Source organism: Lissotriton helveticus, chromosome 1_2, assembly GCF_964261635.1.
Source record: "Lissotriton helveticus chromosome 1_2, aLisHel1.1, whole genome shotgun sequence".
NCBI classification, from domain to species: Eukaryota; Metazoa; Chordata; class Amphibia; order Caudata; family Salamandridae; genus Lissotriton; species Lissotriton helveticus.
In genome coordinates, this window is record NC_136058.1 from 323,123,700 (window position 1) to 323,195,788 (window position 72,089).

The following is a 72,089-nucleotide window of genomic DNA, read 5'->3' on the forward strand; positions in this document are numbered from 1 at the left end:
TATTCAGTGTTTTTTATTGTGACGAAAATCCAAGAACAGAAGTGAAATATTAACATCTTTTTTGTGATTTGTAATAAAGCTTGAAAGCTTGAAAACAGCTTGAAACATTGAAAGAACATATTTGAACCAGTGATGCTGTAGTGGTGCTGAGTGATGCTGTCGTTGCGCTGAGTGATGCTGTGGTTGCGATGAGTGATGCTGTGGTTGCGCTGAGTGATGCTGTGGTGGTGCTGAGTGATGCTGGGGTGGCACTGAGTGATGCTGGGGTGGCGCTGAGTGATAATGTGGTGGTGCTGAGTGATAATGTGGTGGTGCTGAGTGATGCTGGGGTAGCGCTGAGTGATGATGTGGTGATGCTGAGTGGTGCTGTGGTGGTGCTGAGTGATGCAGAGTGATGATGTGGTGATGGTGAGTGGTGCTGAGTGATGCTGGGGTGTTGCTGAGTGATGCGGTGGTGGTGCTGAGTGGTGCTCTGGTGGTGCTGTGGTGGTTCTGTGGTGGCGCTGAGTGGTGCTGTTGTGGTGCTGTGGTGGTGCTGAGTGGTGCTGTGGTGGTGCTGAGTGATGCTGTGGTGGTGCTGAGTGATGCTGTGGTGGTGCTGAGTGGTGCTGTGGTGGTGCTGAGTGATGCTGTGGTGGTGCTGAGTGATGCTGTGGTGGTGCTGAGTGGTGATGTGGTGGTGATGTGGTGGTGCTGAGTGATGCTGGGGTAGCGCTGAGTGATGCTGGGGTAGCGCTGAGTGATGATGTGGTGGTGCTGAGTGATGCTGGAGTGGAAAATACATGCCAAGTTCTCAAACAGGTGGCGCAAAGGGAATGCTAGAGGGCTGATTCCACTGCTTGTGTAACTGTTATGGGTTTTCTAAATCTTGGCTACCCAGATGCCTGCAAGCTTTATTGTTGTGTATAAAATAATTTGGATTGATTATTCGCCTTACGAGACATTAGTAGTCAAATAGCATTACAGTGTTTGCACGGAATCCGCATCGGTTATGCAATTTGAATATGCTTAGCTCACAATAGGTCGTGCAATACAGATAATATTTAAAACTCAATTCCAGCACAGTTATCTATCCCAATTCCTTCATCCCTTTGGCTACCCAGATGCCTGCAAGCTTTATTGTTGTGTATAAAATAATTTGGATCGATTATTCGCCTTACGAGACATTAGTAGTCAAATAGCATTACAGTGTTTGCACGGAATCCGCATCGGTTATGCAATTTGAATATGCTTAGCTCACAATAGGTCGTGCAATACAGATAATATTTAAAACTCAATTCCAGCACAGTTATCTATCCCAATTCCTTCATCCTTCCCTGCCTCTTGAATTTCCCCACATAATATGGTAACAAGTATATTTTCCTACAGCGCGGGTGGCTCTAAGGTTATGCACTTTGAATATGCATAGTCTACAATAGGTCGCCGTCGTGCTCGTGCAATACAGATAATATGTTTAACTCAATCGCGGTTGTGAAGGAAGTCCGGCCTCACTTGTGTTGTCTTCCCCAGAATCCTGCTCAATGTGTATGCAACTGTCGGGGGGGTCAGAAGACGGTATCTCACACTTGTTCTCGTTCCACAGGCGACTGTTGTGTATCACGGCAGAATGCTATGGATGACACTGTCTAAGGCGACAGGGGAGGCGACGAGCACTGGGGGACAACGGTCTCCCCTGGCTGCGACTGCACAACACTCTGAATAACACTCCATCCCAAACACAAACTGTTTGGGAGTCACCACAGTAACACTTGGCTAACAAACAGAAGGACTGATAGACGGATCTCCGGCTCCGAGTGAATACATTTCTTTCAGTGTCTGTGTGCTTCTGTCGATAAAAAGCAACGCTGTACAGTAGTGCTTAGAACTAAGCCTCTGCCTCGAGGCAGTGTCGAGCCATGCCAGCGGCGCCAGAGGCCAAAGCTAAATTGGTCTTTAAGGCGCAGTCGCCCACAAATATGACAAACATCTGTCGAAATAATCCAGCCCTCCGCAGAAAGTGTGAGAGCTGAGCTGCATTCCAGCTGCTTGGCAGTCGGTGAGACTTCGTTGAAATGGTGCACTCCTGAGAGTTTGTTAGAAAACCACACATTGCAAACCAACATGGCACATTTAACGGAAACGGGGGTGTTTTCACAAATTCACACTTTGTTAGGGCTTCAGTATAACACGGGTGTTCTTAAACCACTATTATTTCATGCATGCGCCTTCTTCTAAATAACAGGCTGGTAACGAGCTGATGCAGACGGAGGGCATTGCTGTGGGGAGGGAGGAGGATAAATGCGACACGGCCGCAGCAGGGGGCAGAGCGGGGAGAGTGGCGATGAGGGTGAAGCAGCTGGGGCCTTTGAAGTGAAGCTAAGCTTCACTTCAAAGGTGTGGGAGGAGTGCGGCTGAGGCAGAGCGCACGCTGGGGGAAGCTTGTGGGGCGGAGCGGGAAGAGCTGCTGGGGAACAGATGGCTGGCGATTTGATGCTGTGCATGCACATTTTAGGTCAATGCGCTTGCGCATTGACCTAAAAGCGCACGGGCACAGCATCAAATCGCCAGTCTAGGTAAAGTCTGTTTAAGCCCCTCTAGTCTCGCTCCGCTCAATGCGCATGCGCATTGAGAGGCGAGACCTAAAAATGACTGAGCCCGCGAGTAGCTCGGGGGAAGATGAATTTGTAAATGCTCTTACCATCACAGAGAATTGCAGACATGCAGTACCTATATAGCTGTTGGAACACGGCGTACCCGCAAGAGGTGGCTGTATTACCTTCGTAATTGAGGCACACGAGGTGTTCGGATCAGAGGTATTCTATTCTTGGGTTCAGGCCCCACTTGCAGATACGGTAACTAAATTGTTCCACATACACACTGTAGTTGAACCACCAGATGAATACATTCCATAAGAAGACATTGAAGTCCAGTTAACTTACCAGCAGCATAAAAACTGGTTTCAAGGAGCCCTCTCATACACAACATCTGTTGGGAGACAGGGTCCGCTCAGCATAGAAGGAGCGGCCTGGCTGGTCTTAGCGACATATACTCCACATCCATCCCGAGATAGATAGACTAGCAGTGGATAAAGTCCGTACACTATATAAAGATATAGTCAGGCTATACAGACATATTGTCCAGTTTGTCTTGCAAACATTGACAGTCCAACCTGCGAGAAATGCTCCAGCTGGTCCACATCAGACCACACCTATAATTAACCCACACACATTGAAATCAGTAATAGGGACAATTCCTTCCAAATGGGAGCTCATTCCGTTCTGGATAGCACAAAAAAATTGAACAGCTGAAAGCAGTATTTACCCATACAGGTCAGCAGGAAAAACATGGAATGCTAACCATTTGCTTGGCAATGGGGATGGTTCCCTCGATTGAGGATTGTACCACTTTGGGAACAACCTTTGCTGCTGTTCACATCAGAATACACGGTACTCCTTCCTTAGCAGTCATTCCAGAAGTATTAAAATAAAAACAGAATGAGTATGGGGCAGGACCACATCTCTGCAATTATGCTGAGCAATATAAAGGGGGAGGGAGCAGAAGTGGCCATACACAGCCGTCTAAGCGAAATAACACCTAGAAATAGGGAGCGAGAATTACCAAAAATTATTGAAGAAACCTATGCTGCATTAAGTAGAGATAATTTTGGAACTAAAGCCGGGAAGCCAAAAATGGTGGGTAGTCCCAACAAGGACAACTTGAAGCAAGCACCCGTTTCTTCTAAAAAGAAATGGGAAAACAAAAATTCTAAAAATAACAATTCAGAAAAGAATTCATGACCAAGGTGTGGGTCTCCCCAATGGGAGTCCTCTGAAAAGAGGTAGAACCTTAGGAATCGTGATAACATTAGGAAACCTGACAGGTATTAGGATACTGATACACATTCCTTTTATTCCTTTCAGGGTTCATCAAAACACTCGGAGAGGGATGGGCGATCAGAACAAATGACTGAAGATCGACCAAAGACAAAAAGGGAAAACATTCGCACTTCATATTACATTATCAAACAGGAAGAGCAACCTAAAGAAAAACCTCAATTCAAAAAGAAAAAAGTGGCTGGCTTAAAAACTAGGGATACCCAGTTTACTTAGGTCTCAGCTTCTGAACGGGGAAGGGTTTCTGACAATGCTAAACAGCGCAGCAGAAGTGACAATAGCTCGCTGGAACCTAAAGGATCTTCTGGTGACAGCAGTATTGAATGAACACATCACAGTGGAAACACCTGATACTGGAGTTAGTGTTCCACATAGACTGTATGAAATCACGTTCCAATAGATGGGGACATCTCAAGAACGGTTAAAGGACTCTTTTGGGAGAACTTAACATATGGATATGACATACTGCTAGCATAAAAAGATTGGTCGTCTGAGATTGTGATGGATTGCCCAAAGAGGGACCTCGTTCACAAATCATTAAAACTTTCATACACGCCGGAGTGGGCAATGGTATTAGCTCTAGCATTATACCGCAACCATATATGGTGGTATGAGGAGTCTACCCACCACGAAATCCCATTAAAATCTACTCCAAATCCACAGAGACAGTTCCTCAGAAAAAATGATGCAAAAAGACAGGTCAAAGAAATCTTAGACCAACTTGAATATCAAGGTGTAATTGAGACTTGCACCTCCCCAAGGAATAATTCTTTGTTTCCAGTAATGAAACCTGACTATACATATCGTCTAGTTTTAGATTACAGCCACTTAAACACATGCACGCAAACATTGGCAGTTCAAAATGCACACAGTGCCGCATCAATGAATAACATTGTGCGGAAAAAATACAAAACCACATTAGATATCTCGAATAGAATCTTCTGCAAATATATAGCTTGAGAAAGCAGATATTTGACCGCATTTTCTGCGTTCGGTACTCCGGGAAATGTTTGTCATTTGCCTCAAAGGTATGAGAACAGCCCGGGGCTCTTCTCGGCAAGAGTGGCAGAAATATTAGCCCCCTGATCCTCGCGCAGCCGACTAGGTGCTGTCGCCGGATTGGACAGGGGTAAGCCGCCATCTTGGGAAGGTCCCTGAGAGTTGCAGACTAGTTGCTTTGCAGGCTCCCGCCCTCCTCACGCCCTATAAATGTGTATTGCACATCGGACGCGCAGCGGGCACGACGATGGCGCGCCGAAGGCACGCCTAAGGCAAGCCCGTCTGCGCCCATCAGCGCCAGTCCAGCGCCTCTCGCCAGAGACGCTGGCCTAAACCTGCTAGGGAACATTGTTTATTCTAGAGAGGAGTTGTTTAGTCTGCGCCCACCTAACTCACAGAGATGTCTGGTGCTGCTTGAATTTAAGTGGCCCAGTAACCTGCCCTTGTGCCCAACTCACTCTCCCAGCCCCCGTAATGTCAGAAGCTCTTCTGAACTCTCCTCCGCAACAATGGTTAAAAGTGCTTCAGTTGAATGTTAGGTCATTACCGAAGCATCATGCGGAGGTGTTCGACCTTTTAGCTAATGAAACCCAGGATATCCTTTTTATGACAGAAACATGGATGAGAGATGATCTCATAACTGTTGCCAATCTTGCGCTACCCCGGGCTACTCTATTAAGTTGGTAAACAGAGCCACTAGAGGCGAAGGCATTGCCATGGTGGTAAGATCAAGTTTTACCTGTCTATTTGATGAAAGGGAGATGAAAGGGGGAATGTGCTTATTTTAGTATCACCATCAACACCCACTTCACCTTTGCAGGGCTATTATTATACAGGCCCCCTGGACCCATGCATGGCTTCAACATCTGCCTTTTGGAGCTGGTGGAGGCATACACTGTAGGGTCAGCAAATTTTAGTATCTTAGGGGATCTTAACCTCCATTTTGACTTAGAGCAGGATCTGAATGTCCGCACCCTGACCTCTGACCTAGCCGCCTTCCAGCTTCTTCAATTAGTTAAAAGCCCCACACATACAGGAGGCCATGTCCTGGACCCCATTTTTACTAATATAGAAGACTTCAGAACCACCACCCCTTCGCCAATTGCTTGGTCAGATCATTTTCTAGTGGAGTTATGTGTTTGTATCCCTACCTCTACAGCTTGTAAAACCCAAAGAGCCATGCGTAAAAGACCTTGGCGCAAACTCCGGTTAGAGGAGTTTCATGCATTGCTGGACACTGATCCACTGGGCACTTTTTCGGATGAGGAGACAGGATATGAAGCATTTTGTACCTGGCTCCCAGGGCACTTGACACCCGTATACCTGCTAGGTGGGTCAAAGGACGCATGCGAGATGCTAATCCCTGGTATAACGAAACCCTGGCTAGTCTGAAGAAAAAGTGTAAAAAACACGAGCGTGTATGCAGGAAGGACTACTCCCCAGAGAGTAAGATCAGATATGTAAAGGAGCTTAAGACTTACCATAAAGCCATCTGTAGGGTGCGAGCGGAATTTTATGCCTCCGAAATAGAGGCTAGTGCTAACCAGACTAAAGTTATCTTTAAGATCCTTAAGGAACTTAGCTAAAAAAAAACTGACAGCATTGTCCCCACTTCAGCTGTCCAATGTGAAGAGCTGGCTTCCTTTTTCGTTGATAAAATCTGGGGTATCTACCAAGCCTTTAACCCAGGACCACAACCTAGCGATTCTCCGGTCTCTCTGCCTATCTCTATGGCCAAGATATCGGTCATCCCTGAAATTTCTAGGGAAGAGTTTGACAAGCTTACAAGGCAGATTAAATCTGGTTCGCTGGCAGACCTTCTGAGGCTGGCCCAATTTAGAGAGTCTTCTCTACTCTGCCTGACCCAGCTATATAGTCTTGCCAAGGCCTCATTCTCTACTGCTACTGTCCCAGCCAGTTGGAAGCAGGCATGGGTGTCACCCATACTTAAAAAACCCACTCTAGACCCGTCAAAGCCAGAACATTTTAGGCCTATATCCCTGCTGCCCTGGGCGGCTAAAATCGCAGAGCCCCATGTGAATCTAGTTCTTACCAGCGTTCTCGAAACCAACGACACTCTGGACGAAACCCAGCATGGGTTCCGTGCCGGCCACAGCACGGAGACGGTGCTTCTGGCTATGACGGAGCATCTCCGCTCCACATTGGACCATGGTCAAACGGCGGCGCTGATCCTCTTGGATCTCAGTGCCGCTTTTGACACTGTCTCCCACCAGATCTTTCTACATCGACTTGAGGAGGCAGGGATCACTTATATGGCTCTCGCTTGGTTTCGATCCTTCCTGACCGATAGAACGTTTCGTGTCTCCACTCCTGCTTTCCTCTCTGGGGCGCGTTCCATTGAGCAGGGTGTTCTGCAGGGATCGGCTTTGAGCCCCACCTTGTTCAATCTCTACGTCCAACCACTGGCTGTGGTCGCTAAAGCATGGTATCTTAACATCGTCTCTTATGCTGACGATACGCAGCTAGTGGTTGCCCTTACGGGAGGCTCTACCATCGACCATATTAGATTCAAAGCGGGTCTGACCGCCGTAGCAGCCTGGATGACAGATAACTGTCTCCAATTGAATGCTGCCAAGACGGAGGTACTACTGGTGGGAAGAAACGCAGATCTATGGGTGACCATTGGTGGCCACCTACTTTGGGGGCAGCCCCTACACCTAAGACAGAAGTGAAGAATCTGGGAGTCTGGTTGGACTCAGAGCTTAAGTTTGATGTCCATACAAAAAAGGTCGCCGCTACTTGCTTTGGAATCTTACGCAGCCTTAAACCAGTCTTGAAATGTTTTCGATCCAGTTACCAGGCAGTTAATTGTTCAGGCTACAGTACTGTCCAGACTGGATTATGCCAGCTCCTTACTTCTAGGCGCTAACAAGGTGGAAATTGCCCGCCTTCAAAGTATTCAAAATGCGGCCGCGAGGGCCTTAATAGGCCTAACACGCTTTAGTCCCACTTCTGCCTCCATCCGGAAACTTCACTGGCTTCCTGTAGCTCAAAGGATACAGTTCAAGACTCTGTGTATCTCTTACAAACTTGCAATGAGGAGGGTGTGCCCTATGTAAATGATATATACCTAATGAACGATGATTTACTTGAATACTTGATAAGGGTGAATAACATAATTGTGGGTTTCGCCGACTTGGGCTACAAATTGAATTTCAAGAAATCTAAAATTGCCTATCTCAATGTCCTGTTTTTGGGATATGAGCTATCAAGTGAAGGCAAGAGCCTGGCAGCCAACTTTTTAGAAAAGTGTGCGCTGCTCCAACCTCCAAAGAATCGAAAGGGTTTGCAATCCATTTTAGGATTTCTAAATTTCGATAGAACATAAATTCTAGATTATGAAGAAAAAGTAAATCTTTTCTGCGACTTAATCAGATCTGATTTCACACCACATAAGTGGACACAGCAACACACACATACTCCCTGTTCAGTTCAGCTGACATGATAGCATCTAAACACTTGCACACACATGTAAATTCTACAAACTTGGTGATAGAGGTCGTCTCCGATTTATCAGGATATACTTATCTCACTTTCAATGAAGGTGAGACAGTCCCAATTGCATACAGATCACATTTATACACAAATGCTGAAATGCGATTTGCGGCAACTAAAAAAAATATTAACCGCAGTACAGACTGCTGTAGTGAGAGAAAGAGCACTAGCACAGGGGGAATGCATTGTAGTTGTAACCCCGGTGCAACTTTAGAAGCTGTTACCAAAGCAAGCATTCCAAATGCGAAAGCACTACATCCACGATGGCTACAATGGGCTAATTCTCTCACTGCAACAGATGTAGAGTACAGATACGATTCTACATTGAAAATGCAAGCGTTCTTGCAGTACGAACAAGTATGCCCTCTCCCGAATGAAATCTTGCCTCTAGAGAAATATGAATACATAATTTACACTGATGGATCTGCTCAGCCTTTCATAGGAAGTAAACAACAGTATAGCGCTGCATGTGCTATAGTAAAAGGACGTATGCGGGATGGTAAGTTCCATCTCAGCAAGACGCACAATCTCTAGGAGATTGTACAGCACAGTTGGCAGAGCTGAATGTCCTGAAATTGGCACTACAGTATATGGATCAGGAAATCCCCACACTGATAGTGTGTGATTCATTTTACTGTGTGCAGTCTTACAATGAATATATTCATTACTAGGGCCAGAATGGGTTTAGAGACTCCAATTAAACATAAATTGTTATGGGGACAAGTGACAAAGGCGTGGCTAAGCACGCAATGGCGGAGGACGTGCTCGGGTAGAGCTCCGTGAAAAGCTCCCCTTTCCCCGAGCCTATTATCCGCCACAATACACCGAGGCCGCCGGAAACTGCAGGCGGACGTTCGTGGAGGTCGTCTCGGCGAACTGGCCGATTTTTGCTCCGAGGCTCCGTCGGGCCGGACCCCGGCCCGTCTTACGACTCCCCTGCGGACCCAGAGACCTCCCGGCCGGCAGAGCAACCACGAGAGACCGGGGCTTGGGCCTAGCACACAGGCCCCGGCCCACACATCCAGGAGGCCGTCATGGCACTGCCGCTGCACGGAGGGACGACGCAGAGGGTCCAGCGATGAACCGGCCCTGCTGCTGCTGACCTGCCCGGTGGACGGCGGACTGCGGAGGCACACCACCCGCGTCGTAGCCCCAGCGGGACCGCTGCCGGTGCGCCTGAGGCGGTCCGGAGGCGCGACCAGACCCGGTGAGGAGGGGGCGAGACGGGGGGCCCCTGGGACATCGCAGGCCACCGGGCGATACCTGGAGAGTCAAGGGCACGGGGGCCGGCACGAGGGGACCGGGATGGAGAGGCCGCCCACGACTCGTCGCAGCGCTTAATTCGCGCTCCCCGGAGGCTGCCACCGGATCACTGCCGCACTGGGGGCGAGCCCTAGGGGTCCAGTGGAGGCCCGGCCCTACCGCCCCTGTCCCACCCGATGACTAACTGAGATCCAGCACCTGCAACACAGCTCGGAGGTGGCGCCTGGGGTGCGCGAACTGACCAGACGAAAGGGGGGAGACTCGGGCGGCCCCTGGGGCGCAGCACGGCATCAGGAACTACCCGGAGAGTCACAGACCCGAGGCCGGGCACGGTGAGACCGGGGAGGCGGAACCGCCCACACCTTGCCGGTACCCCCGGTCGGGCACACACTTCGCAACTGCCGGCGGGGAGAGCGCCTGGAGGGACGCCTGCGGACCCCCCCTCCCCCCCACACGCAAAGGCACAAGTGAGAGGGGAACAGGACGCGTGGAAACAGCCGACCACGCACGAGGCACCCGACTGCATGGGACGCTCGCTACACTACGGGCTGAGTGGCGCACCTGGACTGCGGTGAGGAGGTGACGCACTGGGCCCCCACAACCCTCCCTACGAAGACGCCGACTACGGTTGGGGGGGGAACCCCGGACCAACGGACCCTTGGCACTGACAGGGGGTGCTCTCGGAGGTGCCACCTGGGTGGCGGAGAAAACGACTCTGCTGGACGCACACCCCCGCACATGTCAGGAGGGGTGCGGTCCCGCTCCGGGACTGGTGGGGCACTGCCGAAAGGGAAAACAAGCAAGCAGCTCGACAAAATGGCAGCCGAACAATTGGCCACGAGACTTGACAGCGTGCTGGCGGCCGTAGAACGAATGGAGCAATCGCTCCAGCAAACCAGAACTTCCCTGGAGTCCAAGATAGATGGCGTGGCTGTGGACCTGACCCTCCTGCGGGACGACCACAGGAAGTTGTCCGACCGAACCAAGGTCCTGGAGGGCGCGGTGAAAGAGGTCGAACCCAAAGTCACCCAAACAGATAAGCAGGTACAGGACCTCCTGAGTAGAGTGGAGTTCCTGGAAGACAGGGCCGAGGATGCGGAAGGGAGGGCGAGACGCAATAACATTAGACTAGTAGGCGTCCCGGAAAAATGGGAGGGGAACCACCCCGCGCAACATGTGGAGGACTGGCTACGGACCCTGTTGCCGGAGGGCACGCTATCGCCTCACTTTGTCGTGGAACGAGCGCACCGAGTGCCGACAAGGCCCTATGCGACTGGCACCAACCCGCGACCACTGCTCTTCAGGATACTGAACTACAGGGACCGGGATGCAGTCCTGCGGGAAACGAGGCGCATAGGTGAAATACGCATAGACAATGCGTCGATCATGTTTTTCCCCGACTACACCATCCAGGTGCAACGCCAGAGACATGATTTCCTGGAAGTCAAAAAGAGACTGCGCACCGCAGGCCTCAAATACTCCCTACTCTTCCCTGCGAAGCTGAGAGTGGTGACGGGAGACAGCACCTACTTCTTCGGGACACCCGGGGAGGTCAGCGAGTGGCTGGACGGGGGCACGGACACAGCGCCCAAGCACACTCGTGGGGGCGAGGCGAGGCCCAGGCGGCGAGGCCCACGAACCCGCCGGAGACGTGGAACCCATCAGTCCCAGCGGGCAGACGAAGGATCACGGCACTCTCCCCCGCTGGATCAGATACTCCAGGAACAGCGTGACGCACTACGGAAAGTTTCCCAGCTCAGCAACCCACCCTCCCAGGACACAAACCCCGAGGACGGACAACAGACGGCGCCCAGCGATGATGATGAGGCCATCTACGGGATCCCGAACTCGCAGATCTCTGTAGACTTACCGGTGGTCACGCCACAAACCTCTGATCTGGTCCACTGACCCCACCGGAGAGGTGTGCTCCATGGCCGCACAGGCGAGGGGGAAGCAGCAAAGGCCATTGAGACGCCGGGTGCACCCAGGGGCACGCCCCTCTCCCTCATGCCTAACGAATGAACAACGGACCACGGGCACAGTGAGTACTGCATTGGTGGCGCTGGCGATCGACGGGGTTGGGGTTGGCGAGGTTGCCCCCTGACCCGTACCAGTCCTGGGCCGTCTGCGGATACGGCTGGAGGCCGGTGAAAGACTTGCAACTTGAGGCTTGGGGATGGAACTAGAATCCCTTTAACAAACTTAACTTCCTATTGGCCTCAACCGTGCTTATGCGCACTGCCCCTTAGACTGGAACTGTTGTCCCTCTCACTTGAGATTATGGACGGTGGCCCGTTTCGCCACTGCCCCTTTGGTATTTTGGTGGGTCTCACCCACAGTTGGTTGTTGTTATCTAATGTTTTTCCCCTACCCAATGACTACCAGGACAATGCGAAGTGTACTTCGGGGGGCGGAGATGGGCGTGTTGAGATTGATGATGGGAGAGCCCCTAGGGGAGCTGCTGTCAGTGCGGAAAATGGGGAGGGGTACGCACCACCACTATGACTACGATTAAAATATGCACTTGGAATATCAGGGGCATGCACACACCTGCGCGCAGATACCAAATATATTCATACTTGAAACGGCAGCAGGTACAGATCGCACTCTTGCAAGAGACACACCTAAGTGGGGCGGAGGTGGTTACACTACGGCGCAGATGGAGGGGTCAATTATACGCCACAGAATACTCCTCGTTTGCCCGTGGGACACTACTATGGGTTAGGCCAGGCACCCCTTTCACAATGGCTGAAGTGATAACAGACCTGGGGGGGAGGTATGTGCTGGTGAGGGGTCAGTTAGACGGGCAGCCGGTGGTCCTGGCGTCCGTGTACTCTCCAAACACAGACCAGGGAAGTTTCCTAACACACCTCTCGGAGAAATTAGCGCCTTGGCATGGAGTCCCCTGGATACTGGGAGGTGACTACAACACAGTGCTAGACCCTATACTGGACCGCTCGACCCCACCCAGGCCAGATGCCACATCACTGGGGGTCGCGAGGGCATTCGCTGGGTGGGCAATGCAATGGGACCTCAAAGATGCGTGGCGCACGCGCCACCCAGGCACCAGGGTATATTCATATTTCTCGGGGGCGCATGCGCTACACGTCCGCCTGGACAGATTCATGGTGACAACGGAAACGCTCCCACACATCACTGAGACGCAATATCTCGGCCGGACACACTCAGACCATAACCCACACACGTTGGCGATAGCTTGGGAACGCCCACACCCGCCCATACCCACGTGGCGATTACAGCCCGCTCTGCTACTGGACGCCCCCTTCAGGGACGCCCTGCAGGCCCGAGTGGCACAGTACTTCACCGACAACTCAGGCACGGCGTCCTCTCCAAGTGTGGAATGGGACGCCTTCAAAGTGGTGATGCGAGGTCACTGCCTGGGCACACAGGGGGGCATACAGAAGGCACTAGAGGCGGATCTGAGCAGGGTGGAGGCGGACTTGCTCCGCTGGGAGCAAGAAGCAGTGGCTGGCGCGGACGACAGGCTACGGGAGGCTCGCGAGGAACATACGACGCTACTAGAAAGGCTGAGGCACATTAATTTTGCGGCCCACTCCGCGCGAGTGCACCAACACGGCGACAAGCCAGGGAGACTGCTGGCGTGGCTGGTCAAACAGGACTCCCGCACGGAGCCGGTGTCCGCCATTAGGACAACTGGAGGGGAGATAGTGTACACACAGAGCAAGATACACCAGGCGTTTGTGGGGCACTATCAGGCCCTATACAGGTCACAGATGAGGGTTTCCGCAGACACCGTCGCGGATTTCCTTGCAGATGTCCAACTGCCCTCCCTGACGAACACGCAACAGGAGGACCTTGGGGGACCATTCACCCAAGAGGAAATGCGAGAGGCCATCTTCGCATTGTCCAACGGCAAGTCCCCTGGCCCAGATGGCCTGCCTGCTGAGTTCTTCAAGGCTTGCTCGGACGTATTGATCCCGGAGATGCTCAAGCTATACACACATGCGATTGAGGACTCGGCACTCCCAAATTCATTAAACGAGGCGAACCTGGTTTCGCTGCTGAAGCCAGGCAGGGATGGCACGTGTATGGGATCATACAGGCCTTTAGCCATGTTAAACACGGATTACAAAATATTCACCTCCCTACTGGCCCGCCGCTTGACCCTGGAGGTCCCGACCCTGGTACATGCGGACCACAACGGGTTCATGCCGGCTAGGAGCACTTCCCGTAACCTGCGTCGCTTATTCAGAGTCCAGGAGGCGGCCACAACACACTGGCCGAGGTCGGGATGCCTCGTCTTGGACCTGGAGAAGGCCTTCGACCCAGTGGAATGGCCGTACCTGGGAGCGGTGTTGGAAAAACTCGACGTGGGAGATGCCTTCATGGACATGGTCAGGCTGCTTTACCAGAGACTTAGCGTCCGCGTGCGGACGGGCAGGTTGCTGTCAGAGGCGGTGCGGGTACGCAGGGGCACCAGACAAGGCTGCCCCCTGTCGCCCCTTCTCTTCTCCCTAGCCATCGAACCCCTGGCAGCCCTGTTACGGGACAAAGGAGGGGACTGGGGGATCCCGCTAGCAGACGGGGTGCACACGGTCTCGCTCTATGCAGACGACCTGTTACTCTATGTGAGGGACCTCACCGCGGTGTCTGCGATTCTATCGGACATATTCCAGACCTTCGCAGAGGTATCGAGCCTCAGGGTCAACTGGGCCAAATCCGGTGTATACGCCTTCAGCCCAGACCTGGAGGAATGCGAGGTGCATCTCGGTGGCGCCCGACTTACCTGGTACCCAACCACGTTTAAGTACCTCGGGCTGCACATTTACAGAGACCCGCAGGATATACTAGAGGGCAACCTGGGGCGCGCCGTGTCCTCACTGAGGGCCCAGATGAACTTCTGGAAGACGCTACCCTTGAATGTGCCCAGCCGGATCGCTCTGACTAAAATGATAGCGCTACCGAGGCTACTCTACCACTTTGCAAACATTCCGATGTACGTCCCCACGAGGATCTTTCGTGACCTAGAGTCGATGCTCCGCGGCTTAATCTGGAACGAGGGGCGCCCACGAGTGGCCCTGGCGAAATTGTATTCCCCGACGGCGGAGGGAGGGATGGCGGTCCCAAATATGGAGCTGTACTACCTGGCAGCACAGCTGCAATGGGTTACGTACTGGCTCAGCGACTCACACCTAGATGACACTGCCAACGCGGACTACCAATGGACGTACCCACAGGTGTGCGCGCTGTTTCATCCACTGACCAAGGGACCTCGCCCTCTGCCCTTCCATATGGCCGTAGCCCGCAAATGTTTCCTCCGCTGCTTGAAGCTGACAAAGAATGTCAGACCGTACGCTCCCGCCCTTCCCCTGCTGGGCACCCCCCGGAGGAATGGGATGGTATCGTCCCGCAGCATGGAACCCTGGATTGCTGCCGGGGTGGAGACGATGGGCGACTTATACGCGGACGGGACCTTGCTCCCATTTGCGGAACTATCGGAGGGCACAGGCCTGCCGGCAGGACAATTCCTCCTACACGCGTCAGTGGTGAGGACGTATACGGTATCCTGGGGAGATATCCAGGAGGAGCCACCGCTCCACCACTTGATCCAATACCTATACGTCATGGGCAGAGGCTCACATATCACGCACTGGTTGGCACAGGCGCTCCTCATACACACCCAGAAGCCCACACAGCCGATCAGGGACAAGTGGGCAATCCTCCGAGGGAGGGACTGGACGGATAAAGAATGGAAACTGATCTTGGCCAGCCCTGTGAACGTCCCGCGTAACTCCCGCTTCCGCACCATTCAGCTGTACATACTACACCAGGCATATCTATCGCCAGACAGAATCAATAAATATTTCGCAATAGCCACTGCAGCCTGTCCCAGATGCGATCTGCTGGATGCTGACATCCTGCATATGCTTTGGGGCTGCCCGACTCTGTCCACTTACTGGGGGGAGGTGACATCACTCCTGGTACACAGCACGGGCCCGGGACTACCCACCACATGGGAGGCATGCGTTCTTGGGCTGTACAAGAGGACCAAACAAAATAAACCACAAACCCGGTTCTGGGACCTGGGCCTTATCACGGCCAAACGCCTCCTCACCAGGCATTGGAAAAGTAGGGAACCGCCAGCTCCCGCGCACTGGTACACATCCTTCGTTAACTGGGCCAAAGCAGAGGGCACGGCACTGCGCGGGGAGGAGATAGCGGGTCTGAGACAGTTCCCGATTGCACACATCTGGGATGAAATCCTGGGGTCCCTGCAGGCAGAGGGCATGGCCAGGGGAATCGCGCAGCGACAGCCGAGACGGGCAGGCCCCCCACGAGCGACGACATCATAGACAGGGCTGCACACCGCGCTCACCCCCCACCTCCCCGAGGGTGCCACAGACCCCCCGGCATGTAGGCCGCAAACACAGTCGGCCACGCTACTGAGGGCTCTCCACCACGTAATGACCCGAACGCAATTCTCAACACCACAGCCTTGACACAACCCGCACGAGTACACTCCCCCCCCCCCCACTTCTGTCTCCCTCTGCACATTCCCATATTGATGGTCACGCATTCCTGTTTTTCCCAGCTGCGGGTATACCCACTATCAAACTGCGACAGACGGGCACCCCTGGCTGAACCCTAGGCAGAGAACACGGGAGCGGGTGGCACCCACCGAAAGTGTCATAGGGGCGACACATATGTTTGCCACACATGTCGCGCGACGAGCGGACAATTGGTGGAACGCCACCGCTTATCGACCCTGTTCACCACCCGCTATACCACCGACCACCTAGGGCGGCCATGGCTCTCTCACTTCACCGGTGCGCTCCTAGCACATGCGTAAACACGCTGGAGAGACATTCACACCACACGCTCCACAGGTGCATGGAGTTACACGGACACCGTAGGCACACTGGGACGTGCAGTTGTGAACGGTCCTGTTTCTTGTTGAAAAGTTACTGGTTGAATTATGATTAAAATGTAAAATGAGACGTCGTTTACAGTGATGGCCGAGTGCTACGAGCACATGTTATGTATAATCTTCGCGTGACACGTTACGCCTGATAATGACCTGAAGTATGCATAATACCTTCCCCTGCAACCATCTGCCTCAACACTGCACAGATTTTTCTTCTTGCAGCCGGCCCGCAGGGTTGTAGGCTCTGCTATATGTACTGCACTTTTTGAACAATAATAAACGTCTTCAAAAAAAAAAAAAAAAAATGGGGACAAGTGACAAACCTGAAGGCATGCCTGCCACGGAATAGGACATGTTACAAAGAAAACATTTACAACGCATGCTTTTACAACACGTTTTTTATATCACCACATCCATTGCAACGCATGATTTAAAAAAAGCATGCCATCACAACGCATTTTTAAAAACTACATTTACAATGCATTGCATTATAACACATAATATTACAACGCATACCGTTCCAATGCATAATACTTTTAGGGCAACAGTAGGGTAAGTGTTGGATAATATAGGGGTAAAAATTCCAATTCCTACTCCAGTGAGTTCAACAGTAGGGTAAGTGTTGGATAGTGTAGAGGTAGAAAATACTATTCCCACTCCAGTGAATGCAACAGTCGGTGTAGGGGTAAAAATGACTATTCCCATGTACCCCAAAACCCATACCCACCAATAAACTTGAAAAAATCCCCATTATTTACCTTATAATGCGTTGTATTGGCATGCGTTGTAGTGACATGCATTGTAATGACATGCATTGTAATGACATGCATTGTAATGACATGCATTGTAGTGAGATGCATTGTAATGGCTGTGTTGTTATGGCATGCAATGTAATGGATGTTTCCCCTGTCACAGGCTCAAGTTATTCACACATTGAGTCACCAGTGTGTTAGCGTACACGTTGAAGGGAATTCACTGGCTGATGAGGCCACCAAGGCGACAGTGTGAACTACTGCTGTTGCTGCAATCACTCATTCTAGCACGAGGATAGACAGAGACATACTGATAGCTGTGAATGCCTCAAAGAACAGCTCTGCCGTTCCAAAGGGATTTCCACTCAAATATTCCTATAAATTAGATGAGCAAAACAAACTATATGCTCAAATTCCAAAAGTGGGGGATAGAGTTATACCAATCACAGATCGCAGATTAGGTTTAATACTAGCTGCACATGAGGGTCTGGGCTCTGCACATGCAGGAGTCACACTACAGTTTCATTACTAAAGTGACGATTCTGGTGGTCAAGTTTTTATAAGCAAACAAAGGCTTATGTCTTAAAGTGCGACATCTGTCAGCAGATGAAAGGTTCCACCGTAGCACTGCCACAACATCACCATTACTCATTTCAGACAGACCTCTCGCATGTGTCACTTCGGATCACTGCGGCCATTAAATTCAGACAGGACTCACAAGCACATCTTGGTGGCAGTAGATTCATGCTCTAGATCCCTGTGGGTTTGGCCTTAGAGCTCAGCTGACGCTTGAACTGCTATAAAGGATTGACAAGTCTTTATCAGGACATACGCAATTAGCCTGTTACATTCGGACCGTGGTCCTGCGTTTAGCTCTTGGGCTTACAAGGAAGCCATGGAAAGTATGGGCGTGCCTTGCGTTACTCCTCCCCCTATCATCCAGAGGAAAATTTGGTGGTGGAGAGGAAAAAACGAGACCTAAAGCAATCCTTAACAGCAAGAGTATGAGGTGTGGGGGTAGCTGGCTTAATCACCTATATGGGGTCCAGAGTGCAGTGAATAATTTGCCAAGTAAAATCCTTGGGAGGACATACCCCCATCCTGTTTGGGACAAGAATGTGGGTACCTGACCTCGATTGTGTCAGCACAGTGGAAGATGTAAAAACATTTAAATTGAGTGATCATTTGGCTGTTTTACAGGAATTCAATTAATTCCATGGATTCCAAAGCAACGTCCAAGTAAAATGCACCACCACAGGGGAAGTGAAACTGGTTCTGACGAGACCAATTTGGGTTCAAAAGGTTGTGGACCTGGTCAGAGAAAAGATCGTGGAGAAGAAGGAGTTTGGGCTATCCTACAGAACACCTGTACCTGTCCTGGTGATTCAAGGAACAAGCACAGTTCTTCTCCCACCTCTTTCCGGCAAAAAAGAAAAACGATTTGACTCCATTGATATGATCAAACCACACTATGTGACGGATGTTCAGCAGCTGTCCAGATCTCCTCTCGCTCTTATACAGGAAGTTTAGATGGAAAGACTAATAATGTTTCAAAACTCCTTTGTGCAGGATATCGGAGTAAGAAATAACGGAGTACGAATCACACCAGTTGAAACTGAACTACATCCAAATGAAACCAACAAGCAAGTTGCAATTCGGTCCAATAATTAACTTTACATCAACATGCTTTCACATAAAGCAACTACCAGTTCTACAAACACTGTTGAGCTCCAAAAGATAGATTGAACTGTGCCTGGCTTCTTCATCAACTTCGATGATTTTTCTTCAGATCCAAGTGAACCTGAGCAATCGCCGCCCATTTGCTGGCGTTGGTGGTGCAGGTCTGGCGGCAGTGGAGGCAGGAGAACTGGCCATTGGTCGTGTTTGCCGTGGCCTATTGGCAGTCTCTGAGTCTTCTGGGGTTGAGTGCGTGGAAGGTGGTTGTGCTGTAGCGGTGGATGGGTCGAGAGGCAGGGCCCCTGTCCCTGGGTGCGCAGCGGGCACAACGCTGGCGGGCCAAAGGCACACCTAAGGCAAGCCTGACTGCACCTGTCCGCGTCCACAAACAATTTGTCACCACCCCCACCCACAGGACAGGACACACCCTCGACCCCATTTTTGCTGCAGGAAACAGCATTCACTTCAGCCACACAACGCAATGCCCATGGACTGACCAACACTGCGTACACTTCACTGTCGACAAACCCAAGCCTCCCAAACCAGCCCCACGCCCATCACGAAGGAACTGGAGCAAGGTCACCGAAAATCAACTCAACTCCACCCTCACCCAAGACAACCGCACATCGACACCTGATGCCAGCGCCGCAGCCAGAGAACTACACACTTGGATCTCCAACTACGCAGACAAGCTCGCAAACCAGCCCCACGCCCATCATGAAGGAACTGGAGCAAGGTCACCGAAAATCAACTCAACTCCACCCTCACCCAAGACAACCGCACATCGACACCTGATGCCAGCGCCGCAGCCAGAGAACTACACACTTGGATCTCCAACTACGCAGACAAGCTCGCACCGCTACATAAACCTGACAAACAGCACCCCAGGAAAGCCGCCTGGTCCACCACTGATCTCCAAGAATCAAGACGCACCTGCAGATGCCTGGAGAATAACTGGAGAAACACCAAGACACCCAACAACTACACCACTTACAAGAACACCATGACGGACTACCACAACTACATTAGAACCACCAAGAGAACTTTCATCCACAACAAAATCCTCGCCAACTCCACCAACTCCAAAGAACTCTTCAGTGTTATCCAGGAATTCACTAACCCCCGCAGCGAAGCCACAGACATCACCCCATCCCAAGACCTCTGTGATAAGCTTGGAGCCTACTTCCACCTCAATATCAAAAGCCTCTACGACAACCTCATCGACCATCCACCAGACACCACAGCCGACCTGTCCCCCAGACACACCAGCCAGCCCACCCTCACCACCTGGACATAAATCACGACCAAAGATACCGCCATAACCATGAAAGGCATTCACTCAGGGGCCCCCAAGGACCCCTGCCCCCACACATCTACCACAGAGCCAGCACCGCCATCGCACCCGAACTACAACGCAACATCAACACCACCTTCAAAACAGGCACCTTCCGAGAGGACTGGAAACGTGCAAAAGTCAGGCCCCTGCTCAAGAAGCCCGCAGCTGACCACATGACCTCATTAACTACCAGCCCATCTCGCACCTCCCCTTCACGGCCAAAGTCACAGAAAAGACAGTCAGCAGGGAACGGACACGATTCATTGAAGACAACACCACCCTCTACCCATCCAAATCTGATTCCAAAGCATCCACAACATCGAGACTGCCCTAATCGCCACCACAGATGACATCCACACCCTCCTGGACCGAGGCCACTCCGCAGCCCTTATCCTACTGGATCTATCAGCAGCCTTTGATGCCATCTCCCAGCGCACACTCATCACCAGACAACACAACACCGGCATACAAGGAGCAGCCCTAGACTGGATCCAATCATTCCTCATGGAAGAAGCCAAAGAATCAAACTGCCAGCCTTTTTTTCTGATCCCACGAGAATCCTCTGCGGAGTCCCACAAGAGTCATCGCTGAGCCCGACCATCTTCAACATCTATATGGCCCCCCTTGCCGCCATCATATGACAACATGGCCTCAGCATTGTATCCTATGCTGACGACACCCAGCTCATCCTCTCCCTCACCAAGGACCCCACCACCACCAGACTCAACTTCCAGAAAGGAATACAGTATGTCTCAGTCTGGATGACCAACAGCTGCCGCATACTCAACCTAGAGAAGACAGAAGTCCTCGTCCTTGGAGCCACCCCTTCAGCATGGGTCAACACCTGGTGGCCGACCGCCCTCCGAAGCCCACCGACCCCATAAGACTATGCCAAAAACCTCAGCATCATACTCGACTCATCCCTCACCATGAACCGACAGGTCAACTCTGTCACCTTCAGCTGCTTCAACACCCTCCACATGACCTTCAAATGGGTCCCCCCTGAGTCAAGGAAGACAGTCACCCACGCACTCATCACCAGCAGACTGGACTATGGAAACGCACTCTACGCCAGCATAAACAAGTCCCTACTCCACAAACTGCACAGGATACAGAACACCGCAGCCAGACTCATCCTCAGCATCCCCTGACATGAACACATCAGCCAACATCTACAAAAGCACCGCTGGCTCCCCGTGGAGAAAAGAGACACATTCAAAGTCCTCACCCATGCCTACAAATGCCTACACAACACCGGACCCAAATACCTCAACGACAGAGTCAACTTCCACGCACCAAAAAGAAACCTCCTGTCTACCAACATCGCACTGGCCGAAACCTGCGCATCCAAAGAGCCTGAGCAGGTGGAAGACCCTTCTCTCACATTGTAACAAAAACCTGGAATGAACTCCCGACAGACATCAGAACTGCCCCGTCCCTGAACACCTTCAGGAAGACTCTCAAGACCTGGCTCTTCAGCTAACAGACCCGTGGAACCCCCCTCCCACATTGGCGCCTTGAGACCCTCACGGGTGAGTAGCGTGCGTACAATCCCTTGATTTGAGGAAAATTGAATTTTGCCTTGTCATGTGTGCCTACGTGTTCCCCATCCTATGTTATATGTGCATGATCGATATGCATATATGTCCCCCCATGATCGATTAAAGACGCAATTATAGTTGTGTCCAACTTTAGTATGCTAGCATCCAGTTCTCGTGAAAGCAACGAGTATTAGGCCTATGTTGCCCACGTTTTACATTATGCACGTTAGACTTATCGAATTGTCCCCGTTTCTAGGCCTCAAAGGGCCTGAACACCAGATTCAAGCTCCAGTCTCCTAAACCCACTCCGAGGAGCGATGCAGCCCCCACCTGCATCCCTGACCCTTCGCTTACTTCCTGCCAAGCAGCGCGGTGCCCGGCCTGGCTCTGCCTGCCTGTCCGCCAAGAAATATGTTATGCCTCTAGTTATCAGTTCAGCCCTCCGTCTTCACATTCCTAAGCTAACAAACCGCATAAACATCTTTAGCTATAGTCTAGTCTTTCTGTCTCCATGCAAGAGAATTACTGTATTAATATTCATAGAAGATTCATAGCACACGCAATACATGAAGAATATATGCATGCACCAGTCTTAGTGTCAAGTAGCCTTTGCCCTGATAACTTTTAGATTCTATCAACATGTACTCCAAACACCAGATACCAGATATGCTATAGGTACATGTCGTCCTGACATCGCAGACTTTAGTCTCCTCTTCTAGTGCAGAAGTCATAGCCCCCAGTTCTCCTAGTTACACGTCATGGCCCGTTTGCGCGCACCACTAGGTTAAAGGTTCCAGCTGCCCAGGTAGCCCCCTCCATGTATCCACCCATTTATGACACTTCTGTGACGTTCTCATCAAATGTCTACGTGCACGCCCTGTGCACGCCTTCTTTTTACGCCCATGAGTTCTTATCTTACGTTTGTCACTTGTTACGCCTACTGTATTCAATGCAATTGTAATGTTTTACTATATATACCATGTACTGTTAATGAGACGTTGCAGCTGTCTTCTATGCCATTCTATTTCAGGCTGTTCCGTTCCTGTCCCTTCCCTTGTGCCTGATTAAAGCCTGTTAGACTCAGATACCTCGGATCCTGCCTCTTATTTATTGAGCTATCTGTTTTATTAATGTATTCAAAAATAGTACCGGTAATTAATTATTTATTTACCACATAATGGCGCCCGAACAGGAACGAGCCCCTTCCCCACGCGCCGGCGATGTAACGCAGGCCCCCTGACCCTTCTACAGCCGTGACGGAATTCTACCGTGCACGTGCAGATATTTCTGCTTCATCAAGTCTCCCTCAGGCCCACGGAGGAGACGGAGACTGCGGTCCGGCATCCAGACGAGGCGGTGAGGAATGCGGTTCGTCCCGACCAGAGCCCAAGCCGAGAGAGCAAGGTCCGAGGTATCCGGAGGCCCACCTGTTTCTGAAGTCCGAAGTTCGTAGTCCGACGTCGTAGCAGTCCAGTCCAGTCCGAGGCCTTCAAGTTTTGCTTCCCGGTGAGTACCGTTGCTGGGGGAGTATCTAGACAGGTTCATTAGTTTGTCCCTGGTCCGATGGGTTTGGGTACACAGATCCAGTCCGACGTGTCCATCCAGGTGGATACGGTATGACGTGTCTCTTTACGAGACCGGTATGTTCTGTACTGTTTTAGCAGTGCATCCAGTAATTCTAGTAAGTCCGTTCTCGAGAAATTCAAGTGTTATGTTTTCAGTGTATCAGGTAGTATTCTGTTCGAACTGTTATTAATGTATTTCTATGTTGTGGTATGAGTGATTTGTTTGCCATTTCATTACTGTGATTATTGTGTATTGTGTTTAGTTCAAGTAAGATCCGACTATGCCTCTGTTTTCGAAATTACGTCAGATCAAAACCAGAAAAGGGTTACTCGAAGAATCAGTTCCTGTCCCTCCTAGGGACAGTCCTGGACATTTTATGTATCACAAGCATGGCTTAGATGCCATATTATATCTAGACTTATGGGTGGATTACACAAAGGATCTTGAAGAGAAATATAGATGGCCTGTAACAGGTACATGGGATGCCGAGTGCATCATGCGAGTAGAAGAAGCATTATGGAAAAAGAAAGCTAGACAGTCTCAGAAAGATGCCATCGAGTTATGGCGCAAAGAATCTCATAAAAGAACCAAAAAAGAATTCAGAAAAGCAGAGTTAAGTAGGGAATACTCAGAAAAAGCCCAAGAAAGGGAATTAATCGAAGAAGGTGAACGAGTTAGAGCAGAACAGTCAGACAGACAGAGAAATGCCCTTATTAAAGGTATGTATCCTCTTCTTGCCGAGGGCTTGCCGAAGGCAACCCCGGAAGCACCCTGTAATTTACCGCCACCATTGGTCTCGATTAAGCTACGTCATAAACCGACTGCAGCTGAAATTTTTCTTTCGTCCTACTTGGACGATACAGTCCCAGCATATGCAAATCCTATTCCGCCTGCTCACCCGCAGCACCCTGTTAATAATGTAATTCCTGTTCCTCTAGTCACTGGTCCCGGGGACCACGTTAATGTGCCAGTACCCCCGGACCAGCCCACATTAAGTGTGCCCGTTTTGCCAGTCACTCTACCAGCACGTACAGGATTAACTGACGATTCCAGTTCAGGAGGTGCGGGGGGAGGTGCTCCTATCACCCCGCCTCAAGTAAGACGACTGACGCAGAGAGAAGCGGCGTTACAGCGTACGCCAAAAGTGGCTACATACGCAGACCTCAAGCGACTTCTTAATGACTGCATATATGATCCAGTTCCAGGCGAAGATCACATGATATTATATTCAGTACGTTTAAGACGGGTTGCCAACTTTTTGGCCACCCTGCCCGACATGAAAGAACATCTAGACAGAATATATCATTTTGTCCGTACAGGAGAGAATTCAGGAAGTATTCACGAAGCTATGGCACACAGGAAAGTCGAGATTCAAGATATGATTTTACAGTTCTTGATTAACTGTTTAATAAGAGAGCAAGATTATCCTGATAAAGACCAAGACGAGATGAAAGACCTGACTAGGTGGAGTGACAATATAGCCGAGGGAAAACACAAGTCACAAGGTAGTGTAGAAAGTATGTACAGGAAAATTCGTAAGGAAATTATAAGTATACACCAGAAGGAGGAAGCAAAAAGAGCAACCGAGAAAGAGAATGACTCTTCAAGTGAAGAGGTAGACAGCGAGAATCCCGCCAGAATAGCGTATGTAGGTAGAACTAGATTTTCCGACAGAGACTCACGTCGAGATTACAAGAAAGTTTTTCCTCCTCCCGTACCAGAACAGTGTTCTCTAGAACAAGTATTCCAGGCTACCGATAAAATCCTGAAATCACGAATAGGTTATAGTGAGCTTAGTACCATGCATGAACAAGAACTAGCCCGATCAGCAGTCCGATGGACTAGTGATTCTGCCACGTTTCCAGACGAAATAGTGGCCCAAACGTTTCTGAAACTGCCCCCAGCCGAGCAGCGTCTGGTGGGTATGTATATGATCCAGCACCTCATTATACTGTATGAGGATCAGCATTCTGATCCAGGTCCTTTACATGATGTACTAAACGAGTTACTCCTAAACAGATGGAAAGGTCTAGGTACCGATTTAATTAGTGTCATTTTAGAACAGCGCCACAAATACAGAACGTTCCTGAATCCGCATTTTGTTCCTGTTCCACCCCCAGTAAGAAAATCATTCTACATAGACAGACAGAATCCGTTGCGAGAAGTACATCCAGTTAAGGGAGAGGGGGGTGATCTAGAACGAGTATTTGTTTACACCCCTATCACGAAAATAGAGCTTCTAGAAATGAAAAAGTTAATACCCTGTCACGATAAAGATCCAGCAGGGTTCCACCGTGAATTAAAGGACATGCTCCGTATGGGAGAATACACGTATCCGGACATTATTAAAATGTTAAAGGTCCTGTTGCCTGCGGGCATATATGAAAAACTCAAAGAAAAAGAATGGGAGGTGGGAGAGAAAAAGATAGATTGGACCGCATTAGAGACTGAAGATAACACACGAGTTCCAGGTACCGGTCTTGGGGAAAAAGCTAAAGCATTGCCCGAGTTGTTAATACAAGTCTTGCCAAGATTACTAGCCACGAAAAAGGAAGACTGGGATGCCATCTCAGCCTGTAAACAGAAACAAGACGAAGACACTAGTGATTTTTATTCTAGATTTGAAAAATGTTTCATTATTAATAGTGGTCTGAAAACAAGTAGTGAATCGTATCCACATCTTTTCGTTACCAAACTAGTTGAGAATTCTTTACCACAAGTTAAAAATAGAGTACTGAAAGTCGAAAGTACCTGGCAAGCTAATACCCCATCTCAAATGCTTCAGATGCTCCAGTATCACCAGAACAGAATTAGGGAGGAGCAGAAACATGAAAGGAGACGTATGAAAGACACGAAAATGAAAGTACTAGTTGCACAGTCTGTTCCACAAGACAGTCAGAAGAGGGGTCCGAATCAAACTAGTCATTCTACAGCTCCCGTTAAAGGGACCTGCAATTACTGTAAACAGCCAGGTCATTATATAAACGAATGTACAGTTCTGAAACACAATATAGCTACTGGTAAAACGAAAGAGAGACCACGTCCTCCTAGACAAGAACAAGTTCCGCAGAATTCCCAGCCACCGCAGAACGCACAACAGACAGTTACCGTACCGCAGCCTATAGCTGCCACACAACACGTTACACAGCAGATGTACCAGTATGCACAGTCAGATTATCCAGATTACCAGCAGTATTCATGAAACAGCCTAGAGAGGGAGGTTGGCTTGCCTCTCATCGAGGTTCCTGTAGATCAAGAGGGTCCCTATGTACACAGTCAAGTATTAGGGAAAGACAGAAAGTTTCTGATTGATACAGGGGCAAGTAGGACTACCATCAGTCATGACGAGGTTCCAGGGGCTCCACTCTCAGGCTCTAGAAATGTTTCCCTTGGATTTTAAGGAAAGCCTATTGTTAATGAAATATCAAAACCAGTTTCCCTAGAAGTTGGTCCATTGTCCCGAACTACAGACTTGTTACTTACGAAATCATGTCCAGAAAATTTACTAGGTATTAAGACTCTGAAAGAATTAGGAGCAGTTATATGCTGTTCCCCAGAAGGAGTACGATTGTTTTTGAGAGATTTTAAAGGTCATTATGTATTACGTGATTTTGATCCAAGATTATTGAATGTACCACAGCATTTATGGGCGCAAGGTCCAACTGATGTAGGTTCTATGCACATTACACCCTATCGTGTCACTCTGAAGAAAGGTGTTGTATTACCACGAATCCGACAGTACAAATTGCCACCTGAGGCTGTAGCAGCCTTATCCAAAATTATTGACGAGCTCATTGCTCAAGGAGTGGTTGTAGAAACTGACTCCAATGTATGTAATTCTCCTATCATTCCGATTCTGAAACGTACTGATCCCAATGCACCTCCAGTTTATCGATTAGTGATTGACCTTCGAGAACTTAATAAATGTATCATACCCCAGTACCCAGAGGTTCCAGATATTTCTTCCTTATTGACTGCCATTGATTCCGAAGCTACGTTCTTCACTGTTATTGATCTTAAGAACGCATTCTTTAGTGTCCCCATTCATCCAGACAGCCAGTTTCTTTTCGGATTCTGTTTAAATGGAAGGAGCTATAAATTTACACGAGCTCCTCAAGGTTTCACAGAAAGTCCTAGTATTTACAGTCAAGCACTTAAAAGACAACTAGACAATATCCACATGCCAACTGACACTGCCCTGCTCCAGTATGTCGATGATCTATTGATCACAGCCCGTTCTGAACATGACTGCGAACGTGCGTCACTTACGGTCCTGTATTTCCTGGCCGAGGTGGGGCACAAGGTGTCCCCTTCCAAATTGCAATTCTGTGTCCAGCAAGTGGTCTACCTTGGACACTTACTGTCCAAGAGGGGTAGGCAGTTGACACCAGACCGAATCCAGTTAATAGCACATCTTCCACAGCCCAAGACCCAGAAGGAGGTACGAGCTTTTATCGGCCTCACTTCTTACTGCAGACAATGGATTCCTCAGTACGCATATCTAGCCAAGCCACTGATACAGTTAACGACACAGGAGGCAGCGACATCGACTGTCCTCCCTTGGACCCAAGAACATACACTTGTTTTCAATGAGTTAAAGAAAGCTTTATGCCAAGCACCTGTTCTAGCAACACCGAACTACAGTAAGCCTTTTACACTTTTTGTCACTGAACGTGATGGTACAGCATTATCTGTTCTCACACAAGATCAAGCAGGACAATACAAGCCCTGTGCTTATTTCTCTAGCACATTAGATCCGGTGGCCCAGGCTCTGCCTGCGTGCCTCAAGTCAGTTGCAGCCACAGCTCTAGCTATCAGACAGAGTGATTCCATAGTGTTAGGACACTCCCTGACAGTACAAGTTCCACACTCCGTGGAAGTTCTTTTAAACCGAACACAGACTCAGCACTTGACAATTGCACGTTTAACAGGTTATGAACTGACATTGTTTCAGCCACACATAGAAATCAGACGCTGCAACATTTTAAATCCCGCTACACTGTTACCCTCAGTTACTTCAAATCCTGCCACACATGACTGTGTGGAAGTTGTTAACACCATGACAAAGCCAAGACAAGACCTGACAGACATTGCATTACCTGACCCCGACCTGACACTTTATGTGGATGGTTCATGTATGAGAACAAGTACAGGAGAACTAGTAGCCGCGTATGCAGTGACTACTGAAACTGAAGTTATAGAAACACATCGTATTGACACCCTGTCTGCTCAAGCAGCAGAGCTCATCGCTCTGACCCAAGCCTGCATACGAGCGAAGAACCTGAAAGTAAACATATACACAGATTCATGTTATGCATTCGGAGTCGTACACGACTTTGGAGTTCTCTGGCAAGAAAGAGGTTTTATGACTTCTCATGGAACCAAGATTCAGCATGGCCCCCTCATTCAAGCTCTGTTAGATGCAATACATTTACCGACAGCTATCGCTATCATGAAGTGCAAGGCAAATACGAAAGTCACTGATACCATTTCCCAGGGTAACGATCTAGCAGATCGAACAGCCAAGCTTACAGCTCAGACTCCAGACATTCCAGTTAACACGACACAGACAGACATTCCCGATCAGACTACTTGTATGACAGTTAAGGACCCTACACAAGACGTACTAGATATACAGTCACATGCTACTCCCGACGAAATCAAGAAATGGTCTGAACAAGGAGGGGTCCAGACAGATCAAGGATGGTTGACGAAGGGAAAAGCCACATGGTTTCTCCCCGACTCTATGGTTCAAGTCATTATTAACACTGCACATAGTCCAGCACACTTAGGAGAAAAAGCCATGATAGACAGTATTCAGAACCTCTGGTTTAACAAGCATTTACGAGCAGCAGCCAAGCAGAAAGTGCGTACCTGCATGATATGTTGTCAGTTCAATCCAGGTAAAGGTGTCCCGGTGGAACAAGGTGGATTCCATCCTCCTGACCACCCTTTTGAAGTCCTCCAGATGGATTATATTCAGATGGATCGATGTCGAGGTTTCAAGTATGTCCTCGTAGTTGTATGCGCTTTGTCCAGGTGGACAGAAGCATATCCAGTCCCAGATTACACTGCTGCGACCACTGCCAGGCAGTTGGTTCGTGAGTTTTTCCCCCGCTATGGATTACCTAGGGTCGTGTATTCAGACAACGGCCAGCCATTCTTATCCGAACTCATGAAACAAGTATCCCTTCTGTTAGGGTACCAGTGGAAGTTCCACTGTGTACGTCATCCTGAAGCAGCTGGTCTCGTAGAGAGACATAATCAGACTCTGAAAATCCGCATTGCCAAAGTATGCGCAGAGAAAGGCGTAGATTGGATGGTAGCACTGCCAGCCGCCCTTTTTTACATGAGAATGGTCGCACACTCCCGTTCAGGTCTCTCACCTTTCGAGGTAGTTTTCGGTCGTCCCCCAAACATGTGGGGTACACCTAGACCACGTAAAATAACGGATGTTGACAGTAATATGCTGACAGATTACCTGGCTTCCTTGATGTCTGCACTACTCTCTTGTCGTTCACAGGTTGCCGCTGCTTTTCCAGACAACACTCAAATGAAACCACACGAGGTCATACCAGGCGACCTAGTTTTGATTCGTAATTTTGATCGTTCAAGTCCGCTGGAGCCCCGTTGGAAAGAACCAAGACTTGTATTGCTAACAACAAGGACGGCGATCAAGATAGAAGGTCGCAAGGGGTGGTTGCACTCCAGTCATGTGAAGCGATTCCATGGACTTCGGCCAAAACCTTTTTTCAAAGACTGCCCCGTTCTCAAGGACTGCCCAGATACTGACTCTAAACTTCCCCTGTTAGAGAAAACTCCGCAGCAGGAGTATAAAGAAAAGTTACGGTCTAGTAAGTCAGCCAGTTTAATTGTCTAAGTCCCTCTCGGGTGAAACGGTTAGACAGGTTCCTGACATGTATGAGATAGACCCACATAGTGAGAGTTAGTCAAAACTCTAAGAGAATACGTTATTGTAAAAATCTTCGAAGTCGATGTATTGTTACTCTATTTTTCATGTTATTTCTGAGTCTTATGGTTACCTGCATAAGTTATGCCTTACATTTATGTTTTCCTATTAATTCACATGTACATTTGTCTTCTAATGTTACAGTAGAGCACACATTTAGTGAACTACCTCCTCACGAGTTATCCTATCGTCTTGCTATGCGCAATAATACTTTTATCCGAATGTTACACTATTCACACCAGACCAGCAATGCCACTAATTGTTGGGTGTGTGGTCGACTCCCCCCTTTCCAGACACCGAAGGGAGTTCTGCCACTTTTTCCCTATCCGTTTTCACATAATGGTTCGTGTGGAGCATGGTCCACGTTAACGTCATCTTCAACTGATATGTCCCTTCTGAATAGAACATGTTTCCCAGATAAGGAAGGTCTTTCCCATAGAACAGGGTTAGATCTAGAAAATGAAGTATATGATCTAGGTAATTATTCCTCGAATTTCATGGTTCTGAATGTTCAGTCCGAGACTACTCCAGATTTGCCTGCTATTACAGTTCTACCAGTGAAAGGCGAATTATGTGTCCGAAAGAATGGTTCAGTACATCTAGGACACAGTGATTGTACTACTGTGGTCGAGTATAGTGACAGTGGGAAATCTACTTTCAAAGCCTCACGTCATTCGTATTTTGTATGTGGTCAGACCGCATATGTTCGTCTGCCCCTAGATTGGGATGGAACATGTTACATTGCCTTCCTACTGCCACCAGTTTTTCTAGCCCCATCCGATTATCACAGAAATACACATCTAGTACACGTTAGACATAGAAGGGAGGTCGAGTCCCCAATTGTCGATCAGACTGAAACTGCTCTAGAACAATATCAAGACTTCAATAAAGGTTTCTTTTTCTTCATAGGTCCCGTCCAGAATAGTAAGCTAATACGTAGGCTAACCAGAACCCTTGAAGCAGTAGTGAATGAGACTACTTCCGCTCTAGGTAACTTAACTGAAGAACAATCTGCTATGAGATTTGTTGTCCTCCAAAATCGTCTCGTCCTTGACGTCATACTGGCCGATAGGGGCGGAGCTTGTAGAGTCATCGGATCTAGTTGCTGCATTTTCATTCCTAATAACGCACCGTCTGTTTATTCAGCTATAACCAGACTTCATAAAATTGCCCATCAGTTACACCAGAATCCAGGCACCTGGACATGGTCCGGTTGGCTCTGGAGTATAATATCTGCCTGGGGATGGAAAGTATTGTCATTCCTGGGTATAGCAGTAATGATCATATTCAGTTGCTGCCTCTGTTTACAATGTGGCCCTGCGATTTGCGGCTTGTGTGCTACATCTTGTATTCCTAGTCCAAAGTCCCGTTCCAAGAAAATTCGAGACGAGCAAATGATGCTATATGAAATGATAGATGGTATCATGAATATTGATGTTTCCTGATGGAAACGTAGGGCACAAGGAGGGAATGAGGAAAATTGAATTTTGCCTTGTCATGTGTGCCTACGTGTTCCCCATCCTATGTTATATGTGCATGATCGATATGCATATATGTCCCCCCATGATCGATTAAAGACGCAATTATAGTTGTGTCCAACTTTAGTATGCTAGCATCCAGTTCTCGTGAAAGCAACGAGTATTAGGCCTATGTTGCCCACGTTAGACTTATCGAATTGTCCCCGTTTCTAGGCCTCAAAGGGCCTGAACACCAGATTCAAGCTCCAGTCTCCTAAACCCACTCCGAGGAGCGATGCAGCCCCCACCTGCATCCCTGACCCTTCGCTTACTTCCTGCCAAGCAGCGCGGTGCCCGGCCTGGCTCTGCCTGCCTGTCCGCCAAGAAATATGTTATGCCTCTAGTTATCAGTTCAGCCCTCCGTCTTCACATTCCTAAGCTAACGAACCGCATAAACATCTTTAGCTATAGTCTAGTCTTTCTGTCTCCATGCAAGAGAATTACTGTATTAATATTCATAGAAGATTCATAGCACACGCAATACATGAAGAATATATGCATGCACCAGTCTTAGTGTCAAGTAGCCTTTGCCCTGATAACTTTTAGATTCTATCAACATGTACTCCAAACACCAGATACCAGATATGCTATAGGTACATGTCGTCCTGACATCGCAGACTTTAGTCTCCTCTTCTAGTGCAGAAGTCATAGCCCCCAGTTCTCCTAGTTACACGTCATGGCCCATTTGCGCGCACCACTAGGTTAAAGGTTCCAGCTGCCCAGGTAGCCCCCTTCATGTATCCACCCATTTATGACACTTCTGTGACGTTCTCATCACATGTCTACGTGCACGCCCTGTGCACGCCTTCTTTTTACGCCCATGAGTTCTTATCTTACGTTTGTCACTTGTTACGCCTACTGTATTCAATGCAATTGTAATGTTTTACTATATATACCATGTACTGTTAATGAGACGTTGCAGCTGTCTTCTATGCCATTCTATTTCAGGCTGTTCCGATCCTGTCCCTTCCCTTGTGCCTGATTAAAGCCTGTTAGACTCAGATACCTCGGATCCTGCCTCTTATTTATTGAGCTATCTGTTTTATTAATGTATTCAAAAATAGTACCGGTAATTAATTATTTATTTACCACAGATTGATTGATTGAGAAAGAAAAATTTCGATAATTATATCTCTGGCTGAAAAAGACTTACTTTTTCTCCCCTTGGCTGTATCTTTGGATTAAATTAGGAATTATGTTTGGGTACTGTTGATTTGGATTGGAATAGTAACTGTCTTTTTCCTACTACTGAATGGACATTATCTCCCACCACGCTGTGCAGTCCAAACTATGAACTTGGTCTTGAAACCTCATACATCATCACACTGTAAACAGAGAGAACTGTCCCTAGTGAACATTTCAGCTGTTCCAGTACCGGATGGTATAGTTTGGAATAGGGTTTCATATGAAGTATTTGGTCCCACCGAACATTTGAAAATTCCACACGTGTTCAAAATATCAATGAATGACTTCATTACCCTGAGTACACTCTCTGATGATTGGGACATTTAGACTATAAATACTATGATTTCAGATTTAGAACAATCTGCTGTATTTTCTTACGGGGAATTGTATGGAGATACACCTGACTACGATGCTATGTTTTCTTACCAGCATATGGTCATCCCTTTTTGCACTGAGCTAGTGTTCCATGCACTGTAAACATTTACCATTAATGGGAACATTGCCCCACACTACCTAAAGGTAGTTCTGCCACGTTCGCACTGACATTTGCATACTTTTCAGTGTTTAATACATCAGACCCAATATCATACTACAGTAAGTACAGACAAATGCAACTACAAAGAAAAGGATGCTGACTAACGCTAAACTCATATATTCAGCACCTTTCATCTTCGAACTCGCTGTACAATGTTTTGACTATTGGAGGGACACTATAGACACAAAATCGATCTGGGGACGGACGATTGGCAGGTTCAGGAAACAGAGGCTTTATTTAGAGCTTGCCTCATACTGTTACAGATAATATTTCTGACAGAACAGTGCAACAAACTTCCTGCTACATGCATCCCTCGCCCATGCCTATTGAAGGTTTCTTGAATGACACACTGATTAATGAGGAGGCACTGGGTAAAATCATACGGAACGGTACATTCAATTTTTGAGCTCCCAATTGGAAGGGATGGTTGATTTAGCCTATCAACACAATTAGGTGTCAAGCAAGATTCAAGGGTACCACCAGAGGGTTTAATATCCATAGGCCTGACCCATGCTATGTACACAGTCGATCCAAGGGTAGTGACTTCTTATAGTGTTGGGAAGTTGTGCCTAGAATGGCTAAAAACATCAACACTAAAACAGATGAAAAAACACCTGTCTCTTCTATCAGACAACATGGATCTTAGGGATTTCTTGCTAGGTCCAAAGAAACTGCGTAAGAAACACTTATTGTATGCCATCTACAATGAACTGTGAAAAGTCTCACAACAGGATGCTGCTGAGAGATTACGTGAAATTGATAGGATTAACCTCGAAATGGCCCTGGCTGTGGTAGACAATGGTATAACCACACTGTCCTCATATATTTATTCACTGGCCAACATTGCGTTCTGGGCAATTAACATAATGGAACAAGATTTGTCTATTCTACAACAGGGGCAATCTCAATTGCGCTCCATTATGCTTTTAAAGTGGATGCGGGAATCATTGCGTTCAGGTCACATGCCATGGAAATACATTAACAGCACAAGTTTGTTCTCAGTATACTATCTGACTGACAGACAGTTGACTATAGCACGCAGAGATGCAAAGTACACTATGCCGCTCAATGAAAAATTAGAGAAGTTACCTTTCACTGTAGCAGATTCACCATCTACTGAATGGTTAATTCATGCCGATCACGACATTTCAGTTCCAATACTGCCTTAGATACATCAAAGCAGGCAGGTATGAAGCGTTGGGTAAAGGGTACGTACAGGAAACATGGGATTTACCGTATAGATATATGTGCAGGAATAAGCACACTGAAGTTTTCTTAAATGGTAAAGACTGCAGGATGGTTTAAAGAAGGTATTTAGTGTGCACAGAATTGTCACTTCATGGAATGTGTAATGTGTCAAAAGCAAACTTATCTTGCAACTAGAAAGGCTCCCCAACTGCAGTGATTCATCCGGTTTTTTAATTACTTTCAAATGGAAGTTGTGTAGTGCTGAATGATCAAGTCTGTTGTGGAATGGTGCAATGCATCGTATATCTAGTCACAGTGAACTTCAGGGCTGTTTTTTGTAAGCAAGTATTGTTTCTCCCGGCTCGCACAGTTAGGGAGGCACCACTGTGGCCTTCTTTGAATGTTTCCAGTATACAGTTTGATTCACTGAGCAGACTGAAAGCCATGTTGTTTCAACAAAATATGGCCTTTACTTCAACCCGAGAGACTTTTGATCTCCAGGTTGCAAGGTCTTCAGCAGAGATACAGGTCCTGGTCCGTACGAAGTTCCCGATCCATTTTGGAGAAATGGTTCATTGCATTCTTAACATGTCTGATACGAGTGGGATTGTACACTTATAAGCGACTTGAATCAGGTCTCTTAACAACCTTTCAGACCATCTTCTGAGTAAATCCCGCCTTCATACACTCCGTACTTGGAAGCGTTGTTGGAGAGATCCTTTGGTCCTGCTTTCAGTAGTGGGCATACTTATTTTAATACTCTTGCTTCGCAATGGATTTCGCAATCCCTCACAAAATGGAGAGAACACTCCTGGAATGACGTTGTCATGAGCGCATGGTGTACTACCTGACTACGCCTCTGCTGCTAGAGCTGAGTGATCATTGCTTCCTGTCTTTCAGACCGGTATGGCTAGACTGTGTCCCGCTTGTGTTGCGTTACCTATTCTGCAGATTTGGCTGCATTTTTGACCTGTGTCTGACACTTCCATCGGTTGTGCTACTGGTCCACACATGCAGTTGGTCCCAGCATATTTCCATGTTGATGACTGCATTTCTAGAGCCTCCAAGGGATGATTCTGCTCTGGTTGCGAAGGGATATCGGCTCTGCTCCAGAGGTTCAGGCATCGGTATAAGGCGTGCGGGCATCTAATTTTTCCCAACCGGCTTCCGTGGTAACCAGAGATGAACATCTTTGCTCACTCGACATGATACTGGAAGTACTGAGGGACTGCCATCAGCAGATACGATGTTCAGCGATGGTGAGTCTTCAGCGCAGGATTCATAAACAATTTGGCCTCTCCTGTGCAGGGAACCATTTGGCAACCTTTAAACCATTTACTAAATTGAAGGTCGAAACTGACTTTGTTTTATATTTCTTCCCTGCTCTAACTGGGCTTCATGGCTTTCAAGTTGCTCAGTGCAATAATCGCAACATATATGAGTTTTGAAAGACCTTGTTGAACGCTTTTAGGGAGAAATTACTTTTTTTAAATGCTTTTAGTATATTTTTTATCATAAATGATTTTATGCGTTTTTAATAGCGTTAGCCGTATCATTACCTAGCTGATCTTGTTGATCTTTTGATGAGGAGTGGGTGTCATGTCTTTTAGGATAGTCCCATCATGTATACCCCATTTTACATACATCATCTCATGAACACGACTATAATGATTCTGAACAGGTGACCTTTTACCTAATAGCTTGCTCCTGTCTCTTCGAAACCAGGCTCCTGTCTTATATCAGAATCTCTGTACCTGACGTATATAAACATGACCCCAGGGATGGCAGATTTAAGGGACATCATTTTTTTCATCCTTGGCCAACAGCAAGTTGTGCATGATCGCAAATATTTAGAAAAACATTAGTGATTGTTTTTGAAACATTTATGATTGTTTTCAAAACATTTATGATTGTTTTCAAAACATCCATGATTGTTTTAAAAACATATTGATTCTAGAAAAAACCCTGAAGTGACCACTTTAGTATAAAAGACCCGCACTCCCCCTAAAAACTAGAGGAGAATTCCTTCCAAGCTGAGTCGGTGTCCTACAAGCCGACACTCCAACAAGCAGCGGTCTGACATCCCTTGCAGGTTGTCATTCTCAACTCAGAGACAGGTTCCTTCATTTCTAAGCATCAGATGAGGGGGCTGGTTCTTCTCAGGGGGTTTAGTGGCTACAGATACACATACCTATACGCATACACACTAGGGCTGGGTGTAGTTTGCGAAGTAGCGCTTCGCAAAGCTACTAGAAGTGCACTACGCAAGCTACGCGTAGCACTACGCGAACTGCGTAGTAGCCTGTTCGCACTGTGCAAGATGCCATTTTCAATGATTGCACAGTGCAGACAAGCATCCGGCACTCTGCAATCATTGAAAACTGCATCTTGCACAGTGCGAGCTGTAGTTTTCTGCCGCTCGAGTAGATTTTTACTCGAGCGGCAGCTTTCTCAACGGGGACTGGTAGTTTCCTATAGTGAGCGGTGCGAGCATACGCGACCACTCGCAATGAGAAACCTGACCTCCCTTCCATCGAGAATCTCGCCAGGAGGTTTATTTTCCACGCTTGCGGTCAGCAACTTGATGTTGCTGATCGCGAACGAGGAAAAAGTCTCGCCGCCATGTCATTTTGCTTGCTCGCGGTCGCCAACTTGACGTTGAGGACCACGAGCAAGCAATAAATGACTGCTGACGCTTCGAACCAGCGGAGCCCTTTTGTTTTGCCGTGAAGGGAGAGCGGGGGACGCCGCGAGCAGCGGACCAGCAGCCCCTCCCCTAGAACACCGGGGGCTTTAAATACATCTCACGCCTCCCGCTTCGCGGGAGACGCTTCGAACCAGCGGAGCCCTTTTGTTTTGCCAGGAAGGGAGAGCAGGGGACGCCGCGAGCAGTGGACCAGCAGCCCCTTCCCCAGGACACCGGGGGCTTTAAATACATCTTGTGCCTCCCACTTTGCGGGAGACGCTTTGAACCAGCGGAGCCCTTTTGTTTTGCCATGAAGGGAGAGCGGGGACGCCGCGAGCAGCAGACCAGCAGCCCCTCCCCCAGGACACCGGGGGCTTTAAATACATCTTCGCCTCCCGCTTCGCGGGAGATGCTTCGAACCAGCGGAGCCCTTTTGTTTTGCCATGAAGGGAGAGCAGGGGACGCCGTGAGCAGCGGACCAGCAGCCCCTCCCCCAGGATATCAGGGAGGATATAGCCAACGCCTCATTTCCGACTCGCGGGACGTGCGCGGGCGGCGCCAGGCGAAGCCCGGGCCATGGGTGGGCCCGTTTGAGCCCGTTCCAACTGGAGAGGCTGGGCTGGGCCACCCCCCGAAATAGCTGATCATCAATCAGTAAGTGGATTTAAGAATTGTATAAGAGAAGAATCTACTACTGTTAGCCTGGCCTGAAAATTGCGAGCTGCTATTGAAATTCTGCTAAAATGGCGGCAAGGGAAGGAAGGGGAAGGAAAGTAACGGGTGTTGGCTATGTGGCGGGGACACGGCCAGTTTATAACTAGGGCGTCATCAGTGCTAGCACACGAGATCGCGGTCACAGAGCGGCGCCTCTCGATTGAGCCGTTGTTGGTAAAACAGTCGTCAATGGGGGGATTAACAAATGCACGCTCACCGGACAGACTCCATCAACCTGCGCGTGACATACGCCCCACACCAATTACTAAAAATGCACACCCAACTTTGGTACCACCAACGAGTGCGAGTGAGCACACAGATTCTTCTATGCTACAAAGTAGCAGCCTGCCACATCAGCCAAAGAAAACGGGTGAGTGTGTGGTAGAAATCCACGTGCAGCCCACTGATCCTACCAACTCGCAAATTCATATGTAGGGAGGATCGGCCAAAAGGAAACGAGGAGGTACGCGAGGAGGCACTCAGAAAAGGGGAAAGAAGTCTAAAACTGTTGAACAAAGTGTAAATAAAGAATTACCACAAGCAGTGACGACAGTGGTTGAAGAATCACATGGGTCAGCCAGCGTGATAATGCCCTCAAATCTGGACAGTACTACCATGTGTCTACCTGCACCGGAGGATTTATATTGGCAGAAAATAGGGGCATTAATATCGGCCTCAATGGATCCTTTAATGAAAAGACTTTCAGTTATTGAAAACAGACTTGCTGAAACAGAAAGTCGGGTAATGTCCACCCTGGGGGGGATTGAAAACAAAATAGTGAACTTGGGTTTGCCAAATGGAGAAAGGAGGGAGGGAGGAAGGGTTTTGCCCACATGCCCCAATTCTGTTATTATTGCGTTACCATCTGCTAGCTCGACTACGCCCATGGCACACCAAGAAGACCTTAGGGGCGGGAAAACGAGTGGTGGAAATGCCCCATTAATCCTGGGTGGAGCTAGAAGCAGCAAAGAAAAGGGAAGGGACAAAAATACAGATAGGAACTTGCACCCAACACTAGATCTACCTTCAGACTGCACACCGTATGTGGCTGTCTTGACTGGCGTTCCGGTGTTGGAAGACAGTAAAATTGAATCTTATGACCAGCTGAAAAACAAGGCAATTCACTGGCTAAATAATATCAGACCATTACCCAGAGATGAAAAATGCAAAATTCTTCATGTAAGGAGAGGTAACTGGGTAGGTTGGAGCACAAAAAATATAGCTGAAGATTGCATTGTCATTAACTTCAATGATCCCAAGGTGGCAGATTACATTTCTAGGGGAAATTGGATACACTCACGATCGTACATCCAGGCACGAGATTTGAGTTATTTTTATAGGCCCCACTTTTTTTTGGGGCAAACCCAGGTTATCCGCAAAAGGGCGAGGATAGGACTGGCCACTTAGGAATGACAAGAGGGAGGGCGATGGGGGCAAGGAATATGCAATGGTCTGCAGAATTAGCAGGAGGAGCTAGGTTTGGCCAACAGCCGACACCATGGAGAGACGGGACAGGGGCGGCACTCACCCAATATAGTAGAGAGGTAGCACCTCAGTGGGGAAGGCACCCCAGTGAAGTGGATTGACTGCCGGATGAGAATACCGGACAAGCACTAGAACAAGTCAAGAGGGTGGTCCCAATAAACCTAAAACCAAGCGGAGAGGAACAGGTTATGGAAGTGTTGACGTAAGGGAATCAGCTAGCTCAAGATAAGACAGCATCCCCGTGTACTGAAGCTGTTCAAGGAGGTGAGGGTAATGCCCCAGTGAACACAACTGATTTATTATCCTGGAACGTGGCAGGCTTAGCATCCAAGTTCCAGAACCAGGAATGGCTAGAATACATCAGTAAATTTAAAATAATCTGCGTTCAGGAAACGTGGGAGACAGACTACTCCAACTTTCACCTTTTGGGGTATAAATTATTTGGGACATCAGCAAGCAAATCCGCAGCAGGAAGGGCAAGGGGAGGTCTTCTAGTATTTGTAGATCTATGTATAGAAGGGACCTGGGTCGACCTGAAATGGAATTCGGAAAACATGATGGGCCTTGGTCCTAAATTGAGGGGTCTCGACATAATTCTGGTAAATTTTTAAAACCCGGGAGGCCAGAATTCAAAGGAGCTTGAGGAAAGATTAAGTGATCTAACCGAGGAGAGGCTGGGGTCTATAGTACCCATGTTTTTAATTATGGGGAATTTTAATTGTCACTTGTGCCCCAATTTATTACCCATCAAGGAAGACTGGACCTCCTGTAATTATGAGGAGGGGCCACATTTTGAGCATACACCAGAGGGTAGGGTGTTGACCCGGATGATGAAAACCCATAACTTAGAACACACAATGGATCTATTGGAGGTCAATCCTAACAAATTGATATCCCCGACCTTCAAAGGAAAAGGGTGCAGATCATTTATTGACTTTAACATAGTCTCCCAACAGCTGAAGACAAGACTACGGGGTTTTTCTATAGAAACAAGTGGTTTTAGCGACCACAACCCCTTAACATTGTCTTTAGCAGATCTAAATCCATCTAAAACTAAGAAAAAGAAGAGTGAGGCTAATTTAGAGAAGGTCATTGACCAGAGGTGACAACTAAAATGGATCCGCATCAATGGTGAGGACTTCTACAGATCATTAGTAACAGAGGGCAAACACCTACTGGAGGACTGCCTAGATTTAGCAGTGGAAGGAACAAATTTGGTGGAGATATTTGCAGGACTAGGCCGGCTAATTGATGGCCTATTAAAAACCACAGGACAGGGTAAGTCCAATAACGACCCCAAATGGTTTGATAAGGCCTGTTCCCTGGCACAGGAAAAGCTGAGAAGTGCCCTAAGACTTGCCCCTAGGGACAAACACAGGATTATGCAGTGTAGAATAAATTATAAGCAGGCAGTCAAGCAAAGGAAGTGTGCTCTCAGAACCCAAACTTGGGAGAATTTAAGAGAAGCCTCTGAAAAGAAAGATATGACCACTTTCTGAAAAATAATCAATAACCCTTGCTTTCGAGAGGCACCTTGTAATCAGATAGCCTCTAATGTCCTGCCAGAACAGTGGGTGGAGCACTACAGTGGGCTGTATAATCGTGGGGAACAGTGAGCAGCTGCAGGATGCCATGCTGCCTGATACCGGTGAAGGGAGGGTGTCGTGGAATGCTAAAGTTGAATTTACCCTAGAAGAGATCACAGCTGGAATCAGTGGTCTTACCAGAAACAAAGCCCCAGGCCCAGATGGGATCCCCCCAGACCTCTTCCTAAGTAATGTAGATCTATGGGCACCAATTCTTACAAGAATAATAAATGCTGCCATAGCAACAGGGCTCCCCCGATCGTGGTCTCCGGCCACGATAGTACCTATTTTTAAAAAAGGGAATAGGGATAGCCCCCAATGTTACCGTCCAATCTCATTAATAGATGTCACCGCTAAAGTCGTAGGACGTGTTGTTCTTAACCGCCTGACAGACTGGGCGGAGGACTAGCAGGTCATCACTGATGTCCAATATGGGTTCAGGGCAAGCAGATCGACCACAGATCAATGTTTAAATCTATACCTATTGGTGGAAAAATATACCATCTCTAGCACTGAGACGGTCTTCCTTGCCTTTATGGACCTCACAGCAGCATTCCACTGTGTGAATAGGGAGAAGCTGTGGGATCTAATGAGACAATTAGGGGCAGATCAAGAACTTATAAAGATCATGAAAGCCCTGCACTGGAATACCTCAGCTAAAGTGAGGTACAATACGGAGGGGGGATGCACTGAGCCCTTCATCTGCACTACTGGGGTACGTCAGGGGTGCATTTTGGCCCCATTTTTGTTCTCACTATACATAAACGGTTTAGAACAATACCTGCTAGGTTTAAAGGTAGACTCACCGAGAGTAGGAAATAGAGCAATCCCGGTCCTGCTTTATGCAGATGACGCGGTCTTGCTGGCATGCACTCCACTGGGCCTACAGAGACTGATAAATGGCTTCGTGGATTTTATGAGCAACCTTGATCTATGTGCCAACTTGTCCAAGTCGTATATATTAGAAATGGGGAGCAAAGCAAGGAAAAGCTATAACTATAGAATAGGCGCCCATAAACTAGAGAAGGTCCAGACCTTCTAATATTTGGGCATTTGATTTGATGGGCACTTAAATGTTAAAGTTTTAATGGAAGAACGAGGTAACAAGCTAGCATCCAGCACAGGGGCAATCATGAACTTTGGCAGCAGGCTCGGACGCTGGTCCCCAAAATGATGAGTCTATATAACTCAATCTGTTATGCCAAAGCAGCATACGGGGCAGAACTCTGGGGATTTGCGGGGATAGAGAAGCTACAGATATAGGAAAATAAATTTATGAGAAGATTGCTTAAAGTGCCACAGTGTGTTCCTGCTCACATTGTTCACGAAGAACTGGGTGTGGCACGTCCTATAGAGGATAAGGTTCATGTTAGACCCCTGCTAGCCTGGTTAAAAATCTGGAATAATCCTGAAGCGGAATTAACCAGACAAATAATTAAGGACTGTATTGGCAGGGATAGGGGAATGAACATCCCATGACTAAAATACCTGAAGGACACTTTTGAAGCCATTGGCCGCAAAGATCTCTTCACCAACCCAGATGGAATTATAGGAGGGGATAAGGTGAACGTAAAAAAGGGTTTTTTATGTATTAAGCTGCCTCCAGAGAAGAGAGAGATTGGAGCAAAAAGTTGGTTAAAGCTTATGGGCTTGTGAGGACATGTGATGGAATAGAACCATACCTGGCCCTTATACATAATCCTCAGGATAGATTTTAATAACATGTTTTAGACTCAACCTTTTATACTATTTATTAGCCGACCGGGCGGGTTTCTAGTACGGTTATGGAGTCAAAGGGTCCCTGCGGCTGCGATCAACAATCTCTGCAGGATACCCTTCATTTTGTAATATTGTGCCCTTTTTACTCATTACCCAGGCGCCGATTTTTAGTTGACTTGCTGAAGAAGAATAAATGTAAACAGGCCAAGGTAGCCCTTTTATATTTGCAAATGGCCCACGACCCCCTGACCTTACTCTCTATCACAAGTTTTTTAAGATTGGCAGTCAAGCTAAAAGAGACAAGAGAGATGGGTTGAAGGACCCCCCCCCCACCCCAAGGTAACCACGAGTAAAAACTGTGGGGAGGGGACCAGAATTAAAGGGATTGTAAATAGATCAACTTGTGGAAGCATTTTGGAATGAAGAATGTATATATATGATATTGTTTTAAAATTGCACTTTTATGGTGTTTTCCAATGCCGAATAAAGTTTCTTGATTGATTGACTGCTGCACTTCGCTACGCGTATTTGCACTGTGCTACGTGCAGTTCGTGTAGTGCGAAGTAGCGCAAACTTCACAAACTACGCGAGCGTAGCGTAGTGCTTTGCCCAGGACTAATACACACCTACACCTCCAGGTTAGGCTAAGTACATTTAGGCAAATTACTTAGGGCGAGCATTTTAGGAATATGCCAGTGCTACTGTTTTTATCTGAACTGCTTATGTTCATCTTATTATCACTATGGTAGACATGTAGATACTATTCACTATATTAGTACTAGCAATCTTTCGTATGCTTCTGTCTCCTGATTGTCGCAGCACATATGTTTTACTCAAGGTTGTCGCTGGACCAATAAATACTTATTGAAAAGTCCTAACCACCATCCTGTGTATTTTCTGAGAGAGGGCAAGCACGAGTGTCTGAGCAAAATGTACTGTACTGTTTTCCATGATCCCTGAGGAATCAAGGTTGTCATGTTCAGTGGTTTCCAGAAACTACCTACACCACTGTAGAATACAGGTGGGTGATAGTGGCACCTTAGAGCTAACTGGTCTAACGAATGACATATCCTGTGGGGGTGTCGGGAAGCGGTCGGGACACCAAGCCCTCAGTTTAGGTTATCCAAAACATGCGGGTCCTGGGGGACTCCTAGGAACTACACGACAATCCTCCCAATGCACCTCGGGACCATCATCTCACTTCCAGAATTCCAAATGGTTCTCATGATCTGGCTGTTCGAATAAGCCTCTGAGGCTTTAAGTGCCTGGAAACCCTATTGGGTGATTAGCCGCACGTATAATTCCTGATTGATATATTGACTCTCTTACCTCTATCTCCTTAATATTATCCACCACAGCCGACACGCTTCTTCTTTGTTTGCTCCCTCTGTTCCGCAAACGTGCTGCGACTGCAGCTGCCACCCCACCTGATGCTTTTCTCGACGGTCTGACCATACCAATCTACACCTGTTCAGGAACGCCCAGCTTCAATAAATCCTCCCTACCAGTTGCACACAACATGGACATTGCTTCCCTCACCACGTCACTACTTGCCATCACCTTTATTTATAAGTGCTAATATTAATGAAGCCTTTAAAAAATATGACCTATACTAAAATATACCTCAAATATTTCCGAACTACCTGGATGGAAATGGCTCCATGGTGTGCCTAACTACCTCATGCTGCCCTACTTATACATGTTATATCTTAACCCCGCTCCTTCATAACTCCACCTCTTCCCAGTCCTGCCTGGTTGTCCTGTGCCACCTGCACAAAGTCACACCAGGGGGAGATAGGGTCCCATCAATGTCAGTAGGCCACAGAGACCACGAGAATAAAAACAGGAAGAGATACAAATGGCTTTTCTGCTCACTGCTGAAGACCTAAAATAATTTTTGTTAAATCTACTAAAAACACTAAATTAGGTTCCACCGAGATTCGAACTCGGATCGCTGGATTCAAAGTCCAGAGTGCTAACCATTACACCATGGAACCACCTGTTCTTACTGTCCTCACTTTTTCATTATGAAAAAACAGTGTGGTGCAGTCAGTCACTATTTTCCTGATCCATTCTTTTTAGTGTATTTCAAACTTTACATAGTCAACAGAGCGCAACTAAAGAGGAGAATTTTACAACTAAGTGTTACAAAAAAAATAAACTTACAAGTGGATAGAAATAAAATGAAGCATCTAATACTTTACAATGTCCTTTTAGATCCATGCCCAAGACGTGTTGCTCTGCTGAGCAACCTCTGGTGTGTAATGCTACAGGCGGCCTCCAGCCCTGCCTTTCAGAGACCAGCAGTGAGAGCACAAACCGCACCGGTGCAAACTGTGGACGCTGCAAACAGCGGCTGCAAACTCACAGCTGATGGAAAACACTCGAACTCCTCAAGACTTAAACCCCTGGGGCACATTAACAAGCCCCTTAGGTCACTTTTAACAGGGAAAAGTGACGCAAGGGGCTTGCAAATCTGCCCCCGGGAAACCAACACAGCGCGAGTTTAATGTCACTAAACAAACAAACAACACAGCGGGTTGTAAACAGACACTGAAGCGCCTCTCCCACAGCCTGGGCGGAGCAGGAAATAGACGAGCATTTCACACGGTGAGAGCTCAGGAAACTGGTGATTTCGTTTTAATTCCCCGAGGTATTTTTATAATCTGTACTTTTTTGTTGTGCAATAAAATAAAAAGAGCGAACACCTCTTCATATTATTAACCTGTTGTTAGTTCCTCAAGGTCCTTAATATATAGCAGCTGTGCAGGAAGGGCTGGGGCGGGAACAGGAGCTGTGGGTTTGGTTCAAACCTCAAAGGGCTTTAGACTGACGGAAGCGGAAGACGAAGTAAGAGCGCTTTACTAGGACTTTAGGGGCATTTAGGTTTAGAAGGAACGAAAAAAGCAAAAAATGTCAGGGCAAGAAAAAAGAATATCTTCCCATACCGGGAGTCGAACCCGGGCCGCCTGGGTGAAAACCAGGAATCCTAACCGCTAGACCATATGGGAGGCTGGTTGACTAGGACACAGGTCTTTATACAAACACAGGCTTCTAGCCCGTCAGTGCCGTCTCCAACCTTCAGTGATTTACCCATGCCTGCACTAGGAGAAGGAAAGACAAGAAATAAGGGGACAAACTTCACTCTAATTTGGAGCCGGATCATTCCTTTCCCTCAGTCTGGCCTCTGCTCGTCATTCTTCACAACATAGAGGGTATCAGGCTCTTGCTGAAGGTGACAGAGGAACATTCAATGTGAACACAGACAGCACTGCACATCACGCAGACAACATCACTGCAGCACTGCACTGAGTCATTTTCACTGCAGTACTCGGGCAGTGTGATCCTAACAGCAGCACTGCACGCTCACCCTCACTGCAGAACTCTACTTGGTAACACAGTGCAGCTCTACACGGTGCATGCATGCTCACTGGCCCGATTCCGGCGGGATGCACCCGATTTTTGGGGGCAACAACCTTCTTTTCTTTCGGCTATCTTCAGCCTGAACAGCATCTGTTTCAATAGAAGTGAAAGGGGTAAATACATTCTCCCAATTGTGTGTTTTAGACTCTCCCACCTCCCTCCTCTAAAATGTTGGCATGTATGCACAGAGTGACTGTCACTGTAGCAATGCACATGGTGGCACTGACTCAGTACAGCACTGCAGACTATGCCCTCACTGCATCACTCGACAGGGATCTCACTGCAGCATTAGAGAGACCTCACTGCAGAACTGAACAGCGTCCCTCCAGTATACCAAGACACCCCCACAGCAGCACAGCACAGAGTGACAGTCATTATTACTGCACTGGAGAGACCTCACTGCAGAACTGTAGAGCCTGGCCCTCACTGCAGGGCTGAACAGCGTCTCTCCAGTATACCAAGATACCCCCACAGCGTATACCAAGACACCCTCACAGCAGCACTGCACAGAGTCACAGTCATTATTACTGCACTGGAGAGACCTCACTGCAGAACTGTAGAGCCTGACCCTCACTGCAGGGCTGAACAGCGTCCCTCCAGTATACCAAGACACCCTCACAGCAGCACTGCACAGAGTGACAGTCATTATTACTGCACTGGAGAGACCTCACTGCAGAACTGTAGAGCCTGACCCTCACTGCAGGGCTGCACAGTGTCCCTCCAGTATAACAAGACACTCTCAAAGCAGCACTGCGCAGAGTGACAGTCATTATTACTGCCCTGGAGAGACCTCACTGTAGAGCGTGACCCTCACTGCAGGGCTGCACAGTGTCCCTCCATACAGCAGTATACCAAGACACCCTCACAGCAGCACTGCACAGAGTGACAGTCATTATTACTGCACTGGAGAGACCTCACTGCAGAACTGTAGAGCCTGACCCTCACTGCAGGGCTGCACAGTGTCCCTCCAGTATAACAAGACACTCTCACAGCAGCACTGCACAGTGACAGTCATTATTACTGCACTGGAGAGACCTCACTGTAGAGCGTGACCCTCACTGCAGGGCTGCACAGAACGGCCCTCGGCGCAGTACTACACAAAGAAACGCTTAATGGAGAAATGCACAGAATAATACTCATTACCACACTACAAACAGTACCCCCCTCAGCGTCACTGCACTAGAGGGCAACACTGTAAGGTGATAATCATTACATCACTGTACAGATAGACTCTAATTACAGCACTGCACACTGTCTGCAGCACTGCACACTGTCTGCTCCTCTGCAGCACTGCACACTGTGGCCTCCTCTGCAGCACTGCACACTGTCTCCTCCTCTGCAGCACTGCACACTGTGGCCTCCTCTGCAGCACTGCACACTTTGGCTCGCTCTGCAGCACTGCACACTGTGGCCTCCTCTGCAACACTACACACTGTGGCTTCCTCTGCAGCACTGCACACTGTCTCCTCCTCTGCAGCACTGCACACTGTGGCCTCCTCTGCAGCACTGCACACGGTGGCCTCCTCTGCAGCACTGCACACTGTGGCCTCCTCTGCAGCACTGCACACTGTGGCCTCCCCTGCAGCACTGCACACGGTGGCCTCCCCTGCAGCACTGCACACTGTGACCTCCTCTGCAGCACTGCACACTGTGGCCTCCTCTGCAGAACTGCACACGGTGGCCTCCTCTGCAGCACTGCACACGGTGGCCTCCTCTGCAGCACTGCACACTGTGGCCTCCTCTGCAGCACTGCACACGGTGGCCTCCTCTGCAGCACTGCACACTGTGACCTCCTCTGCAGCACTGCACACTGTGGCCTCCTCTGCAGCACTGCACACTGTGGCCTCCCCTACAGCACTGCACACGGTGGCCTCCCCTGCAGCACTGCACACTGTGACCTCCTCTGCAGCACTGCACACTGTAGCCTCCCCTGCAGCACTGCACACGGTGGCCTCCTCTGCAGCACTGCACACGGTGGCCTCCTCTGCAGCACTGCACATGGTGGCCTCCTCTGCAGCACTGCACACGGTGGCCTCCCCTGCAGCACTGCACACTGTGACCTCCTCTGCAGCACTGCACACTGTGGCCTCCCCTACAGCACTGCACACGGTGGCCTCCCCTGCAGCACTGCACACTGTGACCTCCTCTGCAGCACTGCACACTGTAGCCTCCCCTGCAGCACTGCACACGGTGGCCTCCTCTGCAGCACTGCACACGGTGGCCTCCTCTGCAGCACTGCACACGGTGGCCTCCTCTGCAGCACTGCACACGGTGGCCTCCCCTGCAGCACTGCACACGGTGGCCTCCCCTGCAGCACTGCACACTGTGACCTCTTCTGCAGCACTGCACACTGTGACCTCCCCTACAGCACTGCACACGGTGGCCTCCCCTGCAGCACTGCACACTGTTACCTCCTCTGCAGCACTGCACACTGTGGCCTCCCCTACAGCACTGCACACGGTGGCCTCCCCTGCAGCACTGCACACTGTGACCTCCTCTGCAGCACTGCACACTGTAGCCTCCCCTGCAGCACTGCACACGGTGGCCTCCTCTGCAGCACTGCACACGGTGGCCTCCTCTGCAGCACTGCACACGGTGGCCTCCTCTGCAGCACTGCACACGGTGGCCTCCCCTACAGCACTGCACACGGTGGCCTCCTCTGCAGCACTGCACACTGTGGCCTCCCCTACAGCACTGCACACGGTGGCCTCCTCTGCAGCACTGCACACTGTGGCCTCCTCTGCAGCACTGCACACGGTGGCCTCCTCTGCAGCACTGCACACTGTGACCTCCTCTGCAGCACTGCACACTGTAGCCTCCCCTGCAGCACTGCACACGGTGGCCTCCTCTGCAGCACTGCACACGGTGGCCTCCTCTGCAGCACTGCACACTGTGGCCCCCTCTGCAGCACTGCATATTCACCCTCACTGCAGGAATGCAGACTGTAAATAATGACTGTACTAATAAGTGCATTGAAACGAGTCCCCCCCCCCCCTATTCCAGCGCTGCGAAGGACGAGCTTCTGATAGGATTGCACACACTGGCCCTCTGTGTGGCCCTCATCACCGCACTGCAGACTCTCACTGTGCACTGCTCGTGACAGAAGCACTGTCTATGGCAGAGGTCTTCAATCTGTGGGGCGCGACCCCCAGGGGGGTCGTGGAGTCCTGGTAAGGGGGTCGCCGATTCTGTCAGAGTGCAGTTCCTGGCGTCGGGCTGATTGAGGGTGCTCACGGCGGAGGCCTTATTCACACCAAGGTGTGAAAAACATGAAAGCCTCATTAACAAGTAAAGGTCTTTTGAAGACCTGTGAAGTACTCGGGTGTGCCTTTGTATATGTCCCTGAGGCTGTTTCAGCAGGGCTCACATACACGAGCTGGGGGGGCTGGGGGAGGAGGCTGTAGCCCTTTGAGTTCAATGGACTTCGCTGTGGAGTTTATTTTAATTTGTAACGTTTTATATAGCGCTAGTTTAACCTGTAGGTATCTTAGTGTGCCAGTGGAATGGTGGCTGCTGGTCTCGCCTGCTTTCTGCCACCTCTCCTGGGTCCCACCCCCCCTCGCACTCCGTTGTCTGTGCATTTTCGCACACCCCTGCCCGCATTCTGCTTTCGCACCACCCTCCCCCTGCCAGCACTCCGCTGTCCGTGATCTTTTGCCCCCCCCCCCACCCGCATGATAATTGGGATTTCTGTGTGAGAATGACAACACTCGTTTGAAACAAACAGACATGGAGAAAACCTTTCAATCATCCTTTGGATTGTCTGTTGCATGACATTACCTGCAAAAGGGATTTTGTAAGCCTCTCCGCATTATAACTGGGGGTGTTCAAAGTCTGCTTAACTTCCTTTGCACAATTATGCGAAATTTCAGCAATTGTGTTCGGAATTCAAAACTGGCATTTGATGATGTTTGTAGCTTTAGACAGGAAGATGCATTTTGTGCATAAAAAAGTGTTAAATAAACACGCACATTAGCTGCCCGCACTCTGTCATTCGGGTTGTTTACATGTATACATGTGTGTGTGTGTATGTATGTATGTATGTATGTATGTATGTATGTATATATATAAATATATATATGGATAGATGTGTGAAAAGGTGGGTGGGTGGAGGATGAATGGATGGATGAAAGGGTGGATGGATGAAGGATGGATGGATAAAAGGTTGCATTGATGGATGTGTGAAAAGGTGGGGGATGAATGGTGGGTGGATGGATGGATGAAAGGGTGGATGGATGAAGGATGAATGTATGTAAGGATTGAAGGATGAAAGGGTGGGTGGATGGATGGATGGATGGATGGAAGGATGAAAGGATGGATGGATGTGTGAAAAGGTGGATTGAGGATGGATGGATGGATGAAAGGGTGGATGGATGAAAGGGTGGATGGATGAAGGATGAATGGAAGGATGAAAGGGTAGATGGATGTAAGGATGAAAGGATGGATGTGTGAAAAGGTGGGTGGATGAATGATGAGTGGATGGATGGATGAATGATGAGTGGATGGATGAATGATGAGTGGATGGATGAATGATGAGTGGATGGATGTAAAGATGAGTGGATGGATGTAAAGATGAAAGGGTGGATGGATGGATGTGTGAAAAGGTGGATGGAGGATGGATGGATGGATGAAAGGGTGGGTGGATGGATGAAGGATGGATGTATGGATGAAAGGGTGGATGGATATATGGATGGAATAATGAAAGGATGGATGAATTATGTATGGATGGAAGGATGAAAGGGTGGATGGATGAAGGATGGATAAAAGGGTGGATGGATGAAGGATGGATAAAAGGTTGCATGGATGAATGATGGATGGATGTGTGAAAAGGTGGGTGGATGGGTGGATGGATGGACGGGTGGATAGGTAAAGGATGGATGTATGGATGGAAGGATGAAAGGGTGGATGGATGTATGGATGGATAAAAGGTTGCATGGATGAATGATGGATGGATGTGTGAAAAGGCGGGTGGATGAATAATGGGTGGATGGACGGGCGGATAGGTAAAGGATGGATGCATGGATGGAAGGATGAAAGGATGGATGGATGATGGATGTATGGATGGAAGGAAGGAAGGATGAAAGGGTGGATGGGTGAAGGATGGATGAATGATGGATGGATGGATGGATGGATGGATGTGATGAGGTCTAACAGGCGCATTTATGGTTGTAGATAGTTGTTGATGATGAGGAGTACCAGTTTCTAAAATCTTTTGTCGGAAGGGGGTCCTTACGCCTAAAAAGGTTTTACAAGGGGGTCCTGGCATCAAAAAGTTTGAAGACCTCTGGTCTATGGTGACCCTCCTCATCTACTGCACCGGGCGAGCATCGCGAACACGAGATTCATTATGTCGTTTTCCACTTTTCGGCGTGAGGTGTAAAATGCTCATGTTAATAGGTTTACAAACCACTTGGACATAAAACAAAAGCAAAATAGCCAGTGCATCCGGCCAAAAGCATGACCTGGTGTAACTGGCAGGACCTCAGAGAGAGTCAGAGGGGCTGGGTCGGCGCTGCAGCAGTAGCGCCTACACCTCGAGAGGAGCTGTGCCGGTGTTTCCATTTCTCAGACTGGGGGTCTCAGAGACTAAAGGGGAGTGGACGCCCGGCAGCGAGAGAGGCACTTCAAGCCTTCTGGGCGTCATACACGGCAACAGATTCACCCCAGCCGGTATGATGGGTCCCTGAAGCGGGGTGGCCACCAGAGAGTCTACTGGGGGTCACGAGGGTTCCCCTGCACCCCGAGAGTTGTGACGGGTGGAGACACACGCTGCTCTCCTTGCAGCTACCCTCTCTCCTAGAGTAATCTGTAGAGTCTTGCGGTTACTGTGTCCTTACACTTCCCAATGTTGAATATTTATTTTTATTTTATTGTATTTGTTTTTATATAGCGCGGACTTTACCCGAAGGGTCAGAGCGCTTCACAATAGGAACAGTAGTGATACACGAGGAGAACATTGCAAGTCAGCATGTTACAAGAGCAAACGTTACGTTACATGAGGCAATAGTGACAATTGTGCATGTATCAAGAGCAAACAGAATACAAGAGGTAGCAAACCATACAATACAAGAGGGAAAACGACGTGTGCCTTTTACAAAGGAGTACAAAATACAAGTAGAAGTATAATACTGCAATAAATGGCAGACTCTCAAACCACAACACACTGGGAAGGCACTTCTATAGTCATGTAAACAGAATTGTCTATAATGTAAGGCCTACCTACAGATAATAGAGAGGGGGCCCGTCTGTAGCAGCCCTGGGAGCTGGTTGTGGTGACTCTGGCAGCAGGTGATGCTGCTGAGAGCATTTGGAAGTGTCTTTCAAGGAGGCGAGGAGGTGGTGGTCCGGAGCTGAGGCGGAAGCAGACATATTCTGAAGTCAGTGCCTCTCTCAGTCAGAGGTCTTCTGGGTTCAGCCTTTGAGGCTTTCAGTGTGACTTTCAAGGCGCGGGAGAATCCAGAAAAATCAAAAACAAAAGACAGCGCCACAATTCTGAAGCTGTTTCGAGTACATAGAAGGCTGTGTAGACGACTGTAAACATCTGGCTCGTTGGTCTAGGGGTATGATTCTCGCTTAGGGTGCGAGAGGTCCCGGGTTCAAATCCCGGACGAGCCCCATTTTAGAAAACATTTACAGAATATTTTAAGTCAATCAATTTAAAAGTGGGAAATGTAATAAAAATAATATAACAGTAACAATTAAAAAAAGAAAAAAATTGATGGGGGAAAAAAGTGGGCTCGTCCGGGATTTGAACCCGGGACCTCTCGCACCCAAAGCGAGAATCATACCCCTAGACCAACGAGCCAGCTGATGATAGTTGTGTGGAGCAGATTTCTAGTACATGTCTGCCGTCCACATCCTGTACCATTCAGTGGTCATTTCAAGTGCAATTAGGGATGTAGGGGCAGTAGGTTCCTATTTAAACCCCATATCACTGTAACTGGGCATAAACGTTAAATCACAGAGGAGGAGCTGTGGGAAGAGCTGGCCTCAGGCGGCGGGAGGGGCCTGTCGCCTTGGCTACAGATATATGAGGCCATCAATATATGAGGCCATCACACACTAGCGGTGAAATGGAAAATGCGCACTGGATCCATAGTGTTTAGTGGGAATTAAGGCTTCTAGGCACTCACCAGCGTGAGCGAGGGTTCCTGGTTAAGAGGCAGCAGTTAAACAAGTAGATCTGAGAGAGGCTATTGAAGGACACGACAAAGAAGCAGTGCCTTAATTGACATTTACACGTTTGTTTTAAGTATGCATGTGAAATTCGTATGCTTGTGCATGTAAAGTTGTTACTTCTATATGCAAACACATCCATTTCAATATTCTCGTTTAATTTACCAAGTGGTCAGCGTGGAGGGGCTGATTGAGGTCTCTCTGAGGGGAATCAGGAAGGGAGGGGCGGGGTGAGGGTGGGTGCAATTTTACCTGCTCGGATTGGTTGACGTCGATGACGTCAGTGTTTAAAGTGTCAGCTCCGTGTCTGCAGGGGCGTAACACAGGCCCCCGCAACCCACGCGGTGCGGGGGGGCCCCGGGCTCCCGCGCGGGGCCCCCCTCACCCAGTCTCATAGTCATCGAAGCCGGCATCAAGCTACTTGCAAGCCTCCAGTCTGTGCGGCCACCTGCACCATTTAAGTCATGATTGAACTTGAAGTTCCACTATGAATTAAATGGTGCGCACTGTGGCAGCCTCCCGCCCTCTATATAAATGAAATTGTGCGCCCCGCGCACGCCACAGCCAGCAGCAGCGGCCTCTTCATTATTTAAATGGTGCCGTGGCCTTTAATTGGGTGGTGCGCACGCCCGGCTAGGCCACACGGGACTTTCACTTCTTTCCGCGCGCACTGACGTGAACTAGAAGCCCAAACACTCGAGTCGCTGTGCGTGCGGTACAACAGTGTGGAGATCACATCGCCTGTGCTCCGGTGTGCCACTGTTTTATTTATCAGGCTGCTGGCGGATTTATTGTGTCAGAGGGGTCTTCCTAAATTAGACTAATAAACGCCAATCCCACCCAAACTCAGTCACGTGATGGAGTTGGCGTCACTGCAGTTCTTTTATCAAATGTGGTCACGTTGGATGTCCTGGCTCCTCTGCGCCTTCTATATTCTGGAGAGCAGGTCAAAGGCTATGACCGTTATGTTTGCAACCAGCTGCTCAGCTCCCGAACGAAACTGAATCCACCAGCAGCAATCGGCCCCTAGGTAACCTGATTTAGAAATAATGCCACGTTTTACTGTATGTTGTTGCACTCCAAATGTGAGATTTGTTAGATTATAGTTTAAAATCGGTAATATGTGTTCATTCTACTCGTGCTCACTTACCAACGCAACCCCGCAGGCCATTGTGTACTCTGCCATGTGTGTGGCAGAGTACACAGCGCAATCTCGTCCGGGGCAGATTCTCAGACCGATCACCTATGTCGGACTGGCCACCCCGAAGCTCCGGGGCAAACCTGCCATCATCAGCAAAAACAAGACTCCCACGTGACGTTTGAGACAGCCCCGACATTGGGGTGGGTGTGACAGAGAAGAAAAGATTCATAGATTCGGGCTTGGCAACTTTTTTACCTGTTTCATTGGGGTACCGTGCCCCAGAGTGACGCATTATAAGAAAATCCAAACCCTCAAAACAATTTTGACTTTATCTTAAATTCCCTAAACGTATTTGTATTTTCCATACGATGTTGTTTCTGCAGTGTTTTCATGAAACAGATATGAATCTACTACAGCGCACTCTGTTGGTTGGTTATAGGCATCTGAGCTAGTTAAAGCTTGTAAGTGAGTATTATGGGGCATTATAGAGAGCTGTGTGGCTGAGGCTGAAGGCATGGAGAGCTTCCCACAATGGGTTGAATTAAGGTGTTTACACTATCAAGCTTTGGCCTCTCTGTAGAGAGATGTTCACATGTAGGCCAATTGTGATTTTATTTTATACAAAAATGTGTGCAGGAGTAATATGTAAATGTCGAAATATTGATTGCATTAAAAAAAGTGTGAATTAAGATGAGGGAAGAGCGGGTGGGTAGGTGTGTGATGAAGGGGCAATACAAGTAGTGCATGCAGGACATATTGAAAAACAAATGAGGATGAGGGAAGAGATGATGCAATACATGCAGATTAAGGTTTTAAAAAAGATGTGGTGAAAAAGAGGGAACAAATGGCTAACGGTGAAAGACTGCAGATAAAAGCAGTGTGAAGAGAGAACAGGAGAGATTGGAAACTTCTTAGACCAGCAGCCCTTTCACAGATCTTAGTAATGGTTAATTACTACTTAAATTTACTTGCGAGAAAGTGTCACTCAGAGTGTTGCTCATTTGATGTAGAATTTCACTCATACGCAGGGCCACTGCAATTATGCGGCAGGGGAGGGTCAAATCATGCAGCAGAGTTGAGTAAATTAAGGGGACCAGAAAAAGCAAATTATGCGGCACATTTTGTGATGGTACTAATTCATTAATTTGACATTTTTAAGCTTGTTTACATTGTGTGGGGATTAGTTGTGCCTCATTAGTACCTGTGTAACACCCATATATAGCAATACACTACCAGTCAACCTTTGGAATGGGCCTTCCACTTCGCTACAACAGGTGTCAATGTGTTTTTACTAACTTTTGAACCATCTGAGCTTGAAACATTTTTCTTATCTGTAGATTATGCAACAGATGCAGGATTATGTAGCAAATGTGGCAAATCTACAACTATGCAAAAATCACCGCACAATCGCATAATTCCGGTAGCCCTGCTCATTCGCACACTGACACCACCAAATTGTCACACTTAAGTAGTCTGCAAACTTGGCAGCTATGTTTCTGATGCTTTGCAGCATGTTTTAAGATCTCCTAGAGTTTCTCTTTGCTCAGATGGGTGTGATTGCTGATATTTATATGTTTCCTTTGCCTTTATTGCTTTATTTTTGCTCGCGAGAAAGTATCACTCATAGACGTTGAATTTCACTCATAATTACACTGAAATTATGAAAATGTCACACATAAGCAATATGCCCCAGGTGCCCGTGGGAGCCCAGGGCTGTTCACCTGCCCGGCCGCACAAGACGTCCGAGCTTTGACCCTCCTACGACCCTTGAGGTGTGAAACACCAGACTGTGAGGTAAAATGTAGTGATGGCGTCATTGTTATTAAAGGACTTACTTCCATATTCTTCCTTCACTTCCCTCCTGTTTTTGTTCCCCTCTCCGCCCTTTTACATCATGTATCTTCCTATTTACCCTTGGTTTGCCACCTGACCGGTTTTCTATCTGCACCATGTTGTGTTTCTTTGCTTTACTACTTTACACGCCACCAGTTAAAAAACAAACACAATCTCTTAACGCCGCTATTTTTAGCCCTCATCCAGACATTCTTCAAACTGTAAATATAAACAGAAATCTCTTTTAAGTCTGTTATAGAGATGCGCCATCGACATCTGACTAATAAAGTAAACAAAGGCAGAAAAGCCTTGTTACAAGTGTATTCATAAGATTTGTATACTGTCCTGTTCATTTTCACATCTAAGCCTTCGCATACTCTTAAAACTGCAATAAATGGTTGAAATGTGTCTATTAGAAAGGTGGCAAAGCATACCTAATCCACCCCCTCCTGTCTTCCGAGACGGACTTCTCAATTTTTCCTCCCTTTAGTTTTTAACACTCTTTGTATATGCCACCTTTTTAATCTTGTAAATTGGAAGATTTCGAGCATGAAATCGGGGGAATGTAGTTTCCTCGTCGACTTCTATTTAGACACAAGCAACGTAAGGCAGAAAACAGCTCAAATTAAGTTAGTTTTGGCTTTAAAAACCAGGAGTCTCCTGTCTGAATCGGGTCTGTTGGTATTTATGTCTTATATCGAACCATTCGTTCCTCTTACTGTCCTCCCATTCCTTGTCCGTTTAACGCTCCTTTCTTTAATCTTCCCCTCATTCTTTCCATACCTCCTGTCTTTGTCTCCCTCCCTTCCTCTTCGCATACTTTCTTTCTTTCCTTCAGTCGTTTTTTCTCTTTTCCTCTTCACTCAAGTTAGGCTGTGACCACTTACCTCGGAGTAATGTTCTGAAAGGCGTATGATGAAATTCTATAAAAAAAGGTCCTTTTCATTACTTAAAGATTTAAAATGTGTTAGTTTTCAGGATACAGCCCAGGAATGTGTATAAAACGTTAGGCTCGAGAATTTGTGATAAGTACGAGTTTTCTGTAACACTTTTTGCGAGTGGGATTCACACATTTAGAGTTTGGGAGTAGCCCTCAGTCGTATCAGGCTGAATGTCACACCTGGTGAGATGGGCCTAAACGTGAACTTTAAATATGACTGTTACAGCTCTGCTGTGTGCAGAGGAAACCTTCACCAAGTCTTCCGCCCCAGTGGAGCCCACCTACAGACCCCTTGTACTGCTCCACTATATTTATAAACCTTTAATGAATGGTTGGTGTTATTTTGAGGTGTGTAACTGTTTAAATGGTCAAACAACAAAAGAAGAGAGGTCTGGTCAAGCACAAAGCTACCAGATTTGGAGCAAAGAGATAAGAGGGTAATTTTGATCACAGTCACTCTATTTGAGTAGGAAAGCCCTCACACACCGACCTGGTCAGTGTCATGCTTCATCATCGGGCCCCACCGAAGAGACCGAGTGTCTCTTCGGTGTGCTGCGACGCCAGAAAGACTGCGGAGCTGGTCGTGTGGGGAGGACGTGTTGTGGAAATTGTAAAGTTAAAAGTGACTAACAGGGTATCAAAAAAACTTTTAATGAGTGATCCCTAAGACACGTGTAAGTGGTATATGTGTCTGAATTTAAGGGCCAAGGTTCTTAGGATTTTGATTAAATTCAGCTAAATACCACGAGTTTTAAAATTAATCAGTCAACATGTTTCTGCCTTACTTGTGGTATATATTCACCATGGCATTCTTCAGGACTATACCCCGGCGGTATGGACACTCTAATAGTCCACCCTGACCTGGGGACGTGTAGGTGAAAAAGGAAAAGTGAAAAAAGTGCTTAAAAATTAGAAGAGCAATTGCTCATTCCAAAAAACCCCAGTTTCAGGGGTGTATCAGCACTTTTAAAACAGGGTGCTACTAGCACCATGGGTCTCGGGAGGAGGATTGGAGCGCGCTTGGCACATCGCCCTCAGCGCTCACAACCCGCTTGTCAACCTGCAAGATTCCTCTAAACCGGACCCAGTCGGCGCGCCAAGCGCGCTCTAATCCTCCTCCCGAGACCCATGGTGCTAGTAGCGCCCTGTTTTAAAAGTGCTGATACACCCCTGAAACTGGGGTTTTTTGGAATGAGCAATTGCTCTTCTAATTTTTAAGCACTTTTTTCACTTTTCCTTTTTCACCTACACGTCCCCAGGTCAGGGTGGACTATTAGAGTGTCCATACCGCCGGGGTATAGTCCTGAAGAATGCCATGGTGAATATATACCACAAGTAAGGCAGAAACATGTTGACTGATTAATTTTAAAACTCGTGGTATTTAGCTGAATTTAATCAAAATCCTAAGAACCTTGGCCCTTAAATTCAGACACATATACCACTTACACGTGTCTTAGGGATCACTCATTAAAAGTTTTTTTGATACCCTGTTAGTCACTTTTAACTTTACAATTTCCACAACACGTCCTCCCCACACGACCAGCTCCGCAGTCTTTCTGGCGTCGCAGCACACCGAAGAGACACTCGGTCTCTTCGGTGGGGCCCGATGATGAAGCATGACACTGACCAGGTCGGTGTGTGAGGGCTTTCCTACTCAAATAGAGTGACTGTGATCAAAATTACCCTCTTATCTCTTTGCTCCAAATCTGGTAGCTTTGTGCTTGACCAGACCTCTCTTCTTTTGTTGTTTGATACTTAACTGGGGTGTAAGAGAGTGTCTCTGATTCTCCCTATCTCTCTCCTTGTTGATATATACTGTTTAAATGGTGTCACTTCTCATGTCACGAATGACAGCTTTTGTGACATCTCCTCCTGTAATGTCAATAAAAATTATTGTTTTTGATTCTTGAGAATTCTCAAAACTTCAGCAATCTGCCCCTTTGTCTCTCCTGATTGTATGTTACAGATGAGACCAAAAAGATTACTGCTCATGAGAACATGAACTCCTTGCTTCCTTCAGCCCTGTTGCTTGATCAAATACAGTCCAGACAAATCTCTTTTGGCCTTGCCAGTTGTGATTTGTGGTCATTTATGAAAATATTATGATGTAAATTTTAACCCATGTTGCACCGAGCAAGTGTAGGGAACAAGTCAGAGTTCACAAGTCAGGAAACAAACCAGACTTACTCGCATTTGATCGGTGCGTGATGGCCTTGAAAAGCATTCTGCTTTTAGCAGCATCATTGATGGTTTTGGTATAGTATTTTGGCTGATGTGATGACTTGTCTGCATGTTGCATAGAAGGACTTCAGGAGTATGAAGTTCAGTGACAGCTGGTGATCTTTGAAAGTAGTGGCGTGCAATACTTGTCTAGAATTAGAGTAAGCAAGCAAATTGAGCGAGTCCAGATTATTGTCTTGTAGGAGGATTATCCACCTCAATTGTGCCACGGCGACCTTTTTTCTTGAATGCCAGAACCATACAATATGCTATAGCTTGAGTTTTCCATTGTCTGAATCCATATATAGTAAGCAGAGGCGTAACACAGGCCCCCGCATCCCACGCGGTGCGGGGGGACACCGCGCTCCAAGGGCCCCGCGCGGGGCCCCCCACACCCGGTCTCACAGTCATCGAAGCCGGCATCAAGCTACTTGCAAGCCTCAAGAGACTTGTGATGCCTTTGTAAGGGAAGACCATTCTATCCACGATAGAGAAGCTGGTCCTGTGGACGAGAAAAATCCAAAATTATACTGATTACACAGACTAGCAAGTGTCTGGTCTTTGCTTCTCATCCCTCAATAGCGTTGAGGAAGAGTAGACTGTGTATTACACTTGGAACAGTATTCCCTAGGAACTAGCCCTCCTTCCTCTTTTGTCCCGAGTAGGGAACCATTAGCTAAATTTAACAGCTAGGATATATAGCTCTTTAAATTTAGCTTGTTGGCCACAAATCTGAACAAGGATCACAGCTCCAGAAATCTTGAGCCCAAATGTCCAGTTCTGAGCTGTCCGCCTGTGTAAAGGTTTTTCCAAATGATTGGGATACCGGTACCTGGGATAAAAAATAAACCCTGGCACTTAAGTAGTCTGTTTAGAGCGATTGGCTTTGCTCATGTAGTTCATACTTGTAAAATCTAAACATAGGGAGCCTATGTTTCAAGTGTACTGGCACTTTAACTGCAAGATACAGTAATCAACCTCCTTTTCAAAAACTCATTGTGTTTTAATTATGTTGAGTGTATGTCGAATTTACCACATCACAACAAAGCCTGCAACTTTTTGATACAAAGAATGGTTGTGCTAGACTTGTCGGGCATCTGTTGTGGGACTCTTTGTATCTGTCCTAAAAGATTGGGTGCTTTGATGCTCTGCATGTAGCAGTAGCGTAACAAAGGCCTCCGCAGGCCCCCGCAGTGCGTTTAGGCCCCTGCGCTACAGGGGTCCCTCTCAGCACAGTCCCCTGGCCTGTCCGCTCCTGAGTGGGTCCAGAGGGGGCCCCCTCAATATGCTTTGCAGGGGGGCCCCCTCAACTTTCGTTACGCCACTGCGTGTCTGGTCTTCAGTGCTGGGGGGGGGGAGCAGCGACCCCCAGCGAGGGTTCTGTCAGTGTGAGGGTGAAAGTGAGGAGAGACCTGGACGCCTGGTTATAAGACCTGTGAACTCACCAATAATGCAGAAAATACACCTCTCCTGTAACTGGACCCGGAGCAGTCACAGGATAGTACCAGGAGCCGCCGAAATAGCTCAGTTGGGAGAGCGTTAGACTGAAGATCTAAAGGTCCCTGGTTCGATCCCGGGTTTCGGCAGATACCTTTTATTTGGAACATTATAATCAGTGCTGCATTAGTAATCTTTAAAACTTGTTAAAAGAAAACTGCTGTAGCAACTTCAATCTTTATTTGTTGCACGCTCCAGCTTCTTTCTTCCTTCCCCCTCACTTCTTAGTAACATCCTCTTTCACTCATTCCATATTTTGGTTATTGACACACGTTTCTTGCAATCCAACTCAGCGTCAGTCTCACAATTTAGGCAATAATCCCCCAGAGTCTGGATCCCTGTTCTCATGACATATAGTTTCGTTATATCCCAGCCGAGCCTTCGATAGCTCAGTTGGTAGAGCGGAGGACTGTAGTGGGAGTGTCTGTTATCCTTAGGTCGCTGGTTCAAATCCGGCTCGAAGGATTTTTGCAAACTCGACATTTTTTTCCCCTCTGCTTCACAATAGAAAGCGCCTCTGTCACTCTCACACACCTGGGCTTTTCCTGCCTCCTCTCTTCATCTTTACGAACCCAGCTCTCTCATCCGGCTCTTCACCCTCCCCATCCCTCTGTGCAGTCCCCCCCATCATCAGACAGAGGGGGGGGGGGGGGGGGGGGGGCTGGGCTGAAGAGCCAGGCCGGGGCCCCGTCTGTAGCAGCCCTGGGAGCTGGTTGTGGTGACTCTGGCAGCAGGTGATGCTGCTGAGAGCGCCTGCTGGGAGGTGAGAGGGGTGAGAGGGAGGAGAGTGTGTGTTTTGTGTGTGTTTTTGTTGAGCATGTGGCCCCTGTGTTGTTGTCTAGGAGCTGGAAAATAAAAAAAAACATCAGTCACAGACAGAAGGTTGCGGGTTGCAGAGCACGATGAGGAGCTGCTTGGCAAGGACTGATATACTGAATCCTCGTTAGTATAGTGGTCAGTATCCCCGCCTGTCACGCGGGTGACCGGGGAGGATGTTTTCCCCCCCCCCCCAATACTCAATCTACATTTTTAAAGTATGACGATTGAACATCTATTTTACATGTAATCTATAAGGTGTCAATCTATTGAGTACTGACGCTTTTCATTAATGACCTTCTCTCGACTCAGTAAAATATTTACTAATACAATCACATACCTTTTTAAAATCGATCACGAGCAATTTTTAAGTAAGACACTTTTGGGGAAGGATTTCAGCCTTTTCATTTTAAGCTTCTTTGTACATACTTGAAAAACAGAAACTTGGAAAACAAGGGTTATTATTTACATACACAGTACCATATAATGAATACAACGTATTTAAACTAGTGTTTTTTCACGCTAAATAAATCAAATGATGGGGTGGGCTCTGACTGAGTGTTTAATATGAAGGCAAAACTTTTTTATCTTTATAAACTTAATGGTTCACAATTTACAGGCATATTGTGAAAACGAAAGTACCAATCCACAGCAAACCCCTGGATTCCAACTGGATAAAGTGCTGGTGCTCAGATCTGGGAAGCTTGAGAGCTTTGTCCAGCACTTGGGCGAGCCTCAGGGGTCTCCGAGAAGGTCTGCTGCCCTCCTGCCGGGGTCCCCGAGTAGGTCTGCTACCCTCCTGCTGGGGGTCCCTGAGAAGATGTGCTGGCCTCCTGCAAGGGGTCCCTCAATGTGCTGCCTCCTGGCAGTGAATTACAGTGCATTTCGTTTTACACTATGGAAGGGCTATCTGTCTCATGGGGTGTAATGGGAGTTTATTTATAACATCTTATAAATATAACTTCCCATTGGGACCAGATAGGAAAATAAAGTTTAGTATGCCTAAACTCAGAATCTAAAGATGCATCTTTTAGTAAAGTTGATTTTTACATTCTCTTTCAAAATACCACTTTTAGAAAGTAGGTACTTTCTTGCTTAGCCGTCCCGTGTGCCTCTGTTAGGATGTGTATTGACTGGCTTTGGAGTGACAGGGGCTGGTCAGGTGAATTCTCTCAAACGGCCACGGGGGGTGTGATGTATGCCCTGCCTTTCCTGAATGGGTCAGGGCTGGGCTGAATAGACCTGGGCTGCATTCAGAGTAGTGGGAGGAGTTTTCATTAGTACCTGAATTGGTATATGCATTTAGAGTGGTGAGAGGAGATTTCCCTTGACCCTGAATAGGCCTGGTCTGCCTTGGACAATGCTGTGTCCAACTCCTACTGGGAAGCTGGGCCAGAGAACAGAACTGGTTTTGGCTGAGCACAAACACTCTGCCTCTAGAAAAAAAATGATTTTGGTATATAAATATTGACCCTTTTCTGCTGAACTAAGGAACTGTCACCTCCAAGGACCCACAAAACACACGGGACACAGGTAGGAGATTATGTTTCTTTATTATTATCTCTACATCGCGATCTGGTTATGCACACCTCTTCCATTCCCGTCTCTCCATAATAATGTACCTCCCCACACCCCTGACCGGATGTGGTGTCCGGTTCCCTCCTGAAGAGAGCGCGACTTCGGGTAATATCAATAAGTAACAGGCGAAGTGGGATTGCGACTGCCTAAAGAGTACCACAGAATTGAGAAATATAACTACAGAATCGAGCATTAACAGCTCAGATATATTTGAGGAATAGGTTGTGCACGCTGGCCCTCCATGATCTAAAAGACAAGGATAGAAGAATTCACCATATTGGCAGGTGTTTTATTCCTACAATTTCGTTACCTATCTGATCTTCCTGTTACGCTGAAGTTTTTGATTGTGGTCCCTCGGAGTTCGGTGGAGCTTCGCTGCTGTCGCCGTCATATTCTGGTATAGTCACTCCCCATTAGTTTTGTATCTGTAGTTACATTTCGGGTCACAAACTGGAATATTAAACAATGTTTACCCTCGGAGGCCCTACAAAGCCTGAACCTTATGATATTCAACGACTACACATATCAAACTGAAGTAGTTATGACCCTACAATGCAGGTCTTGTCTTAGGGGGTTAGTCTGGCTACTATTTGTATATCGGTTATTTGGGTAGTCTGATGAAACCAAGAGTATTGTGATATGTGACTAAATACCTTGACGGTGGTGCCACAGGGATTTTTAAATCTACCCTGATGGTTATTCAACTGAACAATAGTCTGTTATTTCGCAACATCTAGGATTTGATGATTCACTCTATTGGTCATATATCTGTACCAATTGCTAATTTGCCATTTTTTTACTGGAGGTGGTGGTGAACCCTTATACATCTGGGTGGCCTAGGTTGATCGAGATAGCTGATTGGATGTTAATTCCATCTCGACTGGGCTTGGTCATTTGCGTAGCTCATTCCAGCCCTGAGTTAAATCCATGTAGGCATGATAAGTAGGGAATTGCCAGACACCATAACTTATCGTTCTGATTTTGCACACTGGGGGCGGGTATATTCCCTCGCAGACATGGGGAACTGGTGAGAATTGAGATGCCTACCTGTTGCAATTCTCATTTCCAAAAGGGTTCCTTTGGCAAGCGACGCCCCATTTCCACATGACGGTAGTACCATAGTGGAGGTTTTGCGTGATGGGACGCTATACGCGTTCTGCCTGCACTCACGGATGACATCGCGCGCATATTTTACAGAGGTCTCGATTTCCATATTAAACTGAGACACTACGCGCGTAACGCCATGACGTCACCACGCCAGTCACGTGATGTGCGATTGACGCAATAGGCCAGGGTTCACTCTCTGTTAAAAGACGGGCGGGACACCACGTCCATTACCTTCGCGGTGTTCCGTTACATACAGGCTTATGGGACAGGGCTGGCCAGAGAACGGTAAGATGTTCTGACAACGGGTGATTTTACAGAACCGTTTTGGATACATTTACTTGCTCCCTCGGGTGACTGGTATATCGCGTCTTTGATGGGAACCTTCCGTTTCTCAGTTGCAGCAACTTCACGGATGTATTCTGTTTTAGATTATGTTCTTAGGGAGACCATCCTGGCGGACACCTGGTCGGGCTCATGAAATACATGAACTCGGTAAGTCTCATAACTACAAGGGAGTGACCAGCCTCATTAGGGGTTAATAGTTACTCGCATTTTCTTAGAGAGTGTTGTAGGTGTAATGAGGTGTGGGGGCTCACGGAGGCACTTGGAATGGGCGTGGGAGCACGCAGCGTGTCGCTTATTTTTTCTAATAAAAGTAGAAATCATCACCATTAGTGAGTATAAGAGAGTTGCTATATAATTCCGAGTGGGTTAAATTCCAATCTTGGATAGGAGCATAGCAGCTACTGCCACAGTTATAGGAGCTAATTTTCAAACACATTACAAGTATTCCTGTTAATGGAGATGTTATAATTAAACTAAGGGTTGGGAGAGTGAGTGATTAAACTAAAATGTGTGTTTCCATCATTCTCTATCTCCTCAGTAAAAGTTTTTCCCACACCATTGGGTTCAGTCTCCACTTTTGAATGAGAAAGAGTTGGAAGAGTACGGATACGACTAACCTACTCTCCTCCAAGGGGCCTTTTACCGGATTACGGAAAGGCCCACAGTGGTACTGATTGCGACAGTCCTGACGAAGACCGAAGTGACCTTTAGAGGCGCAAATTCAGTGGTCGAAACATGTTGACCTCAGCAGTGGTAGGAGGGAAGTCTTGAGGAACCTTAATTTCTCAACAAGACATTTCCCATCCTTTTCTTATTTGTAATCCTGGTATGGGTACCTAATTGTGTTTAATAAAGTAATTCCTTTCAGTGGCACCCCTAACCAGTTTTAATCACTTTCCCATACTGCACTTATTTGTCGCACCATCAGTTCCAGTCACTGGGTGTTTTGCACATGCTTTTCACCTCATTTGTGTTACTCGTATGTGTTGCTATTATGTGGTTGTACGTCTTGTAGTGTGGAATTTATTATTATTTTCCCCCTCCCTAATGCTCCGCCCTGGATGTGGCTACACCAGGGCGTTTGTAGCAGGCCCTATGATGAAGCATGTCACATACTTCGGTATGTGAGTGAGTGCAGTTTTTCAAAACTGAGAAATTTTTCTTGGTTATGTCTATTGTGTACTCTATATACCCCTTTAGTGTGAACATTTGAACCGGTTTAGGGTCCTGGGGTATTGGAGTTTAAACAGGAACGGTCCTCTCCCCTTCTTTGTGTTAAGTATATTAAAGGATTAAACAATCAAGGCACAGGAGTAATCTCGCCTCGCTAAATTAAAAACTGATATTGCTTTACTCCAATAATCTCATATTACTGAAGATAAAGCTTCAAACCTGAAGAAATGTTGGGTGGGACATGTGTTTAACTCTTCAACTATGGGAGGACGCTGAGCGGAGACGGGGGCACTCACCAGTGGATGCCGCACCCATTCTCCTGCTGCCACTGCACTCGATAATCCCTGCACGGAGCACCGGGCCACCCGTGTTGTGGCCGCCAACTGGGGGACTACATATCCCGGCACCACTTGCGGCTAGGACGCCGCCGATGCTGTTCCTTCGCCTGCTGGCGCATAAAATCCCAGGGGAGCTCCCGTGTCACGGGACGCGTGCGGGCAGCGCCGGGAGAAGCCCGGGACAAGGGCGAGCACATCTGCGTCCATCAGAGGCCGGGCTGGGACCCCCTCGTGGTTCTGTCAACAGGTATTGGAGTAGGGGGATTATCGGCGACTAAGAAGGAAGAAAAATCAGAGAAGAGGCAGACTGTATAGTGGTATCGGGCCCAACAAAACGCAAGTTGTCTGAGAGAGACTGTGTTGGGGGGTGGATGGTGCGTTTTATTTCCTTTCTCCCAAAATGAACTGTATTCTGGCAGGGGGAGAAGACTCAATCTGAGTGTGAATAAGATTCTGTAGAATCAATCTCACTTCTGGACACTCTGTTTTGGTTTTTCCCAGTATGGCCAGTAAAGTGAAAACCCGCTCAACTAGAGCAAAGCTGAACTCCCCTCCCACCCCCAGGGGGTCCTACATGATAAAAGTATAAACCCCTTTTCACTGCACAACCCACCGCAATTGATCGCATGCTGAGGAAAGCTATTGGGGTAGTATCAAGTGAAATAGAGCGCACAGAAAGACGCTTGTCACTCAACCCAACACTTGACCCTCCCATTATGCCCCAGGAACTAGGGGATGAGGTTATGGTCACCCCCCCCACTCATTGCCTCTGAGCCTTCTGATCAGGATATTACTTGTGCGCAGAGGGGCATTGGTGAAGAAAGGTGGATTCCATGCCCGATAAAAAAGTTGTAACTAGTAGGAAAAGAAGAACTTGCTCCAAGAAACCAAGAATCAAGAAAACAAAAAGTAGCCTTCCCTCATCTGAACTAGGAAATTCGCTGTCAGAAACTAGGGCTGAGCAGGTGCCCCAGTCGCTAGCTCCCCCGAGCTGGATGGCCCAAACAGTCCTAGATTTACAAAACCATCTAGAAGCATTTATAGTCATGGCAGGGGTCCCAGACCTAAAGAAAGAGCAGAGTGAGTCACATACCGAATTAAAAAACAAGACCACACATTGGCTGAACCAGAAAAGGCCTCTTGTAGGTAGAAAAAACGGGGAAATTCTCCATGTCAGAAGGGTGAGCTGGATTGGCACCAGGTGTAAAGATATAGTGGGGAATCGTATCATAGTGAATTTCAGGGATGCAAGGGCAGTGCAGCACATTTTAACTTGTGGGATGGTTAACCAGGCAAGTAGCATAAGATCCCTGCCATAGGTTATTTTTACCCCAGACAAAACACCCCCTATGACCGGGCCTACCTCTTTGGGAAACACAGGGAAGATCCAAACACAAACAAGGCTCGGTACCACACTTCGCGTGGCCCTGTGGCAAGAGATTGGGATCTATCTAAATGGACCAATAGATTTAGCCCCTTGATGTCCCTAGAGGAAAATGGCTGACTGTTAAGGCTCCCCCTCAAAACGGAGAAAGCAGCAACAAGAGGAGCTGGGAATACGAACCCGCAGGGATCGCAAGGTGTGGGGCTGAGGGTGCCACAAAAGGTTGTCCTCACTGATCTTTCCTCTATAGAAGAGGCTCACACAACTAAAGGTGGTTCTGGGGTGAAACCAGCAAGTACGTTGGAATACAAGACCGGGCCTGTAGCAGGAGCCACCAGCTGTGTGGTGGAGTTAAGGGATGACTCGTCTCTACTCGCACTACAGTGTCGAAGGGCTCAAGCAATGTCCTTAAGGGCAGATGAAGGGTCTGATACCGGAAGCCTAAGTGACCAGGGACCAGCTTGTGATCAATCACTAGTAGGGGTTAAAAATAATCTCATGGAACGTTGCCGGCCTAGCGAACAAATTTGACAACATTGAATGGCGGCAATACATAAACAAGTTCCAGATAATTCGTTTACAAGAAACCTGGGTGGTGGATAATAGCCCCTTTCATATGACTGGGTAGAAATGTTTTTTCGTGCCCGCCCAGCGATCGAGATCAGGAATAGCAATGGGAGGACATCCATATATGTAGATTTAAATCTGCAAGGAACATGGACTAGCCCATCCTGGATATCTCATAATCTCCAGGCACTGGGGTTTAGCGGTAGCGGGCTAAGGCTGATCCTGTTCAACGTATATAATGAAGGAGCCCTCGGAGGAAATAATCCCACACCCCAGGAATTAGACCAGAGACTCACCCAGGAACTAGCCAAAAGGAAAGGGGCCTCGGAACCCACTGTTCTTGTCATGGGTGATTTTAATTGCCATCTATGCCCATCGTTATTTCCCCTGAACGCAGAATGGTCCCGTTGTCCAGTCGAGAAAGGCCCCCATTTAGAACACACAGCAGAGGGAATGGTCTTTAGTAGATTTTTAAAAACACATGTCTTGGAACACACTATTGACATGATTAGACTGGAGAAAGAGGGAACCCGTGCCCCAACTTTTAAAGGGAGAGGGTGCTCGTCTCACATTGACTATATCTTAGCGTCCCGGTTACTAAAAAATTGGATTCGATCGGTGGGGATTAAGTGGAGCCCATTTAGTGACCACAATCCTCTGGTTTTAGAGCTCACGTACTTGGGTCGACCCAAGATAGGACCCATGGTCGGGACCTCTGTCAGGGTAACGGACCAGGGAAGACGGGTCAGGTGGTCAAAATCGATGGTGAGACCTTCTATAAATCACTAATGGTCACTGGGAAAGTACCTATTGGCGAGTGTCTAGATCTTGCGGTCGTGGGTCCACATGTAATTAGGGCATTTGGGTTAGTAACTAGTCTGATTGAGGGGCTTATGAAGTCAAGTTCCCCCAGGAATAATATCACCCACCCAAGATGGTTCGACAGGGAATGTTCGCGCGCCCTGAAGGAGCTAAAAATGAGTCTAAAAAACAATCCCAGGGATAAACAAAGAGTAGTGCTGTGCAGACAGGCATATAAGAGCACAGTAAAGAAGAGGAAACTATCACTCCAAGCAGATGCATGGGCAGATCTAAGGGAGGCCGCAGATAGGAGGGACATGTCAGAATTCTGGAGAATAATTAATAAACCATGTTTCCAGGACAATAATGCCCCTGAGATCAGTGCTAACATCCTCCCAGAACAATGGCTCACACACTTCAAGGGCTTGTATAATCACAGCCAGGAAATTGCCCTGGAGGGGAGATGGGCCGACCAGCAGGGCCAAGTAGCAGATTTTTCCATAGAGGAAATTACTGTAGGGATTGAGGGCTTGACAAGAAACAAAGCCCCAGGCCCTGGCGGCACACCTCCAGATTTGTACTTGAGTAACATAGATCTATGGGCCCCTATTCTCACTAGAGTCCTAAATGGGGCTATTAGGTGGGGTTTACCCCGCTCCTGGACCACGGCAGTAATCGTCCCTATTTTTAAAAAGGGTAATAGGGACAACCCCCAGTGCTACCGGCCCATCTCATTAATTGATGTCTCTGCCAAAGTCCTGGGTCCGGTAATTCTTAATCGTTCTATGGAGTGGACCGAAGAACATGGTATCATTTCGGACACCCAGTACGGTTTTAGGACAGGGAGGTCCACAAGTGATCAATGCCTGAACCTTTATCTGCTGGTGGCAAAATATACCAAAACCAGCAATGAAGCGATCTACTTGGGATTTATGGATTTGGCAGCCGCCTTTGATCATGTCAATAGGGAAAAACTCTGGGCCTTGATGGGTAAACTGGGAATCGACCCAGGCCTAATTAATATTCTTAGTGAGCTACATCGGGATACCACCGTCAAGGTCCGCTATAACACGGAGGGAGAGAATACAGAACCCTTCCAGTGTACTAGTGGGGTGAGGCAGGGTGGCATCCTTTCCCCCTTTCTCTGTTCTCGCTCTATATTAACAACTTAGAGCAGGCTTTGGTCGCCTTGAAGACAGATTGCCCGAGAGTAGGAACGCGTCACATCCCGGTGCTTTTGTACGCTGATGACGCGGTGCTACTGGCCCGTACTCCGAAGAGTTTATAGACCCTAATTGACGGATTTGCCAAATTCATGGAAACATTAGATCTTTCTGTGAACCTAAGCAAGTCCTATGTAATGCTGGCTGGCACAAAACCATGCAAAAAGTTCTGTTATAGAATAAGGAACCATACATTAGAAAAGGTACAGTCTTTTTCCTACCTCGGTCTGTTATTTGACGGGTCATTAAAATTTGATTCCCCAGTGGAAGAACGTTGTAGCAGACTGATATCCTCAAATGGAGCTAGAGCAGGTTATGGGCGTTGGTCCCCCGAACAAATCATGAAATTGTATAGCTCTATATGCTGCTCCAAAGCTACATATGGCTCTGAATTGTGGGGTTTTGTTAATGTTGACCAATTGCAGCGGGTGGAAAACAAATATCTGCGATCAATCTTGAAAATACCCCGGAGTACTCCTGCTGTAATTGCTCACAGGGAACTAGAGAGGCCATACATCGAGGGTCTGGTCAAGCTCAGACCGATTATGGCATGGATAAAAATCTGGGTAAACCTTGAGGCAGCTTTGAGCAGACAAATCTTAAGAGACTGCTTGGACAGGGATAAAGTTCCTGAAAATATCGTGGCTGAAATATGTGAAGACTACCTTGGAAGACCTAGACCAGAAGGATCTTTTTATAAACCCCACAGCAATATTTCCCCCTCGGGACAAACCTAAAATTAAGAGGGTGTTTCTGGCCTGGAGAGCGACCCATAGAGCAGCAACTGAAGGGACCAAACGCTTAGTAATTGCCCATGACCTTGTGAAGAGCACAGAGGGCATGGAACCGTACCTTTACCTTATGTATAATGCTCAGGAAAGGTTTTTAATGTCTCGCTTTAGGCTCAATCTTTTACCTAATTTATTAGCTGATCCACCAGGTTTTACATTATCAGTTGAGCAGAAGGGTGCCTGCGGCTGCGACAATAGGTCTGCGCAGGACACCCTTCATTTTGTACTTTTGTGTTCTTTTTATGCATTACCTAGGCGTAGCTTTCTGGTGGATATTTTAAAACAAGCCAAGGTGAGACATGCTAAAGCCGCTCTACTTTTTTTGCAAAGGGCGAACGATCCCCGTACACTGTGTTGTGTAATTAATTTTTTGAAGGTGTCATTAAGACTAAGGAAAACAAGAGGGTCGGCCTGATCACGGACCTTGTAAAGCTTTTTAAATTATTTGTATAATTATGATTCGGGGTCTAGACAATATGTAATCATGTTTTATATTGTGTATATATATGTGCTTTTATGGTGTTTATTAATCACCGAATAAAGATCCTTTGACTTGCATACTCTTTCATCTTTTCTTTCGGCCCTCTGTCTTTTGCTGCAATTCTGCTGTTTTCTGGTGCCATAGTTGCTTCTACTTGCGGTAGTCTTGTCCTGCATGTTCTTCCCAGTACTAGCTCCGCCTGGCATCTTCCTGTGGTGCTGTGGAGCGAGTTTCTGTAGTC

General features: G+C 47.8%; 6 non-coding genes across 6 annotated transcripts; 3 read left to right on the top strand and 3 right to left on the bottom strand.

Moving 5' to 3' along the window:
• Positions 1-44,939: 44,939 nt before the first annotated feature.
• Positions 44,940-45,011, bottom strand: TRNAQ-UUG (transfer RNA glutamine (anticodon UUG)). Its single transcript has one exon. It is a non-coding gene; the product is annotated as a tRNA-Gln (tRNA).
• Positions 45,012-45,953: 942 nt separating this feature from the next.
• On the bottom strand, positions 45,954-46,025 carry TRNAE-UUC (transfer RNA glutamic acid (anticodon UUC)). The gene has a single exon. It is a non-coding gene; the product is annotated as a tRNA-Glu (tRNA).
• A 6,955-nt stretch (positions 46,026-52,980) lies between these two features.
• Positions 52,981-53,052, top strand: TRNAP-AGG (transfer RNA proline (anticodon AGG)). The gene has a single exon. It is a non-coding gene; the product is annotated as a tRNA-Pro (tRNA).
• A 118-nt stretch (positions 53,053-53,170) lies between these two features.
• Positions 53,171-53,242, bottom strand: TRNAP-UGG (transfer RNA proline (anticodon UGG)). The gene has a single exon. It is a non-coding gene; the product is annotated as a tRNA-Pro (tRNA).
• An 8,018-nt stretch (positions 53,243-61,260) lies between these two features.
• On the top strand, positions 61,261-61,333 carry TRNAF-GAA (transfer RNA phenylalanine (anticodon GAA)). Its single transcript has one exon. It is a non-coding gene; the product is annotated as a tRNA-Phe (tRNA).
• A 289-nt stretch (positions 61,334-61,622) lies between these two features.
• On the top strand, positions 61,623-61,709 carry TRNAY-GUA (transfer RNA tyrosine (anticodon GUA)). Its single transcript is given in 2 exon segments — positions 61,623-61,659; positions 61,674-61,709. It is a non-coding gene; the product is annotated as a tRNA-Tyr (tRNA).
• The last annotated feature ends 10,380 nt before the right edge of the window (positions 61,710-72,089 follow it).